General features: G+C 37.4%; 5 protein-coding genes, 1 long non-coding RNA gene, 1 other non-coding gene and 1 pseudogene across 8 annotated transcripts; 1 reads left to right on the top strand and 7 right to left on the bottom strand.

Moving 5' to 3' along the window:
• Positions 1-1,909: 1,909 nt before the first annotated feature.
• On the bottom strand, positions 1,910-5,093 carry LOC104225886 (COBRA-like protein 6). 2 transcript variants are annotated; one of them, XM_009777768.2, is made up of 6 exons: positions 4,859-5,093; positions 4,631-4,721; positions 3,590-4,043; positions 3,116-3,272; positions 2,743-3,014; positions 1,910-2,224 (listed from the first exon to the last, which is right to left on the bottom strand). In XM_009777768.2, the coding sequence occupies exons 2-6, from the start codon at positions 4,655-4,657 to the stop codon at positions 1,941-1,943; spliced, it is 1,194 nt and encodes a 397-aa protein (XP_009776070.1). In that variant the 5' UTR covers positions 4,658-4,721; positions 4,859-5,093; the 3' UTR covers positions 1,910-1,940. The 2 variants fall into 2 exon arrangements, with proteins under 2 accessions (XP_009776070.1, XP_009776069.1); XM_009777767.2 differs by having other exon boundaries at positions 4,631-4,710.
• A 2,306-nt stretch (positions 5,094-7,399) lies between these two features.
• LOC138880325 (uncharacterized) lies at positions 7,400-8,082 on the top strand. The gene is made up of 2 exons (XR_011402905.1): positions 7,400-7,532; positions 7,747-8,082. It is a non-coding gene; the product is annotated as an uncharacterized lncRNA (long non-coding RNA).
• A 435-nt stretch (positions 8,083-8,517) lies between these two features.
• On the bottom strand, positions 8,518-15,067 carry LOC104225887 (uncharacterized protein At4g06598). The gene is made up of 5 exons (XM_009777769.2): positions 14,902-15,067; positions 11,222-11,953; positions 10,560-10,635; positions 10,331-10,457; positions 8,518-9,230 (listed from the first exon to the last, which is right to left on the bottom strand). The coding sequence occupies exons 2-5, from the start codon at positions 11,932-11,934 to the stop codon at positions 9,040-9,042; spliced, it is 1,107 nt and encodes a 368-aa protein (XP_009776071.1). The 5' UTR covers positions 11,935-11,953; positions 14,902-15,067; the 3' UTR covers positions 8,518-9,039.
• Positions 15,068-16,958: 1,891 nt separating this feature from the next.
• On the bottom strand, positions 16,959-20,660 carry LOC104225894 (magnesium transporter MRS2-4-like; annotated as a pseudogene).
• An 11,989-nt stretch (positions 20,661-32,649) lies between these two features.
• Positions 32,650-32,724, bottom strand: TRNAR-UCG (transfer RNA arginine (anticodon UCG)). Its single transcript has one exon. It is a non-coding gene; the product is annotated as a tRNA-Arg (tRNA).
• Positions 32,725-33,257: 533 nt separating this feature from the next.
• Positions 33,258-40,032, bottom strand: LOC104225888 (phospholipase D delta-like). Its single transcript, XM_009777770.2, has 11 exons — positions 39,885-40,032; positions 37,577-38,558; positions 37,384-37,500; positions 36,972-37,166; positions 36,308-36,571; positions 36,151-36,219; positions 35,890-36,037; positions 35,336-35,484; positions 34,864-35,037; positions 33,921-34,118; positions 33,258-33,794 (listed from the first exon to the last, which is right to left on the bottom strand). Exons 2-11 carry the CDS (start codon positions 38,540-38,542, stop codon positions 33,501-33,503), a joined length of 2,574 nt encoding a protein of 857 aa, XP_009776072.1. The 5' UTR covers positions 38,543-38,558; positions 39,885-40,032; the 3' UTR covers positions 33,258-33,500.
• A 5,304-nt stretch (positions 40,033-45,336) lies between these two features.
• LOC104225889 (transmembrane 9 superfamily member 1-like) lies at positions 45,337-52,067 on the bottom strand. Its single transcript, XM_009777771.2, has 12 exons — positions 51,829-52,067; positions 49,672-49,858; positions 49,489-49,593; positions 48,704-48,721; positions 48,528-48,622; positions 48,298-48,450; positions 47,909-48,043; positions 47,654-47,820; positions 47,324-47,418; positions 46,593-46,966; positions 45,890-46,163; positions 45,337-45,798 (listed from the first exon to the last, which is right to left on the bottom strand). Exons 1-12 carry the CDS (start codon positions 51,922-51,924, stop codon positions 45,731-45,733), a joined length of 1,767 nt encoding a protein of 588 aa, XP_009776073.1. The 5' UTR covers positions 51,925-52,067; the 3' UTR covers positions 45,337-45,730.
• A 1,281-nt stretch (positions 52,068-53,348) lies between these two features.
• LOC138874005 (uncharacterized) lies at positions 53,349-53,825 on the bottom strand. Its single transcript, XM_070152505.1, has one exon. It carries the CDS (start codon positions 53,823-53,825, stop codon positions 53,349-53,351), a length of 477 nt encoding a protein of 158 aa, XP_070008606.1.
• Positions 53,826-71,382: the final 17,557 nt, after the last annotated feature.

Here is a 71,382-nt window from a genome sequence, read left to right as displayed (position 1 = left end):
TTCAACTTCCGCGGGTATCACTGCTTCAGTGTCATATACCAACAAATAAGGAGTTGCACCTATTGAAGTGCGAACGGTAGTGCGATAAACCAACAACACAAAGGGCAACTTCTCATGCCATTGCCTAGAACCTTGCACCATTTTCCGAAATATCTTCTTTATGTTCTTGTTGGCTGTCTCGACTGCTCCATTAGCCTTGGGGTGGTATGGGGTGGAATTTCGATACGTAATCTTAAACTGCTGATATACCTCTTTCATCAGATGACTGTTAAGATTAGCACCATTATTTGTGATGATCACCTTTGGGATTCCGAACCGACAAATGATATTTGAATGAACAAAATCGATCACTGCCTTCTTGGTCACACATTTGAAAGTTTTAGCTTCAACCCACTTAGTGAAATAGTCAATGGCCACCAGAATGAACCTATGTCCATTAGATGCTGCTGGCTCAATTGGTCCGATGACATCCATACCCCATGCAACAAAGGGCCATGGTGCAGACATTATGTGCAATTCAGATGGCGGAGAATGAATCAAATCTCCGTGTACTTGGCATTGATGACACTTGCACACAAAACTGATGCAATCTCGCTCCATAGTGAGCCAATAATAACCCGCTCAGACAAGGACGACGCGTGAACAGTGTTGGGTGCCGTTTTTGGGTCTCTTGGATTTAGGGTTTAATTGGGGAAAAATGTTATAAAGAATTTTTATAGTAGGGGAAACAGGGCGGGTTTGGGGCAGGCGAGTCAAGGGGTTGGGCTGACCGGCGGGTGAGTGATTTGGGCTGAGGGGGGAATTGGGTTTTGGGTATTTGGTCCAACACCAGCCCTTTTAACTCTATTTCTTTTTTCTCTTTTTCCAATTTTCTTTTCCTATTTTAATTAATTCAAACCTAAATTAAACTCCTAAAATGATTAATTTGAAAAATAAAACTGATCATCTACTAAAATATTTATGAAAATTAATTACTCCTAAATTAAAAGAGGAAATTACTGATTTAAAACTAAAAGGCCAAAAATGCAAGTAAAACAATTTTTGTGATTTTCAATTTTGATAAAGCAACTAATTCACTAATTAATCTTAAAATTGTAAAAATTAAACCTAAATGCAATGCATGATATTTTTTTTTGCATTTTCATGATTTTAACAAAAATTAAACATGCACAGAAACGTAAACAATTAGCACAAATTTCCACAAAATCCTATAAAATTATAAAAAAACGAAAAATTTATTTTTCATGTATTTTATGGGAGTAATTTATATAGGGAAAAAATCACATGCTCACACATATTTTTTTTACCTTTTTATGTTATTCTATTATTCTCAATAATATTTTTTGAATAAATAAACTTTTTTATTTAAAAAAACAAAGAAATTTTAAATTTTGACAGTTTTTTTTTGGGTTTTGTTTTATCGGTATTTATATATTCCTTTCAACTCTTTTCACCCCTTTTTGCTCTCTTTCTACACGTTCACATATTTTTCTCTAAATATGTAAAAGAAAAGTTTTATGGTTTGGCTTGATATATATATTTTTCTCTCTACATTTTCATTCACTTTCTTTCTCTATATAGATAAAATAAAAGGCTTTTGTTTGATATAGTTAGTCTGTGTTTTTGTCTCTATAATATCATCTACTTTCTATCTCTATAAAACAAATGATGTTTCTATTTCGGTTTTGGTGTATATTTTATTTATCTATGCCTTCACAATTTTTTCTCTATAAGAAATAAATTGTTTATTTTAATATAATCGAAAAAAAAAATACTCTTTGAGTGTTTATTTCGTTAAAACTACTTATGACTCGCATTGAGAAATGTTAAGTAGCAATTTATGCATAAAGACCTCTTATTAAGAGAATACACTTATTAAGACCTCTTATTAAGAGAGACACTATCACTCTATAAATTATATTAATTACTAGTTAAACTTATTAAAATATGGTTAATATCAAGGAGAGGAAGAAAGCAATGATGGTAAATATTGAAGGAGACATAAATTGACTACTATTTGGAAGCCTTGGATAGTCATCAGGTGAAGGCAAAACACAGTCTTCTCCATTGAATGAAATCTTTCTTGGAAAAGCCCATCCTTCCCTAAATGTGAAAATCCCTGCATCTTTATGCATTAACAACTCACTTTGCACATTCCCAGTTTCACCTGCTTGTAGCAACATGTCATTGTAATACTCAATCCCATAAAACATTCCTGTGTCATCTGCATTAAAAAAGTTTAACCTAAAGTTATCACACGGATATAAAAGATTCATATAGACGACTCCAACGAGTTTGGGGACGGGAGACACCCTTTAGTAAGGGGTGTCATCCGACATCGCTTCATATTAAATAAGGCAAAGTATAAATCAATTTGGTACAAGATGTAAAGCTTTAAAACTACCATAGTCCAAGATAGATGAGGACCTAGGATTTTAACACAGCAGAAGCATCAGTATTCTGCTCAACTAATGCCCCCTAAATGCTTTTAATGTTTAGGGTGCCAAGTTATTTAAGTTAATCATTTTTAAGGTATACACATATACATATACAAGATTTCTGCCAAAGTTTACGGGGTCTGGTGACCTCTCAACATTGTACACAACCACGTTTACAAGCCGAATTATGCAATAGGCCGATACTGCTTGTGTAAAATTTTGTGCACACCATTGGTTGAGGCGTAGTTAATTGATATATCATAATATAAAGGAAATGTTAATCTTAGGCATTGGTAAAACTTACTGGTATCACCATACTGATTAAGTGGCTTGTAGTTGAAACTGAAAACCTGCGTTACGCTTCTCAAATTTGGATGCAAGACAACCAAGTTCCACTGGCTGTAGTTCTTAACATAGTTTAAGTTTCTGATAGTCATTTTCACCCTCCAATACTTTGTGTAACTCTGCTTTACATGCCAATGTATCTGAATTGGGCACATGTGTTGTGAACACTGTACTACTGGCTTTGGCGGTTCGTTATGATCTAGTTGCAAAACTGGTGGTAGCTCACCATACCTATAGTTCCAACCACAACAAAAGAAAGACATAATTAGATGAAGAAAATATAAAAAATTTGTTAAGTATGACTTGTTAATCAGGCATAAAATGAGAATTACTTCACACATTGATCTGCTCCTAGTTGTCCCTGACAACCACAACTGCATTTGGGGCATGGCACAATTGTATTGTTGTAGAAAGCAGACAAGGAAACACAACATGTTGGAGAAGATGATGCTCTAAACTGGGAATAAGAACAAATCACATTCCAAGTTGCTGCAATAATGTTTACAAACTGATTAAAGCTGGAGTCTTGAATAAATCCAAGATTTTACTATTAAGAAATAGGGCAGGCCGGTACATAAAGCATCCTGCATTAACACAGAGTCCGGGGAAGGGCCGCACCCAAGGAGTGTGATGTAAACACCCTACTCTAACGCAAGCATTAGTGGCTGCTTCCACGGCTCGAACCTGTAACCTATAGGTCACACGGAGATAACTTTACCGTTGCTCCAAGGATCCCCTTCTAAAATCCAAGATTTTACTACAAGAAAAATAATCCTATAGGATAACTAGAAGTTACATTTACTTACCAACGGCTTGAGTCTTTCGTCGTCCTTGATCCACATTGAACTTACTTGGAGGGACTTTAAAAGGATCACCACAAGAATATCCAGGAATTCCAAGTGTGAAATTTTCAGGTAGACGAGGCTCGGATCCATTATAGGAAGCACTTCCAATATTCATCTGAAAAGCAGCACCATATTTTTCGGGGTCTTGAGTCAGAGATGTAAGCACTCCTCCTTTGCAGCAATTTGCAACCTGTTTATTATAAGGAGCTCCGGGCAGGAGGTCAACGATCACTGGCTCTTTTTCACAGCAATGGGGCGGTTGTGTTGCTTTGATCGCAGAACAATCCCCTTGCTCAGTAGCTTCAGCACCTGACATATCCCAAATTACTTCATTGCCAGGCCAACTCCAGCTTAACTTCCAACCAGGTTGATCTATGTGTCGGAAAAGTTGGTAGTTAAAGATTGAGACTTTAACCTGGTATGGACCAATAGTTCAAACAAACAGAGAAACGTTTGCTAATTATCTTCACTGTCCCTTGAATGAGATATAATGCATAACAAAATAGATAAAATACAGATTACTTTGAGGCGGACCTATGTTTAGAGTAGAGGGGTCACTAGACCCTGTTAACCTCGGCAAAAATTCTATACACAAACGTGTATATAAGTTAAAAACAGTCATATATTTTAACTTGGAACCCTTAAGATTAAAGGCTGATGGGGGTATTGATTGAGCAATCCGCTCATGCACCTCCGAAACCTTCAAATTCTGGGTCTGCGTTTTGACATATGATTGCTAATTTCATATATTCGGGTCCATGAAAACATGCATTTGGCTAAAAAATTACCAATTCTTTTAAAAATTACCCTTTCCTTGTACTACATATCCCATGTCATAAACAACATCTTTTTTTTATTTTGTTAACCGAGAAATCCCCGAGGGCCAGCTGGCGCACTGTTCCAAACTCAATACCTTCATCATGTCACATACAGCAGTTATCTAGTATACAAGTAATAAGCAATAGTGTTGTGTGTATTTCATTGTATATAGGAAAAACTTACGTCTTGGCTACCTTCATTGTTTAGCATGATATCCCATTTGATAGTGATATTCCCATTCGGGTCCAGTGGATCATAACCATCTGCATTACAACTGAAATCAACCATCACAAATTCCATATGTATAAATTTCTTTTCTTATGAAATACTAACAAAATCACAAATAAGCCACATAAAGACAATAAAAGAACATTAAAAAGGATAGAAATAAATAATATTATCACTACTCACTGATTGGATAAATGAAAAGGATGAGAGGTAACACCAAAATTAGGCCACAACTCATTGATCTTTGATGAAAATATAAAATAAATTCAGTGCTAATTTATTCATAAAACTTAAACTTTAGTTTGAGTTCTGCAAATGTTTAACAGAAAGAATATGAAATGGCAGCCGAAAAGAAGGAACAAGAAAGAAGAAAAAGAGACAATACAGTGGATTTGGTAATAAATAAGGTGACAATGAATTAAGGTTAGACATTTTTGGTTTTCCCAAAAATAGTTAAGAGTATAGACTATGACTTAGTATTAAGAATGCGTATTTCTAGGGAGAAGTTTGAATGGTATGTTACGATTCATCTCCAATTGTCACTCACGCTTTTGGCTCTCCCTTTTTGCCGTTTTAGATTTTTCATTTCTTACTATATTATTGCTAATAATACTTTCCATTTTGCACCATCTAACCAATTTATCGTATTCATACTATGTTACAAATGAGAATTGGTTCCCACGTTTGAGTTTCAACAATCCAACCTCTCTAAAATACTTTAGAGGTCGTTTGGTCCACACTACTTATACAATATTATAATGTAAAAGCACGATAAATAATAATGTAGTGATTGTTTTGCGATGGATAATAATGTAGGGATTGTTTACGATATAACTTAATACGAGTATCATTTAAAACCTCCAAATGTTGCATTAGTTATGCGAACTTTTTTTCTTATATGACCAACAAAACGTTGCCCAGCTATTTCGGAATTACTATTTTTCTTAGTACATTCAGCAAAACTATTATTATAGGCAGGGTTTTAGGATGGAATTATTTCTTCTACCAACCAAACGGCCCTTATCAAATCAATTTTGGCTAATCGATTTCAGACAAGAAATTATTTTTTCTTAATTTATTTTATGATCATCTGAATATGTTTTGTTATTTCTTCCCTTTTTATAGAAACGGAAAAGGGCCTAAAATGCCCCTTTACTATATGAAATAGGACATGCTAGCCCTCCGTTAAAAGTTGGTCTCTATTTTACCCTTGCCGTCAACAAATGGGCTCGTATATGCCCCCCATCACTAACGGGAAACTCATAAAGCCACGTGGAATATATGTGAGGGCAAGTTAGACCTAGTTCGAATTGTACAGGGGCATATATGAGTCAGTTATAATAGTCATTTCTCAAACACTACATAACTCCATATCAGTTTACTTAGACACCTATTTGACAACACCAAACTAATTATCACAGCAAATAAACTAAGTCATAGACACAAACATTCAAATGAACGGCAATGACTTCATTAAATCCTAGTACTCAAAGGGGTCGAATCATAACAAAAGACAACAAAAGACAATGTCGAAATGTTCTAATAGCTCAAAGGGGTCGAATAGGAGGTGTCATTACGGACTTACTGCCAATTATTTCATGGCATGGACACCTTTAAATGCTGGGAGAAGCGAGGTTTTTCAAGTGCCCGAAGCATGAGGTAAATAAAATTTTTGATGGGTTCTTTTAATTATTCCGATTTGCTTGTAATTTGTTTTATTTATTTTTGGTTTTTAGGATGAAAAATATTCCTATTGAGAATGGCAAGATGAAGAGCTTACTCCTAGAGTTTCAAATCTCATATGTAGTTTAAAGAAGGAAAAGGAAGCTCTAATCCGTGAAAGAAATGCTCTCCAAAGAAAAATTTGATCTTGAAAATGTTATGATGCTCGTCGATCATGGAGGAATAGAAGCCTTGGAATTGGAAAGAAATGTTCTAATGAAGAAAGTGACCGATTTAGAGTACTCAGTTGTGCTTGATGCTAAATTTCGGAAGAAGATGTAGATTTTCATGTGTGTGATATTGGGATGTCTTTTTATGTTCTTTGGATCAGTGGGAAATGATATGTAATGTTAATGTTATTGTGGCTTAATTGTTGTGTTTTATTATGTAATGAAGCTTTATGTTTTTGTACAAGGATTTAATGAAATCATTGTTGTTCATTTGTTGTATCTATGACTGAGTTTTTTTGATATGATAATTAGTTTGGTGTTGTCAAATAGGTGTCTAAGTAAACTGATATGGAGTTGTGAAGTGTTTGAGAAATGACTATTATAACTGACTCATATATGCCCCTGTACAATTCGAACTAGGTCTAACTTGCCCTCACATATATTCCACGTGGCTTTATGAGTCTCCCGTTAGTGATGGAGGGCATATACGAGCCCATTTATTGACGGCAAGGGTAGAATAGAGACCAACTTTTAACGGATGGCTAGCCTGTCCTATTTCATATAGTAAAGGAATTTTTACCTCCTATAGCAAATGTTAACACCTTATTTATTTTAAATAAATATCATTTTAAAAAATTATATTCTATAGATACCTTTTAAGTTTTATAGCAAAATATTTAATTTTGGTTACTTAGTAGCCCTAAGCCACTATTTACGTTAATAGTTACACTATTTTTTTTCTGTATCTACTTTGATACATCTCATTCTCTTCCTCATCCCATTAAAATTTCCGATCTAGCGACAAGGACTCTAAGGAACACAGCCTGGAGAAGGGCAATACTTTGCCGATTTTGTCCAACGACAGAGGAGGCATATTATACCACAAAATACCAATTTTTAACCCTTATGTCCTTGTTCCTCATCGTCATCCTCGGACCTCGAAGAAGCCGCCAAGCTAGAGCTAGGTAATGTCATTGAGTTTCTTTGTTTTTCTTATTCTTTATTTTCCTCTTTCCTACGGCTGATTTTTGGGCAGTTGAGGTTAGGGGACTTAATTTATGCTTATGATTAGCTATTTATTGCAGTTGGAGAGGGTAATTTACTTTATTATTTGCCTTCAACTTTAGTTCTTAGGCATCGCCAAAAAGGCCCTAAAACTATTTTCTGCGACTTTGCAAGGCTGCACAAACAATTCTCAAGCGGCGGAGACAGAGACACCTCTATACGACTTTACCGAGTTCATGTGGACTGTAGGCCTTATTAATTTGGAATTTTCTCTCATCGCTGCTTATGGAATCATGGTCGGAATACGATGGGTCGTCGGAAAATTGTCGACTAAAATAGGTGAAGTTTTTGGTTGAGCAATTTGAAGATTTTGTTACCTTTTTTTTAAGAGCATTTCAATGTATCTCGCTGTATTTCATTGTATTCACTATCTTTTTTTCATTGTAATTCAATGTATCTCGTTGTACTCCATGTATTTCATTGTATTCAGTGTCTTTTTTTCTCATTGTATTTCAATGTATCCCTTTGTATTCTATCTATTTCATTGTATTTTGCGGTTGAGAATCTTTTTTATAACTGAAAAATACAAAATTTGTGTGTTATAATTGAGTTTGTTGAGTTATATTAGGAGTATATTATGTTAATTGATTCACTTTCCGTTTTAAAAACACTGTAATCCCCTATTTCATGCCGTGAATACAGTCGAATACAATAATCTGTCCAGCTGTAATCCCATGTTTCACTTCATGAATACAGTCGAATACACTCGAATACAACAACTGATTAGCTGTACTTCCCTGATTCACGCCTATTTTTGCTACTGTATTCATGAATTCAATAGCTTAAATACATCAAATACATCTTATAACCACAGAAAAAGTATCTATATTCTGTAATATAGCAAATGGTATCTATAGATGGTTAATTACTACTAAAAGATAATGCTTTATGAAAATTTCTCTACATAAAATGGAACAGATGGAGTAATACATAGATGCTTTTATTGCCTTAAGGAGAAACAAGGAATGAACTGAAAGGAGTCCACAATCAATGCTTAAATTACATAGTCATGAAAATGTATCCATGAAGATAAATATGGTGGAACCAGAAGCTGGATAATGTTACAACAAAAAGATGAAGGGGAAGTGATTAATTTAATTACTTGGAACATACATGCTGGAATCAACCACCTCAGGTGAGTCAATTGTCACAAATGCTATTCTTTAGCATTGACCACCAGGTGCGCGTAAAAGCTTAACAAATGTTGATGTAAAGACACATGTTGTCACAAGAATTAGAACCAATTCTAGATAGTAGAAGAGCAAACCCGTTGAAGGGGAGCACGAGAGAGGCAAGACCTCGTCTTGATAACGCACACAATGGAATTTGTTAACTTTTGTCACTCCATGGCAAAATCAGACGAGGGAAAGTCAGTAAGCTCTGATTGAAGTTGTAGCTAATTTCCGGTCAAATGTGAAGTTGTCCTGAAACAGGATCACGGTCGGCCTCTTTTTGTCTCAAAGAGAGGTTTGCAAATTGCTGATCGAGATCCCTACTGGTATTGCGGCGATGGCTGGAAGATAGTTGTTGTGGCTGCTGTTGTTGCTGATACAATCCTCGCAGCCTTCCTCTTTCTCTTTCCAGAACTTCATGCTCCACTGCATGAGAAATTTATGAGTGGTAGTTTTCGATGAAACTAATGAAATAAAGTACCGGCTGACAGATCAGTTCCCATGTCCAAAACAGTTATTTCAACAATGGTAGTTTCCTTGATTCAAAGTCTTTGAATCAAGGAAAAAGAACTGCAATTAGGGGAAATTAAAGATCAATTATTCAGCATCAAATTTTTTATATGAGAAAGATCAATTATTTAGCATCTTATAGTTGCAAACTCGAACGTTCCTTCTCTTTCTTTTATTTGGACAAGTAAAGTAACTTTCAATGTTATCAAAAAAGTACAGAAGAGATATATGACAACAAAGGAGCTAAGCAACGATATTGTACTCCACAAAATCATCCAATCCCTATGTTTGTCTGTATGCTATGATTGCACCAAAGGTAAATAGGAATAACATTCATCCTTTGTATTTCTTTACAAAGGTAAATTTAAAGGGTTGAAAAAGAAAACAGGGACCAGTTCACGTTAAGGTCATTCAGATGCAGTAGAAAAGACTAGCACTGTTTTATTTCTCAAGAAACTTTGACCTGGTCAGATTTTCCATCTTATAGCAGATAATAAGCGATCGAGTCCCAGCAAGCATAGTTATGCTTTTCAAAGTGACATATTTTGCTAATTATAGTAGTACAAGATTTCAAGGAAGACTATTCTAGTTTCCCACACAGAGGGTGTGGGAAAAGAAAAGCAATTAAACAAAATTATTAATTCAACGAGTCATGGATTTTCAGCAAGGTCATTGTCTTCCCACCAAAAATGATGTATTGTGGGATGAACACTAATGGTCACCAAATTTCCTGGAGATAGCTATTTTGCTAATCAAACTGAACATTGCTCGGAAACCTTTTAGTTCCAGGAATGCGCCCACTTTCCCAACTTGCGTGAACCAATATCTCACAGTTATACTTTTATTCACAGTGGAAAGCATCAATCATATGATACTTAATTCAGATAAACCTAACTCCCAGCTATGTAGGGTTTGCACTAACAATACCTGCTCTACAATCAAGTTTATCAAAATAGTTAAGATTACAACACAGGAAACAAGTAGAAGAGTTCAGTATAACAGATAAAGAAACTTACAATACTTTATAAGCTGTTCCTGAGCTAAATTTTCTAGGCGCTGCTTTAGGGCTTTATTCTCCATGCTGAGGATAAGATTCTGCTGGTTAAGAAATTCAAGCTCTGCAGACACTTCAGAACTTTCAGCCTGAAATCATAGCAACAAGTCAGATTTACAATTTTTATCAAAAAGCAACATCCATTTCACATCCAGGTGTATACATATTTCAAAGGTTCAGCTGATACATGCCTGCAAAACTTGTACGTTTCTTTCCAGTTCAGCTATGTACTGAAGCTTTCTGACCCTTGATCGTTGAGCAAATTGCCTGAGTTTCATGATATTTTTTAAGGTTAATAAACTTCAAACTGTTTATCTTCTTTTTTTGGGTGAGGGGGGGGGGGGGGCACTTCTACTTAAAATGTTTAAGTAACATCCTGAGAATGCCCAACAGAATGAGAAGGAAATTACTGACTTTTTTCTCAAAATACACAATTATAGGACAATTTAGATTTTAATAGAGATTTACAGCTAAATAAAAATACTCCATGTCAACTTAGACAAAGCCACTTGATTCATGTTAAGATGACGAAAAGCGAAGTCCGAGTAAGCACACGTTTGTGGTAATAAGTCGCAACTTTGGAGTTACTTAGGAATGCAAAAATATGGAATAAAAATCTTGAAGATGAGAAAATAACTAGAAACTGGAAAGGATTGAAGTAAATTTGGTACCAAAAGAGAAACAGCTCAAGTTGAGATGGCATGAATACGAACTATTTACCATGTCATCCATCCAAATGGCATACTCTGTATGGATGTGTTTTTCTAAAGCATATCCCCTTTCCCTTTCCAAAACTTCTTTTTTTTGTGTGTGTGTGGGAGGGGGGGGGGGTTGCAAAGTGCCTTAAACTTACTGCTTCGCACGTTTCGTGTCAGTTTCTGATGAAGAACTCTTGCTTTGAAAGGAATCTTTTTTCTCAGCAGACCCTTTGCCAGATTCAGCTAAATCCTGCTTGTCGCTTCCTGCAGATTTAGGCCTGTCTCCGTCTTGTGGGAGGCAAGGTGATCCAGAGCTCTGAATACGGAGATCTTCCCTAGGAGAGGAAAGGTTACGGAGATGCAATACCGTATTTGAAGATGCATCCTTTGTCTTATTCTTCCGTTGGACTGAGGAGTTTTGATCAACATAAGAAACAGCATCCCGAGCATCTTTGTAATAGTCAAAGTCTTGTGACCCCCAGGAAGGGATACGAGTCATATTTCCGAACTTGTTATCAACTTGAGCTATGTAATCTAAGCCTGCAACGTTAGCAGCATCAAAATATGCAAAGGAGTCACTAGATGAGCGTCGATGGCTGCCTCTGCGTACAGGAGTTTCTGGCTCATTAAGAAGATCGTCCAACCAAGAGGGTTGCTCCTCTATAAGACAGCTTTCAGAGGAAGTACGCTGATGGTGTGAATTTCCATCTCTGGGTTTCAGGATGCCTTTTTGGTTGACAGCAGAACTGGGAACATAATCGAGATAAGACGGGGCCATGCTAGGAAATGGACTTTTAGGAGGCAGTAAAGAGCACTTTCCGTTGTACATCATGCTTCTCATATTAGATGGCCCCTTAGTGTTCGCCATAGCAAAGCACACAAGATCCCTGTAAGATAAAGAACATATATATGAAAGTGGGATAAGTATACCTTCAAAAGTATAACAGCTCTTGATAAAGCAAATCCAGTAAAAATAAAAAATAGAAAGAACACTTTGTGAACAGCACGGGTCCCTGTAAAGATCACATCATTTAGCAAGCGGAGTATCACGACCAAATCACAAATTTCTTTTCCAATAATTACGAGTCAGATTCCAAACCTAAACTAAAGGAGATGAGGCAACAATAGGCACTGCAAACACTCTGCACCATTAACTATATGATCAAATAGCAGTCCCGTCAATGGGATATAATCAAATTCAATGAAACCATGATCTTTCTGGAAAATCTAGCCTTCCTAAAACACCAAGTATTTTCCCTATAAGAAAAAGAACATACATATGAAAGTGGGATAAGTAAACCTTCAAAAGTTAACAGCTCTTGATAAAGGCAAATCCAGTAAAAATGAAAAACAAAAATACACTTTGTGAACAACACGGGTCCTGTAAAAACAATCCCATTATTTAGGAAGCGAAGTATCACGACCAAATCCTGAATTTCTTTTCCAATAAATACGAGTCAGATTCCAAACCTAAAACTAAAGGAGATGAGGCAACAATAGGCACTGCAAACATTCTGTTCCAATTAACTATATGAACAAATAGCAGTCCCGTCAATGGGATATAATCAAATTCTAAGAAACCGTGATCTTTCTGGAAAATATAGCCTTCAGATCAGGGAATTCCCTGTTCATTCCAGATTGCATCAATATGGATGATCCATTGGGGATCTCAAATCATTCATTTATGAGCTTCAAGCCTTGCAAGCTTTTGAGATCTTGTATTAATATCTGTTCATTTTCAAGGTAGAGTTTCTGGCCCTTATAGCATGGGAACCATGAAGCACAAATACCTTATTCCGAGCAACCAAGAAAGAATAAAAAGGGGAACAAGGAAGAAAAGGTGAAGAAGGAACACATTTATCACCAAGGGTTGGGTGAAGAGGAAGAAATGCCTCCCATTTGGAACTGCAAAAGCAATCAAAAATATAGAGACAGGCTTCAGCCTCCGGGGAGGAGGCTCATTCTTGCATTTCCTCTTTCTTTTTCCTTTCTGTTTGTGATAAGGAATGAGGAGGTAATGTGTGGGACATGGATTGTGTCAGAATCCAGTAACTGTTTGAAACCATTATGTTTTCTACAGCTCTGTACTAAAAGTAATTTAATGGTTCCAAATTTAGAGTATCCTATCTACAAAGTGATTTATGCTGGAAATGAGACTAGACCTTGAACCGCCCCCACGGACAAGCCCAAGACTACGACCACAAATGAATGGGCGAAAGCACCCACAGAAAAATTAACAACGGAAAGAAGAATTAATCACAAGTTCATAACCTTATTCAAAAGGACAAGAATTGTTTCCTAATGCTGTAACATGCAGGTAGACTTTTCCTCAATTGTACTGTCACGTGGAAGAAAGAAGCACTATATTAGCTTATCTAGATCCTTCTACCAGCTGGTATCACTTGGGACATGAAAAGCAGAAGAAGCTAAATAGCTTTAACTTGGACTTTATTTTCATCATATTAGTATTGGCAATGGTCAAAACATTCTCTTTGCACGTCACGACTCAAACATGAATTTTCACATGAAGATTAGGCTAAATGTATGTTTCTCGGGCTGGAAGCAGTTAGCAAAGCAAATTTATCTCACAAGGAAGGGAGCTAAGAAGGTAGGAAATTGCCATTATCTCTATTGGAAGGAGAAAGACTCCATAAATCACATATTTGGCTTGGAATTCTTGTGTATGTTCTGCTCCTCTTAAGATCACTGGATAATATACCAATTGGGTCAAGACTATGTAAGAGATTGTTTGATTCTAAACTTGAAAAGTTACAAAAGAATCTGGAGCGCCGATGCTCACTATTTGAAATAGTCCATCTGGAAAGGAAGCAACAATTGATGTACTCATGAAACGGCCTAGGTGGGGCACAAAGATAAGCTCGTTTCCCCTGGAGAGCAAGTATTTCGGATGCTAGAAAGGACAACCAAGCAACAGAATATGTTACCATCTTGTAAACTCATGTCACTCATTTGTTTGATAACTAAGTAATCCATGGAAGCTTTGCGAGAAGACACCCCCCCCCCTTTGTACACTTAATGAGAAAATTCTTTCCGTGTCAATGAAGGTTCATTCCCAATAATGACCAAACAAACTCCAAGCATCCAAGTTCAAGAAATTAATCAAAACCTGCCGCACTTGAAGCGGTCTGCAAAGCGTGAATGAAAACCATAGCACAACAACACAACGAATTGATTTTATCAACATTATCTATTTGCCATGGGAAATGGGAAAGCGTTCCATCTTTACGTAAATTTAACAATCAAAAGGTCAAAGTGTAGCCACAATCTCTCTGCAGGCTCTTCAAGATAAATCTCTATTTACAAATAGTGTATAACATGAGCACCCATCCTTATATCCCAATAAGTTCATCAACCTTCTACCAAATTAACAATCATAACTTGCTTCCATGTATATGATCGATTACAATCTGACAATCATAGTTTTGTGTGAAATTAGCTTGTTCTTCTTTTTTATGTATGCTACTTGGACAAGAAATTTTTTCCCCATTCATCAGTTAAATTATTGCCATATACAAAACCAGTAAAACAATCAGAAAAATTGAAGGAAAAAAACTGCTTTTCCCCCATATCTCAAACTTCAAAGCATAAACTTGCTAGTTTTTAATCAAATTCTCCTCCCTTAAACAAAGAAGTGCCAATTAATCACACGAAAAATAAAAAATCAACCTTTTCTCCAAAATTTTCTTCCTCAACTTTTGCTCACATTTTCATAAAAACCAAACAAACCACTTCAAACCGATCAAATAACCAAAAAAAAAAAAATACTTAACGAACATATGGACATATTTTTATTTTTCCAATGAAAAATGCTGACCTTTAATTGATAATGAAGAAATTTGCAATGTGATTTCAGGTACAATGGAGAATTAATCAATTCAGGAGCTCAGATTTCTTCTCTCTTAAGGCTAAGGTATCTTCTTTTTCCTCTTTCTTTCTTCTTCTTATTCACAATCTACTTCTTTCTCGTTGACGTATCCGTTGAAAAGGTATACTGCCAAAATGACCTGTTTTATTGCTTTCTTTATTTCTACTGTCTCAGCCCCACAAGTTTCGCTATTTATGAAACCGCCCCTAATCTATTTATCACATTCATTTATCTCAGTATATTTTAGTTTAATCTACTTTGCGGCTACATTGAACATATTATTAGGATATTTATTATATGATCAAAAACTACATCAAAAAGTGTTAGCAAGTTGCAATCATGTCAAAATAAAAATGAATTTAGCGCCAACAGTAAAGTGACTATTTTTATTTTTTTGCAAAAATTAAGTAGTATTTCGTTTTATTCATATTGACCAAAAAATTATATTTCCTCGGTAAAAGATTATTACGTATATAATATTTTACTTTTTTTAACTTTCTATTTATGGCGTTGATAATTGTTTTAAATTTAGTAATAACAAACGCGCTTCTTTTATAATTATTTATTTTTTATGGATATTATCATGAATAGAAGATTAATGCCACTAGTTTCCCAACTCAGGCTTTTTTTAGCAATCTGTACTACAATATATTATTAGTATTAAAAATTGTCACAATTATTTGTTATGAGAATAGCTCATTATTTAGTATTCCACCCAACTAGCGGTGTGTGATAGAATTCATACAACTCATTGTGACAGTCCCAACTCCCACATTATAGTTTTCAATAACAAGCCTTTATTTAATATCTTACTGAGAAAGGTGTATATTTCATTTTCTTTTTCAATTGGGCAATGAATAACTTCCCCAAATATGCATCATGTGTGTAAGATATAAATATTAAAGAATAAAGTGCAATCTTTATAAAATATAGGTTGGAAAGAGTGTGACGGGTGAACGCTCGTACTATATATACTCTGGTTTTGGCATCCTTGAGCCCCTTCCGGTACAGACTTCATTTCAAATTAATAGCCTGTTTGGCCAAACTTCTTCAAGTCCAAAAACTGTTTGCTTTTTTTGAAAGTTGAAGTGTTTGAGAAAAGCATTTTTTTTTTTTAAAAAAAAAGGAAAAAACTTCTATTTTAAAAGCTTGGTCAAACAAACTATAAGTTCCCACCGTGCTATAGCAAACCAACAACAACAACATAGCTTGTGTAATCCAACAAGTGGGATCTAAAAAGGGTAGTGTGTACGCAAACATTATCCTAACTTGTGCAGGTAGAGAGGTTGTTTCCGAAAGACAGAACCCTCCGTTCAAAGAAACATAATCACAGCAGTGCTATAGCAAATCAGTTGTACAGAACAACACCTTAGTCAACATCAGCACTTTGCCATAATAATCACATACTAATTCTATGAAGCATCTAAAAGCTTTCTGCATATCTAGCCAATAGTAAGAATATCAACTATGTAGTAAAAATCACAAAGACCACAACATCAGAACTGAGGCTTTATTTGAGTAAAGGAAAGGATAAGCATATTGATCTAATTGGTGAAGAAGAGAGAAAGCTTGCTGGGATAAATAAAAAAAGTAAGATTTGATTCCATCATAAGAAAGAGAGCCTGAGGAGAAAGAGATAGGAAGAAGATTGGATAAGTCAGATAGTTTAGAGTTAGTCTTAGAGTTAGGGAGCGTGTGGAATAAACAAGTTCAATACGCCGGATAAGAAGCGTAGTATCATTGATTGCAAAAATTTCTAAAATAAATTGGGTACCTTCTTACAAAAAAAATACCGGGGGAGGGGGGTCATTTAACCCCCTTACCCCTAACCTTATGCAGCACTAACTCCTCTCGGTCTACGGTCCCCTACCTAGTATTCTATTTGCAAAATGCAAGTATAACAAGAGCACATTGAGTGAAGGTATTATGTATGGCTCACACAGAGCAAAAATAAGTTTCGGGCTTATATTAATACAACTTTTAAACCTTGACAATAGAGGAATTCATTAACTTAGCAACTTCTTCCATCTTGCATATCCCAAGATAAGAAGGAACAGTATTATACAACCTATTGTGATGCCTGTTACAAAAGGCTAAAATACCCCCTCAGTGTGGTATAAGGTACACGGTATATTCATGCCCAACCACCCAGCTCTCAGCGTCTCCATAGATATAGCAAATGATGCAATGGTCAATGTCAACTGCAGCTGAATAAGTTCATTACGTTGATTGTCGAGTTGGATATTGATGTAATCTTCTGTGTCATCAATGTACTCACGGACCTGCAAATTATACAATACAGGGGATTGAAGGATGCAGAACAAAACAAGGAAGACCACAGACATGATTCAAATGCAGACCAAAATAACAGAAAAGTAAGAAGAGAGTTTACAAATTGTACTTATACTACTTAAGAAAAGAGTTAATAAATTGTGTATCAACTTATTCATCATTACTAATTGGTAGATGATATTAGGTCTTTTAGAGAATGCTAGGTTCATGATAACCCAGTCTCTCGCATGGTTTTCATTCCAAATAAAGGAAGGAGAGGGGGAGGATTGATTGAGAGAGAGAGAGAGAGAGGAAGGAGGGAAAAGCAAAGGCAGTAGATTAAACTGAGAGCCGTATATCTGCAGTTGGAATTAGCAAGGTATTGCAATATCAAATTAAGAAAGAGATGCAGCTATTATTTTAATTCTTCAATTTCTTTCCCAAGTCTGGAAAGCTTTCTTTACCTTACCGCTTTACGGAATATGCTGCAAAGATCGACTATTGAGGAAGACATGGCTTACAGCCAAGAAGTAAGGAGACTACAAGCTTTTTCCCTCCTTTTCATCTATGTTGCGCGGACTCTCCAAAATGTAGCCGCACCCGTGTCAGATCCTTCAATAATGCACTACTTTTGGAGGATCCGACACGTATCCGGCCACATTTTTGGAGAATCCTAGCAACATAGCTTTTCATTATCAAATATCAAGAGGAATTAAGGGTACACGACATCATTTTCAATATAAGGATACTTAAATCAAGATTCATATCATAAAAAAATTCTAGTTGATGGGGCAAAATTGAGGTTCCTTAAAGGTATGAATGCCTTATTAAATTCTTCTCTTATATGTGTAACTTGTATTAAAGTTAGAATCATAACTGTCAACAGGAAAGAGGAGCAACAAGTCTACGTCATTACCAACATAAAAAGACGCAAAAAAATGCAAGGGATGCGAGCATATTTTTTTGGGTTTTTTGGGGGGGGTGGGGGTGGGGGGAGAGAACAAAATACTTACAGATAATATCTTGTTACGAGTGCCTTCCAGCTGCATAAAGTAGGCATCGAGCAACATCTCCAGATCCTCCACATCATTGTCATTAAAATGGTTGCTCACCAAACTTCCACTTCAGCTTCTGGCAGAATTAAGCCTACGAAGATACGGTGCAAAAGGAGTAAAGCTATTTGAAATAATAGTTCCCAAATGAGCCTCAGTTTGCTAATTATGAATCTATTTCCTTGTCAAGTACAACTGAGCCATGTCTTCATTGTCATCTAAAAGGTGTTCAATTTCATCTCTAACCTATCATCAAAAAATCTTTACCATTGTAAGCATAACAGGGAATAATCAGAGCACAGACAATTGCCATGGAAGAGAACACTACAATTGAGTTAATCAATGTAACCCAAATGAAAATTAAACCCTCCAATTTACGAATCAAAAGTAAGAGAACTAAAGTAGCATAAGGCTCCTTATATGTCTCCTCCCCCAAAAATTGTTTTGTACAGGCTATCATACCATTTCAAAAGCCAGCACATTCCCGAGTATACATGCAAAATTTGGTCCAACATAAGGCAAACAAATTGCACTACAAATGAACTCAATACTTAAGAGGAGGCATCAGGAAGATTAACTTAAAGTGAGCAACAAGGGCTATTAAAATTGAATATGGTTTGTGTTTAAGGTGTACAAACTGATACCAATAGTTGTTCACCCAATAAGTCATAACACAATGAATATGAAGTACTTTACTAGTAAGTCTGCATTCGAGATGATGACAACATGTAACAAGTTCTCTTCCTGGTCAAACAAATTTCCAACAGCCAACCATGAACACATCAGCACTGAAATCTATTCATTATCTGACTTGCGCATAAGAGTGTTACACAAAGTGGGAAACTATATCCATAATGTCAAGAAATGAACAGAAAATACTAGAAGATAAGACCTTTATCTTTTTCAATAGCAACAGGGGAAAAAACAAATAAGAATACCTTCTGCACTCTGGTAAGTAAACGAGTAAGATTGCTTTTTAAACTTCTCACTTACTCAAGATTCTTCGTACTAATATTCATAGCCAGTTCATCCAAAACTGGGTAAGCATCTCTCTCCAGCTCTGCCACGCTAGAGTCTAAGAATGTACAAACAACCTCCAATGCAATCTCCAGCACCTGAAACTCAAATGGTATCTCAGCCTGCAGACCTTCGACTGCTTCTGGAACAGATAACCAGTGTCCAGCAGTTGGAAATTGTCCTTCATTATCTTGTTCAGCACTAGTACCATCAACCTTTGAAAGAATCTTATAAGGAAGTTGTTGCCTCAGTTCATCCACAAATGGAAGAACCTCTTGACGTAGAGGATCAAGCAACAATACCTCTTCAGCGGTAATTATGGCTCTTATAAACTCCAAATTGACAACCATGGCCTTCTCCCTTGCTGCAAGTTAAAAGAAAGGAGCTTTTCAATTCCTCGAACCCTAATATCACATTTCTTTCTTTTAAGCATTCTACTAGGTACAAGCAAATGCTAGGAGATACAGATGTATAATGTATTATAGCAAAAGCTTCCAACAGCTAAGCTAAACATAATGGTTAAGCTTCCTACGGTTAGATAGCTATTAGTTATTGTTGGAAACACATGGACAGATTTATAAGCAGTTAAAAGGGGTAAAAGAAATTAATATTACCAAGAATGCTAGAGGAGTGAGAGAATATTGGGCTAAGAATCCTCAAGTCCCTAGCAGGAATTCCAGCACGTTTGATGATAACACTCTTATCCCACTCTATCAACTCCGATTGACCCTGCTTATCGAATCTCATCCAAAGCCTCGCCCCACCCGCCTTCTTCTTCACCAATTTACTATTCCCTGCCGCTACCACAATTGAATTGCTGACAACCGCCCATTTACCACCGGCGGAGGCGGCAACGGCGACACCATCGCTTTCTTCCGCCCGCAAATCGAAAATTCGCCCTTCCCCATAGCTCTTTTTGTATCTCTCTCACTCTCACCCCTTTCCCTTTAGATTCTTCTGAGGCTGCTTAAACCAAATATAAAAATAGGAATAATATTAGAATAATTATTGAGTCGGCAATTAGGGCATGTTCATTTGATTCTTTGTTCTTAACGAAGGAAGGGCAATGATTCTTCTTTTTCTGTTGTTTCTCCTCCTCCTCCTTCTTCTTCTTCTTCTTCTTCTTCTTCTTCTTCTTCTTCTTCTTCTTCTTCTTCTTCTTCTTCTTCTGCTTCAAGATCTTCGTTTTTTGGGGAAAAAGGGGGAGAGTGAGAATTTCAGGCGTGGAGCTTCTGTTGATGGGGTTTACGGAATTGCTGAATTTCGTAATTTGCGTCAATTTTATTTATTCTTTCATGCTATATGGGCCCCACTAGTTTTGTTATTTTATGATTTCTTCATTATTTTATTTACAGTTTGGTCACACATTTAAGGAAAGGCATTAACCTTCCTCTATTGTTTATTTACGTTACTACTACAAAATTTTCCTATTTTAGTTTTTTTTTTAAATTGTGATGAGTGATGACAAGATATTTAGTGTTGTATTGGAGCAATTAAATAGGGAGTAACAATTTATTAGATTGCATGATAGCCATTGAGTTCATTGAATTATGAATTATTGTGGATGCTAAAAATATAACATACATTAGCAATTTAATTGAATGCAACTTAATGTAACACAATAAAAGAGTTAAAATAATCAAAATAATACAAAAAGTAAAGAACGACAAATTTCTCTATTTTAGATCCATCTTCAATCTCTCCTCAGGTTTGAGCAGAGAATATTGTGTGAAGTTAATATTTCTAGATCCCAATACACCCAATGCTAGATAGCTGCCAAAAAGCATAAGCCTACTATTAGCCCCTTGGCTTGATTGATCGAACATGGCATGGCATGACTAGGGATTTACATAATGGACCTCGGTATGGCGCTATGATGATTGTGGCATCATGTTGACAAATCTGTCTGACATGGGCAGGTGTCGATGGGCATGGACTATGGCACGGCGGCATGTGGCTAAGGTGCCAAGGCATGACAAAACCATGGCATTGGCGTGGCCATGGCAAGGCAAAGACAACCGGCAGCAGAAGCATAACAAAGGTTGGAAAAACTAAGGCAAGCTAAAGCAATGCATGGCAAGGCAAATGGGCACGGGCAAGGCAGTGTCATGGGCGAGCTGGACAAGTGGCAGTGACAGACATGCGCGTAAAGGCATGATTCACGAGGGATTGGCGCGAAAACAGGACTGAGTTGGCCTTTAGTGCCAAAATTCGAAGGTTGCACCCATGTGCCACGCACGTACAGGGCAGTTGACCAGTTGGAGCAGTTTCATGTGCTATGTGGGGCTGCGGGTAGTTGTTGTTTGAAATTCAAATTTTAAAATCTCTTGTAGTTGAGATGTCAACTGCTAGGTTTTAGATAAGCCTAGAGACAAAAACGTTGCATATATATTATTAGGCTACGCAGATTGTCAAGGCAGAATGCTGGCTACCTTTCACTCATTTTTGTAAGGCTGTGTTTATGTGTTTTTTTGTAGCACGAGTTAATTTAAAGTTAGAAAAAAATTCTGTAAGTTGTGCGCCTTGTCTGATTTCTTGATGTTGTTATAATCTAAGCGTTAAGCCAAAAATTTGAGGGAAAAGAAGAGGGCTGAGTCATTGTTATGTGACTGTTGTGCAGTGTCAAACAAAAAATATTGATCCTGTAACAACTGGTATCAGAGCACGTCAGCAAGATCTTGTAATTATCATGGCTGGAAATGCAGAACTTTGTCAAAAGCTTCAGAAGTGTAGGCGCTGGTGGGAATAACTAATGACGCGGTAGATCTGATGGATATTCTAACGCAGATCCATGGCGTCAACACAGAGCTTTAACACGTCCGTGAAAGTGTTGATACCCAATTTGTGAAATTGCAGGCTTCCAGAAAACTACTACAGAGCAGTTGGAAAAATTACAGAAGGAGAACGAGGATCTTAAAATGGAGATTCAGATCCTCCGATGGGCTGTTGCAAATGTGCCCCAAGGAGGTTAAGAACACACCAAAATTAAGATTCCAGAACCAAAGGCATTTGATGGCGTGAGAGGCTCCAAGGAACTAAAAAACTTCTTATGGGACTTAGAGCATTACTTCTCTACTGCTCATGTCCCGGATAAGGACGAACTGACTATGCAAGTGCATTATTTTAGAGGAGATGTAGTGTTGTGGTGGCGTACGAAAAATGCAGATGATGAAAGTGCTGGCAGGCCCAAGGTTGATACTTGGGAGAAACTTCGTGACGCGCTGAGGGATAAGCTCTTGCCTAGCAACTCGTCTTGGGTTGCTAGGAATCGCTTGAAGTGGTTGAGACAGACCCGTTCCATTTGGTACTTTGTGAAAGATTTTTCATCTTTGTTGCTAGACATCCAAACATGGCGTATGAGGATAAATTGCACAATTTCATTTCTAGAATACAAGGATGGGCACAAAATAAAATTCGTAGGTAAAAAGTTAAAGATCTGCCTTGTGCATTTATGGAAGTGGACATATTGGTGGATTTTCGCTCAACGGGTCTAACTTTTGATCCTACCTCTTCTTCTAAGTCAAAGAAAAAGAAGAAGAGTAAGGATTTGAAGAAGGACAATCGGAAGCAACATGATAGAAATAACAAAGGCAAGAGCAAGATGGATGCTTCTTCGTCAAAAACAAACAGGCCAACGAGTGGTGAAAAGGTTTGTTGGACATGTCAAAAACTTGGACATCATGCATGAAACTGCCCAAATCAAGGAAAGATTAATACTCTTCTTGCTGAAGAGGAGAAACAAGGAAAGAGACAGGAAGTTGTTGCCTATGTGAATCCGTTGCGGCTGTTGAAAACTTTGGCTCGTGTGACTGTGGCGGATGATGAAGAAAATGATGTCAAGGAAGAAGTTGCATACATGAATGCTACGGGGGATGATTTGGTTGATGCTTATTCCACACTAATGTATATAGATCTAAAAATCGGAAAAAAGAGTGTCGTGACAATGGTTGATACTGGAGCCATGCATACCTTTGTTGCCTCCAGAATTGTTCAAGAGTATGGGCTGCAAGTGACAAAGTGTCCGACGAAGATGAAGGTTGTGAACTAAAAGGCGCAACCTGGTTATGGGGTGGCGTTGGATGTCCCCAACGATATTGGGACATTGGTCTAGAAAGTTCAACATGAATGTTGTGCCATTGGATGACTTCAATGTGCTATTGGGAATTGATTTTCTGAAGAAGAACAAAGTCACTCCAATTCCTCATTTCGATGGACTTATGTTCATGGGGGAGATAAACCCTGACTTTGTGAAAGGTATTCAGCCTTATGGGTATGAAAGGAAGAACGTTGGGATTGTTACTTTGATTTCTGCTATTGCATTTGAGAAAGGCTTAAAGAGGGTTGAGGAGACTTACCTCGCTGCACTCGTTAAAGTCAAGCCAGAAGTGCATATTGAGGTCGCAGATTGTGTTGCAGATTTGCTGAAGGAATTCAAAGACGTGATACCTCCAAAATTGCCAAGGGAGTTACCACTGAGGAGGAGATTGATCACAGTATTGAACTTATTCATCGATCACTGCCGCTTGCGCGGCCTCCTTACCGCATGTCGCTTATGGAATTGACTGAACTAAGGAAGCAATTGTCTGAGCTGCTTGATGTTGGTTTGATTCAACCATCGAAGGCTCCATACAGTGCTCTTATTTTGTTCCAAACAAAAACAGGTTGGTGCATTGCGGATGTGTGTTGACTATAGGGCGCTGAACAAGGTGACGGGTAAAAATAAGTATCTGGTCCCTTTGATTCAAGATCTGCTGGACAGGATTTTGAAGGCTAGTTATTTTACTAAGTTGGACCTAAGGTTAGACTATTGGCTGGTTAGAATAGCCGAGGGGGATGCCCCTAAGGCCACTTGTGTAGCTAGATATGGTAGCTTTGAATTTCTTGTAATATCGTTTGGGCTACCCAATGCCCCGACAATTTTCTGTAATTTAATGAACAATGCTCTTTACGAGTATCTTGATGACTTTGTAGTTATTTACTTAGATGACATAGTAATCTATAGCCAGACCCTTGAAGATCATTTGTCTCACTTAAGGAAGGTGCTGATAAGACTTGGAGCCTATCAACTCTATGTCAAGATGGAAAAGTGTGAATTTGCAAGTCGCGAAATAAAGTTTCTAGGCCATTTGGTTGGCGAAAACGAAGTTCGGATGGACCCAAAGAAGGTGCAGTAATAGTTGATTGGCAAGCACCAAGCGGGATAAAGGAACTTAGATCATTTTTGGGCATGGCAGATTATTACCGGAAGTTCATTGCAGGCTATTTAAAAAGAGCTGCTCCTTTGACGTATTTGCTGGAAAAAAATGTCAAATGGGTTTGGTCGGATTCGTGTGACAAGGCTTTCAATGCATTGAAGAAGGCCATTGTGTCTGAAGCAATCTAGAAGCTGCCATATTTTAATTTGCCATTTGAAGTACACATTGATGCTTCAGATTATGTTGTTGGCGGTGTACTGGTCCAAGAGGATCATTCGGTTGCATTTGAAAGCAATAGGTTGAACGCTGCAGAGTAACGTTATTATGCACATAAGAAAGAGATGGTTGCAGTAATTCATTGCCTTCAAGTTTGGATTTTCTACTTGTTGGGAATAAAGTTTGTGGTGCAGACGAATAACGTGGCTAATACATACTTCAAGAATCAACAGAATTTGAGCCCGAAGCAAGCCCGATGACAAGAATTCTTGGCTGAATATGACTTTGTTTGGGTCCACAAACTTGAAAAGCAAAATTAGGTTGTTGATGCACTTAGTCGCAAAGAGGTTTTTGCTGCAACTTATGCACTTACTCGAATTGAATCTGATTTTTTGGATACAATCAAGCTATGTGTTGTGAATGATCCATTGTATGTGAAATTGATAGATCAAGTGAAAAACGGGACAGTTAAGCGGTATTTGTGAGCATGTGATTTTTGCCCTACTAAAATATTCCTACAAAGATAAAGAAATAGATATTTTCCAAATTATTTTCAATTTTATAGGATTTTTGTTTGCATTTTTGTGCACGTTTAATTTTGTTAAAATCATGAAAAAATGCCCCAAAAATGTCAAAATATCATGCATTGCATATTAGATTTTGTGTTCATATTTTAGGATTAATTGGTTAATTAATTGCTTTATTAAAATGAAAATCACAAAAATATCATTCATTTTACATTTTTAGCTTTTAATGCTAGATTAGTAATTTTTCCTTCATTAATTTAGGTTTAACTAATTTTGTAATTATTATAAATAGATAATAGTTTGATTTTATAGGTTAGATTAATTTAGGATTTAATTTAGGACTTAAATTAATTTAATTAGGGTTTTAAAATTAAAGAAAAAAGAAAAGAAAAGGAAAGAAAAAGCAATAAAGAAAAAGGGAAGGGCTGGTCTTTCAAATTTGGGCCACCCAGTGATCAAATCTGGTGGCCCAGCTCCCTTTTACCATGTCCAAACCCCCAAGCCCAAAGACCAATCTCACCGGTCCAAGCCACTTACCCTAAAACGACCTCGTTTCGCCCCAAGCTATCCCAGTCGTTGATCCATATGAATCCAACGACTGGGAATTGATCTTCATTTTTACATATAATTGTCCAAACCAAAGCCCCCCTCCCAATAGACCCACTCTTATTTCCGTCTCTCACTCCGAAATAATGAAACCCTAGCCGCCCTAAATCCTTTCGCCGCCTCCGTCGTGGTCCGCCAAACGGAAATCGTCTCACGGCGACGGACCACCTCCAAACTCCACCAAATTAACACCCCATAACCGTCTTTACCTCCTCTTTCCAAATATCACCACAATTCCCTTCGAATCAGTCCCCAACATCTCGAATCTTAGATTTTAGACCTCGGAAACCCTAACTTTCATTTTTCGATTCTTGGTCAGTATTGGGCCATATAAACCCAAGATGTCCATTAGTCGATTGTTCTTGTTAAGAACAGTCGATTAATGGTTGTCTAAGTTCCTATTTTCCCCTTTAAATCGGTCGAGTTCCAACTGGCCGATTCCAAACGAGCCTTAGGTAATTTCCTTTCCCGTTTTTATTTTTTTATTTTTTACCTTCTGCTTTCTTTTACAATTTTTTGTTTAGCCACATGTTTTAGGTAGATGCAACGTTAGGTTTTCTCTTTTCTTTTTCATGAATGTTTAGCTTGTTTATTTGCATCTATTTATTAGGGTAATTAAAGCATGCTAAAATTTCATCATTTGAAGTTTAATTTCAATTTGCGTAAGTTTAGGTTAATTAGGTTTAATCTTTTTTAGGATTTTGGTAAAATTGACTATTCTGTTTTTCTTTTGTGTTTGTTTCTCTCTTATACTCCATCCGTTTCATATTAGATGAGGTACTTTCCTTTTTAGTCTGTTCCAAAACAAACGACACATTTCTAAATTTGGAAATAATTCAACTTTAAACTCTTTCATTTTACCCATTTACTCTTAATGAGAAGTTTTTATAGCCACACAAATGTCATGACTCCACAAACCTTTTACCCCTTAAGCTTTTAAGACTACAAGTTTCAAAAGTCTTCTTCTTTTTTCTTAAACTCTGTGCCGAGTCAAACTACCTCATCTATTATGAAACGGAGGGAGTAGTTGTTTGTTTGATATTCAATATTTAGTTTGAAGTTGATTGGAATAGTTTTAGGAGTTTAATTAAAAAAATTACTTGACTGATCTGTGATTAGTTATTAAGAAAACTTTAGCCGTAGTTGATTAATCTGTTTAATTGCAAACTAATTAGGTTGATTTCTAGGTTTCTTTGCATTAGCATTCTATTTTTGTTTAGTTATTATTTGGTTACAAGTTTAAATTCAGTATTTGTTTAGGGATAGCTAGGTAAACTTGTCAATTAGGTTTAAATGGTTCGAATTGAAACCTAGATACCTTAGACTTTAGGTTAATTTCAGAAATGAAGGATAATACCCCAAGGCGGTAAGTTGATACAATTGAAACAAATTAAGAAAACTTAATGAAGAATTACTTAGCTGGTTCTAGAAGATCCTAAAGGGATTTCTGGAATCAAAATAGGATCAGAATATAGGTTGAAACTGAAATAATTAGTAATTAAAGGGGTAAAACTGGATTTTACATTGAGTAAAAATCAGAAGATTCTAGCATGTGTATGGTTGTCCCCATTTCCAACATGAAAAATGCTAGAATTGGGCTAAGAAAGGACAGACAACTGTCCAAATATGTTGTACTATCTGACACTTAGGGAATTTATGGTAGAATATGCCATTTTGATGATATTTTGGCATACCCTATAAAAGGAAAGTTATTCCTTCATACTGGACGGACATTCATCAGCATATCTGCACCTAAAATTTTCAAAATACAAAGAAAAATCCCTGAAACTTTTCTGGTCAAAAACTTAAGTTTTCTAGTTAGATTTCTAGGTTAGTTTTTCTAGTGCTCTGATTTTCTGGAAAGTTTGAGTGCTGGTTCTTTGTTTTCTGGGCTGTTTTTCTACTGTTGTTGTTCCATCCCTAAAATTTTAGCTAGCAGTCTCACTTGTTCTTCTGTTGATTTTTACTTGTCAAGGTACTGATTTCAGCTCTCTTTATGTACTGCATTGTTTGAATGATTATAAGATCAAAAGTTGCAAAATTATGTGTGATGAATGAATGTTCTTTCATATAGTGGTTGATTAACTTGTTATAGATCTAGCTAATTTTTTGCTGTAGGAGTTTAAGTATGGAAATTAATTAGCTTGAGCACTTGTTTGGTTTACTGATACTTGTAATGCCCTCTTAAAAATGGCTGAGTCTGAATTTTATTTTAGTTAAAATTTCATACTGATTCTGAAACTTTGATTACTAAAGCTGTTTTTATTCTTCTTCTGTTCACAATGATAATAGCATAATGTTTTGTTTGAGGTCATGTGGCCTATGGGCTATAACTTGTGGATTTGGCCACTAGTTGGCCAAATTAACATGTGCTAAAGCCCAAAAAACTAGATTTGTTTGTTGCTATTGTACTAAAGTTGAGAGGCTCATATTGATGAACTAAGCTTGATGAATCAACTATATCCAAAGGGAGTGGGTGTTCATTAGGCTGTCAGTTTTCCCCAAATATTATAATAGAATTAGTTGGTGTATTCTTCTCATAGAATTCTAATGTAATAGATCAGTTATCGATATAGTAATTTATGTATTAATGAATCATAGTGTAAGTTTCTGATTTGTGAAAGCTTTAGTTTACCTATGCACTGTAACCAATTAAGCTTTGAATTTACATATTGTGATTAAAACTACTACTATTAGGAACTTGTTAAGTAATTATTTTGTTATTGTATTTTTGTAATGTAAGCACAATGTTGTAACAGCTAAGGCTATGGACTAAAGGCTAAAATTGAGCTTCTATTCTGCAATTTAAGTTAGGCCAGACTTACAAACTGGCCCAGTTAAGGAAAAAATGATTTCGAGTGAGTCTGAGCTTAGGCCATTAGGCCTGGGCATTAAGCCCAATAAACTTGACTCCAGTTATGGGTTTGCTTGTTGAATTATAGCGTTAACTTATTCCTTTCATGTCTGTTAAACCACGCGTAGTATAATTGATTTTTTTTTGTTAGTCAAAAATCATTGCAATCATCAGTAGGTCAACCATTTTTATTCGAATTATCTCCCTTAAGTGACTAGAAACTTTGTATAGCTAATTCATACTTACCTATAATTGTGCAAATGCCAACTGATGAATTAACCCCTCCCCTTGGTCATTTGGGCTTCATTTGGGAGCCCAATGTCCCAAAAATAACTATGGTTAAGGGTTGTTATGAGTTTTGCATGTGGGCTAGCCTTTCTTACTGGGCCTGATGTTAGCTCAAAATAAGACAGTCATGGTCAAAATAGGACATGGCAGAGTCTTTGAGGTTCTTTTTACTTCTAGGCTCAATTTTGAGCCCAAGCAGCCTCAGCGCCATTATTTCTTTGATGGGCTTACTGCTAGCCCAATTTCTTTGTCCACAATAATTAAAGTGCAACATATCTACCCTAAGCATATATAATTAGTAGCCTTACATTGAACTTCGAATTAGTTTTAAATATGAACATTCGTAGTTTGCTTTAGGTGCGATTAATAAACCGTCGTGACTATGGGTACGGTTCCCGTGACATAGTTACGATGCCTAACTCCAAAATTCAGGTGTACATTTTATGTGACCCGATCATAACAACTTTGAACAATAATAAAATAAACATGTCGCGAATTTCGGGTGAATTTCATGTAGCATGGTTTGCGGTGTATTGCAAAATGGCAAGTGTACGACAATCGTAACTTGTTCAAGAAATAATTCCATAAATCCTAAAAGCGGTTAAAATAATTAAAAGCGGTTATAAAGTTAAAAATGCACACTAGGTTTAAAACATATAATAAATCAGATAATTAGGTCAGTTATTAATAGTTAAGCGACCGCGCTCGAACCACGGAACCCAGGAATGCCTAACACCTTCTCTCGGGTTAACAGAATTTCTTGCCTAGTTTTCTGGTTTCGCAGACTTTTAAATAAAGTCAATTTTCCTCGATTTAGGATTTAAAATAAACCAGTAACTTGGGACACCAAATAAATTATTCCAAGTGACAACTCTGATAAATTAAATAATCCCATTTCGATTAATATCACTTCAATTGGAAAAACTCCCTTATATCTCTTTTAGGTAAAAAGGAGGTGTGACAGTATTGAATCGAGGACGATTTGCTGCACTTCAAAGGGGGAGAATTGTGGTTCCTCAAAGTGATGGATTGTGTCGCTCTCTTCTAAAAGAGATGCACGATACTCCGCATGCTAGTCATCCGGGTGTTGAAAGGATGTTGGCATTGCTGTCTCAGAATTACTTTTGGCCAAAAATGGAAGATGATGTTGAGGTCTATGTGAAAACTTGCCTAGTTTGAAACTTGACAAAACTAAACGGAAGAAGGAAGATGGTTTGCTACAACCTCTACCAAGTCCGGAGTGTTCGTGGGCTCCTGTTTCTATGGACTTTATTAGCGGGCTTCCAAAAGTCGATGGCAAAGCATAAATTATGGTGGTGGTAGATAAATTCTCAAAGTATGGAATTTTTGTTGATGCTCCAATTATTTGTTCTTCTGAAGTAGCTGCTGAATTATTCTACAAGCATGTTGTGAAACACTTTGGGGTTCCAAGGGATATTGTGAGTGACAGGGATGTGAGATTTACAGGCCGGTTTTGGACTGTTATATTCAAATTTTTATGGACTGATTTGAAGTTCTTGACGGCAAATCACCCAAAAATTGATGGGCAGGCTAACCGTATCAATCATCTGCTTGAAGAATACTTGAGACATTGTGTGACTGCTAATAAGGGGAATTGGGTTGAGTTACTAGACAGTGCACAGTTTTTTTACAACTTACACAGGTTTTCGGTAATTGAAATGAGTCCTTTTGAAATAGTGTTGGGGAGACAGCCTGACACATCGCTGGAAGTTGCTCAGATGAAATCAGGGGACGAGTGCCCTACTGCTTATAGATATGCTCTCAACAAGCATGAATTACTAGCTGAGGCGCGAGACAACTTTAGAAAATTAGCTAAAAGAATGAAAAGGAACGTCGACGGAAATAGGCAGCCTTTGGAGTTCAATGTTGGTGACAATATGTTGTTGAAGCTTACTCCACATATTTGGAAGAAAATCAGTAGCAAGATGTGTCATCGTGGAATGATTCCAAAGTATGACGGCCCATTTGAAATTGTAAAAAAAAAGTGGGTGAGGTGGCTTATCGGCTGAATTTGTCGGAACGTCTCAAAATTTACCCAACTTTTCATGTGAGCTTCCTGAAACAGTTCCATGAAGATGCTGAAGATCCGACAATGGCGGTGCCAAAGCGTGCTCCTCCAGTAGAACACAAGCAATTTGAGAAAACTATTGAGAAGATTATGGATCACCGTACGCTGGGTCAAAGCAAGAAGAACATGCGGACAGAGTTCCTGATTCAATGGACAGGAAAGAACGAATGTTATGCAACTTAGGAGAAAGGACCGTCTCTATGGCAATTTCAGGATCAAATCAAGGCGTATCTGGATTCTGCCTCGTCGAGGGCGACGAGCTCATCTAGTGGGGGAAGTTTGTTAGCCCTTCGACTTGATTGATCGAACATGGCATGGGCGTGATGAGGGATTTACATGATGGACCTTGGCACGACCCTATGATGACCGTGGCATCATGTTGACAAAGTTGTCCAATATGGGCAGGTGTCGATGGGCATGGACTGTGGCACGACGACATGTGGCTAAGGTGCCAAGGCATGACAAGACCATGGCAGGGCAAAGACAACGGGCAGCAGAAGCATAATAAAGGCTGGAAAATAAGGCAAGCTAAGGCAGGCGTGGCAAGGCAAATAGGCGTGGCAAGGCAAATAGGCGTGGGCAAGGCAGTGTCATGGGCGAGCTGGACAAGTGGCAGTGACAGACATGCGCGCAAAGGCATGATGAACGAGGGCTTGGCGCGAAGACATGATAGAGTTGGCCTTGGGCGCCAAAATTTGAAGGTTGCGCCCATGTGCCACGCACATGCAGGGTAGTTGGCCAGTTGGAGCAGTTTCATGTATTCAGCATTGTGGCTATATGGGCTGTGGGAAGTTGTCTTGTTTGAAATATGAAATTTAAAATTTAAAACCTCTTGCAGTAGGGGATGTCAACTGCTAGGTTTTAGATAAGTCTGGAGCCAAAAACGTTGCCTATATATTATTAGGCTAGGCAGATTGTCAAGGCAGAGTGTTGGCTGTCTTTGACTCCTTTCTGTAAGGCTGTGTTTATGTGTTTCTTTGTAGCACGCGTTAATACAAAGTTGGGAAGAAATTCCTGTAAGCTGTGTGCCTTGTCTAATTTCTTTATGATGTCACAATCTAAGTGTTAAGCCAAAAACGTGAGGGAAAAAGAAGAGGGTTGAGTCAGTGTTGTGTGACTGTCATGCAGTGTCAAAACGAAAAAAATTGACCCTTTAACACCTATCATAAGCAAAACAATTGAATTTTATTGTCAATTTATGCGATAAAAATTTGATGATTCACAAACTCAGCATATATCTTTTGTATACGTATATGTATAGCAACGGTTAGTTGGTTGCGGAAAAAAAGGTTCATGAATTGTTGATAATAATTTCTTAGTCGTAGGAAATAATTGTTGGATAGGCGAAGTTCATCAAAGGATACAAAACCAAAGTTGTCATGTTTGGGATGGTCTGAAGCACAATGTTGTAGATTGAAATAGGAGAGCTATAGTTAAAAGTCTGTATCCTACGTGAGACAGTGAGACTACAGATTGATTTATCGAGTCTAGTGGTGCTTATGGTTCGATTTTCGTGAAAAAGAGGACAAACCAATTATTTTGATTTCCTTTCGATTTTTTCTTGACACAAAGTACAAAATTGAGTAGCCGAGTGGGAGTCGAACCCACGACCTTCTGATCCGAAGTCAGACGCGCTAATCCACTGCGCTATGAGATCCCTGGTTGCTTATTAGCTTAACGATTTTTAATTTGTAGCAAATTTCATCTGAACAATGAACTGGTTTATTTTTTTTTATTCCAAAACAGCAACAAAAAAAAAAAAAAAAAAAAAAGTGTAGTCTCATAAGGTGTATGGGAGGGTAGAGTGTACACAGACCTTACCCCTGCATTTCAAAATGCAAAGAGGCTGTTTCCGGTTTTGATTCCAGAACAGTTTTTTTTTTTTCCTTTTCTCATAGCGCTTTTATATGTCCACATATATACAACTTTTGTTTCAACCTTAATGTTTTTGCAGGCAAAAGGTTCTTTGACTCCCTTATAGTTGCATATGAAGACATGAATTCAAAAACTCTGATGGTCATGTTACACTTGTCATAGAGTTTGTCATTGTTTCAAGTCAATCATATTATTATTCTTATCATTAAAGAGAACCAAATAATGCATATTAATACTGTACAGGAGACTTTAAAAAATGTTACTACTACTATATTCAGCTGATAGTTAATATTTTTGAGTGTTCAAAGAATGTCAAAATTGTAAACAGAAGAATATCATTCATGCAGTATATATATATCCTATGTAAAATGGAATATTTTCCAGCCTAGACAACTTTTTCCATCTTTAAGGAGATGGAGCATACTGTTCAGTGAGCTTCAATTTGGACTAGTAGTTTCCCTTCCTTCACTGGCTCTTCATTCATGTTCCTTGGATTTGCTTCAGTACTTGGAACTTCAGATGCAAAAATGCATTTCATGTTGTGCTACTATATGATTGTTACGTGGTAAGAGCGTCGGGAAGAGTGGTTGGTGCCCCAAGAATCTTACCTCCAACATCAGGGAAACACTCAAATCCAGGTAGTGCTGTGACTTCTCCATTTTTACTTACATGAACTGGATATTGCATCAAATGACCTTTCATCGGCTGATATTCATCTGCTACAAATGCTTGCCAGTTGCGTCTAGCTATCACGTTAACACGTCTAACACATTCGATAGTCTGTGGATCCATGAACACATCTTCAACTGCACCAAGATGTTCAGCCCATAGAGACATCCGATAACCATAAACCTGAATGCAAGAAACAAGAAAAAGAAGAAACTCATTTCAATAGATTATAAGGTTATACAACCGCGAGCCCCTAAATTTGCTCGTGCTGAACTCAAATAAAGGTAAAGAATGAATCAAACTCCAAACCTGGCCATGTGGATGAGACTCCTTTTTGGCCCATGTGTAATGTGGTTGATAAGCTCCCATAGCTATTTCTGTATCCCTTGAACCACTCAAAGATCTTTGGTTTATATTTGCAGAACCCATCAACACATATTCATCATCTGCTATCATTCCTTTTGAGTGTACATAAATCATAAATCTGTGGAACTTTTGAGCTAATTCCTGCAGAGGTTTGAGAGAAGAAAAGACAAGGATTTTAGTGTGTAGTCAGGATTTGATTGTTGACAATAGAAATGGAAATGGATGAGAAAAGCTTTACAAAAACGTGAAGAGTTATCAGTTGACATAAATTATTGTTCTACAAGCATCGGGGGAACCTTGGCGTAATGATAAAGTTGTTGCCATGTGACCAGGAGGTCGGAGGTTCGAGCCGTGGAAACAGCCTCCTGCAAAAATGCAGAGGCTGCATACAATAGACCCTTGTGGTCCGGCCCTTCTCAGGACCCCGCACATAACCGGAGCTTAGAGCACTGAGCTGCCCCTTTTAAGCATCATACTGGTGACCAAAAAATAGCAGTATGATTTCCACTAAATTCGATGATTTTGGTCGTGATGAACCTAGCATTATCCAAAATTAGCACAAGTAACAAGTTCGTCAGTACTTCCTCGGATGACTCCCATTCATTCATCTTCATTTCATTATCGTCCTATTGTTGTTTTTTCTTAAATGAGAATATAAAGAGAACTAGCAATTTCACTCTGCATATGCAATTGGTGTTTGAGCATCACCACCATCACTAGTTCCGAAGTCTTAATTGGTGCCAACATGTATAAAATCCAGTTACTTCAATGACATCAAAACCTAATTTAGGATGTAGCTAACCAACAAATAACACTTTAGGTAAACTACTACATTATCGGGGCATTAGTGAATATCCCAGTCCCAGAAAATTAACATGCAACTTACATGTGAATGCTCCTGGGGAGTTGGATTATCTTCATCACATCCTCCACGCTTCTTTGCTTCTCTATTACCAAGGCAGTAGAAGTTCAAGTAATCCTGAGGATGGAAAAACTGAGATATGCCTGCATTTTCAAGAGCCTGTGCAACAATTTTGTACATCATAGCCATTGTTTGACCCTGCGATTATCCCAATACATATCCAAGAATTAGATGTTTATAAAAGCTAGTCTAGAAACAACAAATTCAAGATAAGATTAGTTGGAGTTAACCAGGAGTAAAAGTGAAAATCATGGTTCTCTTAGCTGACTACGTAAGTCTTAACCGTATTTGGGTACATGAGTTTGCCTTCATCACTGGAGTTGAGCTCAAACTTCTCATGCGATATGTTACTTCGTACTTACTTCCGTAGGGATCAACATCTACAACTAAAAAATAAAGACCTCTCCTATAAATAAGCACAGTACTAAATCCAAACCTGCCAAAAGAGAATTTCCTGCACTGCGTTACTGGTCGGGATTCCTTCAGGCCACATTGGAACCACAATGTATGCAGCAAAAGGTTCATTTGCTGCTATTTTGCTGGCAATTTTCAAAGCAATTTCCATAGGGACAAGGTTATTCGCACCTGTTAATTATATATAATACTCACACGTTATGCATTAGTGAGCATTAAAATCGCATTTTCTTGTCAAATGCTCATTCATTTGCATCATTTTTTTTAGATGAAGTGATAAGTTTCAACAAAAGAAGGGAAAAACACCCCCATATACAAGAAGTTTACCAAAAAAAGTAAAATAATCTGGAGCAAATGCCATCCTACACCAAAATAATGCCATGCATCACCCATGGAAACATCATGAAGCATTGGAGAGAATATATGTATTAAAGGTTGCATCAAATATTACACCTATATCCCAACCAGAAATCCAATCCTCTATAACACAATCAAGCTTTCTGCTAGGCAAAACTTGAGACTATCGCTAGAATACTTGAGGACGACTTTTGAATCGAGATAGGAACAGTTGTATACCTGCATTTCGATAGGACGGCCAACAATATGAAGAACCAAGAAAATACTGATTCTCTATGTAAATGAAGTGTTGAGCAGATCGAATTGCTTTCACGTAAGCCAGGTGTATGCTTCGGTCTATCCTCAAATTCTTTCCACTGACAAGATTCTGTAATTGAACAGTCAAAATTAGACATTCATCTTCACATGCTGAATTGATTTCTGAGACAACATTGAAACCAGTTACAGATAGAACACTGCTTTTTATAAACTTAGTGCTACCTGTGCCCCTGCTTCCTTAACGTCCTTTGGAAACCCTTTCACAGATCCTGAATCTATTGATCGGAAAACCTGGAAAAAGTGATTATACTGAAAATTTTAACATTTTAAGAAAACAGAAGACCACAACATATACAGGAGAAACATGCATGCCTAATACCTGAACATGCCAATTTTCTGGATCTTCTTCTCTTGTGACACGAACTACATGGTCCCCATCAGGTCCATCAGCAGGTATGTGGATTGATGGAATCCGGTCTAACTTAAGTAATGAATCTAACCCCGGTTTGCATTTTTTTATTCTGATCCATTTTATGGCCTTTCTATATCTCTGCTCGAAGTTTGTTAAAACATCGTAAGCAGCAGGACCCTCAATCTTGCAGTGTAAATCATGCCATGGTTCTCTTGGCCCACCTGAGCAACTCTGTACATATCGTATAAGTCTTTGAGACAATACTAATGATACATTATATATTAACAGGCATTAATAATACCCATGAATGAAAAGATCCAGTCAACATTCATGGGAAAGATGTAACAATTACTCTACAAACTTTGTGCCCACATGGGAAACTTAGTAGCATTGTGAACTTAAGATTCATTATCTCAGCCACTATACCTTTGACAACGGTAATAGCAATGTTCATTTTCACCTATTAACCTCATAATTAACATGAAAAATTGTAACCTGAGCTGTTAAGTAGTTTGGATAATCCATAAACACGGTATATGTCATATATACTTTCAAACTTTTAGAGGCTTTTGGTTCCTCAAATAAAAACCTTAGTCGGAAAGATTCAACGAGATGCAAGACAAGAGCTTACTGTGAATGTGGGATTGTGAACATCATTTTCAAAGACAGTATCAAGATCACTAAATAGTCTGTGTTCAGGAGTATCATATCGGCCGTCACATAAATCTAGGCCTCCAATAAAAGCAGTAATTTTTCGATCATTGTCAGCTGCCTGTGTGTCAACAATCACACATTTCTGATGATGTGTGAAAATATTTCCAACAACCTGCAGTACAAGATTTTCATTTGATCAAGAAGAAAACAATAACGATATATGATGATTCCCAAGCAGTTGCATGTAAACAAAGAACATCAGTATAGCAATAAATAAAAAGCTTAAACTTATATCTTTGTTCAACATACAAGAATTTTTTTTCTTACAGAAATCATGGACATAAGTATTCATCTTGCCATCTATTCAAACAGAATAAAAAAAAAGGTACCTGTTGCTTGAAAATGCTAAGCTTACTGCTAGCGGAACGAGGACAAAGAACACAGTGGACACTCGAGTGTTTAAAGTACTTTCTGGTCTCTTCATCATGAGTCTGCATTACACCTTCCTGCAATCAAATTGATAACAACTATATCATCAAATCATTAACTGACTACTTATAGCAATTACAGCAGTAATATTACCGTCTTGAGCAATAAATCATCATTTGAAGTTTTGTCATCCCAAATGAGCAAAATGACACGAACTCCTTCTTGCGACTTATACTTTAGCAGTTCCCCTAGCTCTAGCCAGCCAGCAGAAGGAACTGGCCTTGTAGGTTCTCTTATGAGTCGAACCGGATGATACACAGACCAACCAACAATATATATCAGATGTTGTGCCTCCAATATGGCATGACATATGTCTTCCCAACATTTATTACGTTTAAAAACCTTCTCATTATCTAGCAAAATGTCAGGAAATGTTTCATCAGGCACATGAGCATCTTGATAAAGCGTAACACTTCCTCCTTTTCGTAGAGGAAAATAAGTATGCGGAACTCCCTTTTGATCAGCCTCGTTACCAACACCATTTCTATACATAGGGTTCTCTGCTGTCGGCCTATATTGGATCGACAGATGCAGTTGAGCACCCGTGTCCAAGGGATTCCCAGAAGATCCTCGAATAGGAAACCAACCATTTATTTCATCACCTTCAGCAATTTTATTAGCAGATATCTCCACTATTCCTATAAGTTCAGCACCTACTCTATCATTATCCTTGACTATAAACTCTACTTTGTCTACCGCGTGAGCAACTGGTACGCATAGATGCTCATTCCATGTCGGATTTTCATCATTTGGAATAACCGCTGTTCGAGCTATACTTGCTCCAGCTAGACACACAGAAACATACGGGTCACTCGTATCTATTAATCCTGCCGCGTTGTTGTTGTCCTTGCTTTTCCAAGAGAACATGGGAAGACATTTAGCATCTAAGTTCGGAAGTGACCTTGCTTCTATAATCCACAAGTCTAATTCTCCGTGTAGAAGTACTGGACTTCCAGAAATGTCTTGAATGTTCTCAGTAGCTTTTAACGGCATACCAGGTACTCCAGCCACAGGGGCACTTGTCTGCCTTTCCAGCCAATTACCAACTGAATGTATCATTTTCCTTCCTTTGTAGCTGTACAAATATTAAAAGAACAATGAGAAAAGCACATCAACTGCAATCTACTATAAGTGAAGTCTAATATTAGCCTCTGTTATACATTGAATTGCCAAAATGACAACTTGTAAGGAATCATTAATTCGGTTTCTACCACCTGAAAAGGCCTGGATTTATATTCGTTGTTGCTATATCAGATACACATTTTTCTTTGAATGGCTGGAAAAATGTCCAGTAGCGTAATGGAAAAGAACAGTGAGAACAAGAAACAAATTATAACCATTAATTCATTATGTTGTAACATTTCCAATGAACATGCTACTCTAACTTTGAGGAAGCCTTATTACATTATACAAAAGCATTTCATATAGGTCAAGTGATCTAGTAATTGAATCGTTGAGGACCATATTTGATAATATATAGATTAGCTTTAATTTTTTGACATCTTTAAAATTCAAGAAGAATGTGCACTAAGAAACCTATGACTGAAGTTGATGCTAACTGCAACTATCCATGTTAGAAATCAGATTATTACAAACCAAATACGAATCCCAGATTATATGGCGTTATGTCTTCACCGATAAACAAATTGAATTAACTAATTATAATGTTATATCTTGTGGTTTTCTGCTAATTCCTTCTTTACTAGTCTGCTAACAAAAACCTGTGCAAAATTCAGCCCCTCACTGAATAGTAGTTTCCCTATTATTATGACGTTAGTTAGCCAAATATAACAAGAAATTCAATTATGTATATGAATTATAGAAATCAAATTTCATCTGCTCCTGATGTAGGCCTTCAATTTTCTATACTCGATAGCACTAACTCCAACTCAAACCTTCATAACCTCAGCTGTCAGTGTAGCTCGAAATATAACCAAATACCAGGATAATCACTAAATAAAGAATAAGCACATTTTACAGAATAACCAATTAATAGTAAAGATTAAGATTAAGATCAGCTCCAAAATGAAGCAATCTTGATCAGATTAGAAAGTGTTGGCACTTATATGATCATAACAAAAAGAAAGTCGAGTTGATCGGTTTCCATGTTGAAACTTAAAGAGATGCAACAAGCCAACAAATAACCCCAAAAACTATCAAATTAAACACAAAAAAATGTCTCCTGATAAGAAAATAATGAAAAGAAATCTTATGAAAAACTCGTATATGCACACATGCAACAGTAGCTGCATGTATATTCCAACACACGCCGTATATACAGAGTCGAATCAAGGATTTAATTCAGAAAGAGTATGATCTTATTATATATATAACTTTTACCTGTGTTCTTTTTGCATGAGTACTAGCTCGAATAAAAAGTAATATGTTTAGTTGAACTTACATAATCAGCCTAGATCCGCCTCTGGATATAAGATCATAATGCAGATTCACATTTTACCCCAGGGGTGTTTGAGTTTTGTGTTTTCATGCATTATTTTACCTGGAGATAGAATGGAGTGACCAGAGAGAAAATAGTGGCCAATAAGTGATTGAATGTTGGTAGTTTGTCATAGTGCTTTCGGAAAGGAAAAATTTAACTGTCTGACACCGGAATTGGCGGGTAATTTGCCACGAATTATTTACTAGCGGATCTGCCTAAAGTTTTTTTTTTTTTTCGGGTGAAAAAAGAAAATAATTAGGCATGTTCTAAAAGGTAGAGCCATCAATATGCGTTTGGCCAGTTGGGTCAGCGCAGCCCAGTCCGTGATTTAACAGGGTTGCGCTAGAATTTTTGGAGCCCATATGAACAAGATTTTTAAGCCCGGCCCGAGTAAGCCCTTGGCCCGTGAGCCTTGACTGAGGCTGGGCTGGGCCGGCCCGTGAGCCTAATAAAAATACGTATTTAAAATATACAAAATATAAAAAGTATATGACACAAAATATAACAAGAAGAGTATCTCAAGCTTAAAGTTTATTAAGCTCATCATATCAAAAGATCAAAGTCTTAAAATGTTAATTAGTTTTAAAATTTTAATATTCTTAATATTTAACTTATTAATATTACATACGAATTGTAAATGTAGATGAAAATGAAGATGTTACGGCAACCTTCTCACAAGCGGACTCAAATGTGTTTGATAAAGATGATGTGTTGGATATCTCATAAGCGTCATGGACGTTCTCTTGAATAGTTTGTTTTGAGTTTTGACTTTTTAGTGAATGAAATATAGTCTTATCTTTTACTTTTTAGTGTTTATTGTGATATATTGGAACAATATAAAAAGTTATTAAGTTTTGTGAAAATTTTCCAATAAGATTTTTTTAACTTTGAAATAGTTATCTTTTTTTATGTTAGAACTTAAAGAAAGAATATAAAATTTATATTTTAAAAAATGATAGGCTGGCTCGCGGGGCCCGCAACCTACATAGGGTTGGGGTGGGCTGATCATTATAAGGCCCATCAAAATGGTAGGCTAGCTCAACCCAGCCCGTTAATTACTAAAGCCCACGTGAACTAAGTTGCGCTAGTCCGGCCCCGCCTATATTAACAGCTCTACTAAAAGGAGTTTAATACGAATACACATGTAAGCAATTTTCACATAATCAGGTCACTTACTTAAAAATTGTGATCTCCTAATCTTGAAAAGAAGAAAAATAATACGAAAAAACTTTTAAAGAAAATACATGTGATACTATTAATTCAATTTTAAAATAAGTGTATGCCCCGGCATGATACGACTCACCCATTTTATTGGTAGATGGCATTTTGATTTAGAGTGTAATTGGTGAATACTGTTTTATATAATTCTTAAAATGGGTTACAAACCCAGCAATATATTGGTTAACGTTTGTTGATGATACTTTTGTATCCCTTCAGGGATAGTATTATATATATATATATATATATATATATATATATATATATATATATATATATATATATATATATATTTTGGTACCAAAATATATATATATTTTGGTACTTTACTGATTTGTATGGATTACACGTTCCAATATGCAATATGTTATATAACTTATCACTATACGCCATAAAAATAAAGGCAAAATACATAAATAACCCCTCCAAGTTGTCCATAACGGTCAGTTGAACATCTTAACTGAGACCTTTTTCACTTAAACATATCACGTGATTAAAAACTGAACTCAATAAACACCCAACCTCACCAGCAGTCGTCGCTTGTGTTACACCTCCGGATTCGCGTGTGTAGGTAATTCCAACGGTAATATAACAGTTTTTTGTGAAATTCCAAAAATACCCTTAATGAACTCCCTAATTTAAATACCCGAATCCAATCCTAAAAATTTATTTACTCAGTCGTGTATGTCTTCTTCCTCTTTAGCAAAGCAGCAAAATTTCTTTTCTTCTCTCTCTACCTCTTCTATTTCATTAAGGATACTAGTCCCTGTTTGTGTGTCTGTGTACAAACCAAAACCAGATTTCTAGTTCTTTTCTTCCCAACAGAAGTAAATAAATTTTTAGGGTTGGGTTTGGGTATTTAAATTAGGGAGTTCATTAAGGGTCTTTTTGGAATTTCACAAAAAAAAATGTTATATTACCGTTGGAATTACCTACAAACGTGTGAATCCGGAGGTGTAACACATGCGACGGGGCTAGTGAGGTCGGGTGTTTATTGACTTCAGTTTTTAGTCATGTGATATGTTTAAGTGAAAAAGGTCTCAGTTGAGGTGTTCAACTGACCGTTGTGGACAACTTGGAGAGGCTATTTATGTATTTCGCCGAAAAAAAATTAAAAAAAAAAAAAAGATGATCGTTGAATAAGACGACAACAAACAACATACCCAATATTATCCCACACTGTGGGGTGTGGGGAGGATAGTGTGTACGCAAACCTTACTCCTACCTTGTGAGGATAGAGAGACTATTTCCAATAGACCCTCGGCTCAAGAAAGCATAAGCACCACATTAATGAAAATATAGATAAGAAGGGACAATACCAAAAAGACATATAAAAGCAGATAGAAACAACAAGACAGTAAGATGATCAACAATGAAAGAAAACAACGGCTAGTCATAAAAACCTGCTACCAATAAAAAGTGAGATTGCGTGTCAATACTACTGTTATGAACACTCTAGACTACCTACTCTACTACCCTAATCCTCGACCTCTATACCTTCCTATCAAGGGTCATGTCATCGGTCAGATGAAGCTGCGATATGTCTTGCCTAATCACCTCTCCTCACCTCTTCTTTGGCCTACCTCTACCTCTTCGTAGGCCCTCCAGTGTCATCTTCTCACACCTCCTCACCGGAGCGTCTGTGCTCCTCCTCTTCACATGACCAAACCACCTAAGTTGTGCTTCCCGCATCCTGTCCTCAATCGGGGTCACACCCACCTTGTTGCGAATAACCTTATTTCTGATCTTATCTAACCTGGTGTGCCCGCACATCCATCTCAACATTCTCATCTCTGCTACCTTTATCTTCTGGACATGAGCGATCTTGATTGGTCAATACTCAGCTCCATACAACATCATTGGTCTGACCACCATTCTGTAGAACTACCCTTAAGTTTCGGTGGCTCTTCTTGTCACACAAAACACCGGAAGCGAATCTCCATTCCATCCATCCTACCCCAATATGATGTGTGACATCTTCATCAATCTCCCCATCCCCCTGAATAATAGACCCAAGGTACTTAAAACTCCCTATCCTAGGGATGACCTGCGAGTCCAACCTCACCTCCCCTTCCCCTTCTTAGTCTCGCCACTGAACTTACACTCCAAGTATTCTGTCTTGGTCCTGCTCAACTTGAAACATTTAGATTCCAAGGTCTGCCTCCATACCTCTAATTGCACATTAACACCGTCTCGCATCTCGTCAATCAATACAATATCATCTGCAAATAGTATTCACCACAGCTCCTCCGCTTGGATGTGGCACATCAGTACGTCCATCACCAGAGCAAACAAAAAAGGGTTGAGTGCCGACCTCTGATGCAACCCATCATAACCGAAAAATGGTCCGAGTCCCCACTCACCTTCCTCACTCGGGTCTTTACCCCATCATACATGTCCTTAATCAACCTAACATAGGCAATATGTACACCTCTAGCCTTCAAACATCTAAACAAAACCTCCCCCGAAACTTTATCGTACACCTTTTCTAAGTCGATGAACACCATATGCAAATCCTTCTTTCTCTCCCTATACGGCTCCATCAATCTCCTAACAAGGTGGATGGCTTATGTAGTCGAACACCCCGGTATAAACCCAAACTGGTTCTCGAAAATATACACATCTCTCCTCGCCCTTAGCTCTACCACTCTCTCCCAGACTTTCATAGTATGACTAAGCAGCTTGATACCCCGATAGTTATTGCAATTTTGGATAGCACCCTTGTTCATGTATACAGGAACCATCGTGTTCCACCTCCACTCTTCAGGCATGTTGACATCAAATAACCTAGTGAGTCACTCCAAGCCTACCTTGCCCGCACTCTTCTAAAACTCCACCGGAAGTTCATCTGGCTTGGTCGCTTTGCCCCTACTCATTTTACGCATAGCCCCCTCAACTTTATCCACTCTAATCCGCCTACAATACCCAAAGTTACAACGACTCGCGAAGAGTTCCAAATCACCTAGTACAATGTTCCTGTCCCCCTTCTCGTTCAAGAGACTATGGAAGTAGGTTTGCCATCTCTGACGTATAAGTTCTTCATCCATCAAAACTCTACCTTCTTCGTCCTTGATGCACTTCACTTGGTCCAAGTCACAGGCCTTTCTTTCTCACGCCTTGGTTAACCTGAACAACCTCTTATCCCCACCTCATCCCTCAAGTTCCTCATACAAACGACTAAAAGGTGCAGTCTTGGCTGCCGTAATTGTTAACTTTGCCTCTTTCTTAGCCAACTTATAAAGCTCCCTATTCGCCATCTTCTCCTCCTCGTCTACACTTTCCACTAGCTCCAGATACACTGCTTTCTTGATTTCCATTTTTCCTTGCACATCTCCGTTCCACCATCAGCCTCCCTTGTGACCACTAGAGTAACTTTGATAACCTAATACCTCTCTCGCAGCTTTCCTAATGCACTGCGCAATCGTGGTCCACATAGCGCTTGCGTCCCCACTACTCCTCCAAGCCCCCATAATCACCAGCTTGACCCCCAACTCTTGTACTTTAGCTTTCACAAGACTCCCCATTTTATCCTATGTTGGTTATACATCGCCCTCTTCCTCCTCCTTGTCGTGATCTCAACGTCCATGACTAGGAGCCTATGAAAGGTCGAGAGGTTCTCACTCGGGATGACCTTGCACTAGAAAACCAAATAAAACAAACAAAATAACAAGTTCTCGTACTTGCAACAATGGCGTGTATTATTCCCAGCGATATTGCTTTTTCTCAAATTTAACCATAAAAACATTTGAAGCGAAAAACATTTCAAGTTACTGGGTTTTGATGGCAAAGTAGGAATAGTACTTCTATATTTTAGTCACCAAAACTTCCTTTAACCTGTAAGCCAAATTTATCCTCGCTTCTTTCGTTTCTCGAAAACATTTAGAGACGAAAACGACATAAAACTTCGATATGTTAAGACTCAAACGGTTATTTCCTCTAGATGAATGTATGACATCTTGCATATTGTTAAAAAGTCTTTTCAACCATCTTACCCAGAACAAAGAAATACCATTTCAGAAAAACATTTTACCAAGCGAATCAAGTTGCTCTGGAAATCAATTTAACAGCAGAACATCCTTGAAATTTTGAGCATTAACAGGACCTAATTAGATTTGAGTGTGAATGAAAAACTAATCTCTGCTGTAAATAATGCAATGTGTATATCCAAGTGGTTTTTGCTAAATTGTTCACCAAGGAAAAAAACTGACCTGGATCTCATTCGTAACTGCACGAGAATCAACAAAAAATTAAATAGCAGTTCTTTGAGTGCATCCGAGCCGTATAGTAATAATGGAGATACAATAACTACGTGACAGCTGAAACTCTTACAATGCTAGCCTTGAATCATTTGAAGTCTCTTCATTCTAATTTAAGTACAAATGAAAATAGGAGATTACTTTTACAGCCCAAGGAATGGGGAAAATTTTCAGGGCTCCCCAGAATACAAGCAGAGGAGATACCTACCAACTACCATCATTAAACCGAATCGAATCCCACAAAGATACATGGTTCTTGAGGTTTTTCTCGACCTTACTACCAGAAACTAAGCAAATGGAGGAGCAGTGTCAGTCCTACTCCTTGTCAAAAGATCAGTCGCATTTGATGTTTCTATAGATCCTCCTCACAAACAGATGTGAGCCCAAAAATCCAACAGCACCTAAGTTTAAATGACAAAAAGGCATAGCTGATTAGAATAAATGAAGCGGATATCATTGGAACTCCAAAGCAAGAGATTCAATGTGACTTACCGCAGAGAATTCCTAAGCCGAGACAAAACATCAGTGTGTATCCAAAGTAGAAACTAGTCTGAAAGAACCCTGACATCTTAGTCTTCACGTAGTAGTAATATACCGAGTATAGGTAGACATAGACAGCTGTAGAGGCGGCTGAGAAAAATGAAGTCCATTGCCAATGATAATTCTCAGCATTTAACAGGAAATATGTGCCCACAATGGTCACACAGACAGTAACAACAATGAGAATCAGGAATACCAAAAGCATAAACCCGTAAACATAGTACACCTGCAAAAACCATGACACGGTATATTAGCAATCAATTCAAGACTTCAATATGTCACTACCTAACAAAAGGGGTTCTTTCATGAGTCCCAGATCAATTTAAAAAATTATACAAAAAGTAAGACTGCCATGCAAGCAATGCATGTTAAGCAAAAGATAAATGTTTTATTCAAAGGAGTTCATTGAAATTTTACATAACACCTCTTAACTTATCTCCAGAAAAAGGGCACGAGGTGGACCCACTGGGTCAGCACCCTGAAACCGTTGAGTTCATTTCATGCTCATATTTATATGCAGGAAGATCGAAGCTATGAAGGACTGAATTCGAATTGTTTCTCCCTGAGTCCGTGGAAGTTCAGCCATCATTTTTTATTCAAACTAACTTAGTAACCGATGAGCGATACACGAGACTTAAATCGAGTTACAGTTTACCTTGTAATTCCAGAAGGATGTGAAGACGAAATACATCTCAATAAATATGCTGCCAAATGGTAGCAAACCCCCCATCAAGGAGATTACAGATGGTGTCAAGTACCACTTTTTCACAGGTATAGGGCGAGGAATGGTCTTGACACGGCATGGATTGTTTGGAGCACCACTCCAGTTTCTTCCAACGACTGTACCCAGAAGAGCCAGGGGGAAGGAAATGAATGCCCAGATAACGAAGACAACTACCATTGTGCCAAAAGGAATGGCTGCTAGAGAACCATAAAATATGGCAATTGTGTTCAGAATGAAACCAATTCCAAAGCACAAAAATGGAAAGAGTGAAGCGGTCAGAATCATCGACTTGATCCAGCTTTTCCCTGCAATAAGTAGATAAACAGCATGACTATTGTACTTGTAAGAGAGAGAGAGTTGTCATCCCAAATTTTGGGAAGTAAATTGAACAACAAACAAATAAAACTGTGCACGGTAGCTGTACCCCAAAACAGGGGCCACTAGCAATATGTCCTACAGTACGCATCTATAAATGATAAGACAAAAAATCCCAGCTTGGACACTTTTTCTTAGACAGATGAAATAGAAGTGCCGATCAACAGAAAAGCCAAAGGAGAGTGTGGGTGGGGTGGTGGTTTTTTTTTTTTTTGGGGGGGGGGGTGTTGGGGGGTGATAAAAGAACAGTGCACTACAAGGATATATAGATAAGAAATGAAACATACCACCATTTCGCGAGTACATTGCACCACTAACATAGCCTGAAATGAATGATGTCAAAGCATAACATACTATGAAAGTCGTAACAATGGCTCCTCTCCTGTAAAAGAATGCACAAATTCTATTTCAGCTGACCGTCTTAAAAAAGTAACAAATAAACAGAGCTACGGTAACAACTACTTGTAGCATCTAGTAATTTCATGACAATGCTATAACTTAACTCAAAACCATGAAAATAGAAGTACCAGACCGATCATGAATTGCCCATATAATCTACTCCTACATAAATAGGCAACAACTAAAGTTCAAAGGTTGATTTCAAGTATTTAACATACCCAACATATAACATCCCCACAATTGCCAACAGAATGACAAGGAGAACAAGCAATGCCAACTGTGCCCCAGTACCAACAAGAGCAGAAAGTAACACTAGGGTACGAGGAGTCCGAAATACATCTCCATGAACAAGTTTCCAACCAGACTCTTCACTCACATCTCTTTCCTGAAACGAAAACAATAATGGTTATGAAAATAATCCTAAAAGGCTAGAGCTTATCTAACAGAATGCTGTTTAACCACGAGGTTGTTACCAGAGACTCCAAGTCATCATCTTCCCTAGCATATTTGGCGTAATCATTCCTCAGTGTCCGCATCAATATCATAGACACCAGACCAGTAAGAAAGATGACCATCATGAAGGAGTTAAAGATGGAGAACCAATGAATCTGCAGAGTACATACCAAATTACAAACTATACGGCGGAAAAATGAATCCTATGGTGCTAACTTAAATACAAAGAGATGCTTTAAAACATTAGATTAATCCAACTACAATGATTATATATATTAAAAACAACAGACAGCGGTCAGGAAAAAACTGCATGCAAAGGTCAACAGTGTTAAGGTAATGCACCATCAATAGTTCAATTGTTGGAGTGGACCAATAAAATTAAGAAAAAAATTATCCAATTAACGTCCACCTGATGTTCAAAAAATGGGTAATCCAAGTAAACTTCAAAACGACGAGCAAAACTGATATTGGTTGGTTCCCATTTGACAGAATATGTCATGTCCAATGTTCTCCCAGCCTCCAAAGGCTTTGGGCCCTCTTGAGAAATATTGACATGAATGATCTGCAAGAACAAAGTCATGGTGAACATGAATATGCAGACTATCCACCAAAATTGGATGAGATGATCAAGTCACAAACCTGGTCCTTATTGTATCTAATATGGATGTTCTTATGTGTGTAAAGTACGTGCTTATTATCACTGTTTCTGTCAGGATGTTGCTCTCCAACAAAACCTATAATACAAGCAAAAACAACTTAGAACCACCTACGTTTCATCTCTTGCCAAGAAAAGTTAAAAGACAGAGAGTACGTACCCCACAATGGCAGGTCATCTGAAAAAAATTCAACAAACCGGAAACAAAAGAAGGTAAAGGTCAAGACAAGAAAAATCATTAGAATTCAAAAGAATCTAAAATAAAGCAACAGAAGCCAGAACATCTGGAAAAAGGGGGGATAAGTTCAGTGCTGAAACAGAAGTAGGTAAAAATCAAGACAACCAAATTAACTTGAAGTCAACAATAATGTGGCAATTAAGCAAAAAATAACAAAATATATTTTATACTAATGTAGAAACAGCTTTCAAAACAAAACTTCAATAAGAAAATAACAGAGAGGTGAAGCCTCACCAATATATGATGCATTAGGCGTCAAATGCAAATGAATTTTAATAGAAGAATAGGCAGTATCTGAACAGATACTATTCATAGATTTTCATTGGTCTAGAACTCTACAATTTCCGAAAGATAGCTTCAGTTTGAGGCTTGGGTTGAAGAGATGAAATATAACCAAGATATATCTTTTCATCAGAGGTTGAATTGATCATCACAAGAAGAATTAGGCCCTTGTCCTCATTAAGATAGGAGGATATTTTCTCATTGTTTTCTTGCAATTGCTAACAAATAAGGGATAAGAAAACCGAGAAAAGGGTTTCAAAGTAATGCAGAGGTGTCATTGCAGGGAATCTTCATAAGAATGCATAAAATGTTCCAATTAATCTAAACTTCTCACTGCAAATTCAAACTTCCTTCAGCCATAATTTTAAAGTAATACCAAAGAATAAAAAAACAAGTAAAATATACCAAAGAATAAAGTTTGTTACCAATGAAGAATTCAAACCAATAATTGTTTTCAATAGCATCTTTGAATTGCTTGACCTTTGCTTCATCAAGTTCAAGCTCACAAATGCTACCTTTGTCCACGTTTTCTATCAAACAAAAAAAAGTCCGTGTCAATCTCAAATCAAACAAGAGTAGCCAGGAGTTAGTGAAGGGGATTCACATACTTTGAAACCTTATGTCAATCTGACTATCAATAAGCTCGTTTCCACCCAAAACTTCACCAAGGCCACCCCACTTGTGAGAACCAGAAGCATGACAGAATGGAAGGCTGTAATAGTTGTATGTTTCCTGTGGGTTATTATACGGCCCAACTTTGTTTACCCACAGAGTAACCGGGTCATCTGGTTGATACTGTTGGACAAAGCATAGGAGTCAGATTGAAGCATTTGCATGTAGTAAGAAACAAAAGCAAAAGCATATTGCAGCAATACATCCACTTAATTACTGCACATTGTAATACTTCCCAGGAATTTACAGGAAACAAATATGAGATTAAATATTTTCTCCTCTCTAGAAGAAACTTCAACTAACAAATTTGCAGAAGTGAACAAAACTTAGGGCAACGAAGCAGACAAACTTGCATTGCTTAAAAGCACAAGCAAAAAGAAAGGTATAGGATTAACATCTTAACCAAACACCTGAACCATAAGGGAAAAGATACCCTAAATCATGAATGCCCTTTTTTAATCAAGTAGTGAATGCCGTTACGCCACATCTGTCCATTAAGCAGCATAAGTGCCAGAACTGAATAGATTGACAGCATAAGTGCTAGAACTGAATAGATTGAAGTGTCAAACGAGCTACAAATACTCCTGAATAGAAAATCCTAGATCATCACCCTTGCGGCAGGAACAAGTATTATCATAATATGAGAGAGAGAAAGTGGCAAGACTGAGTAGCTCTTAAGATCTTTCCCAGAAAAGCAGTATAGTTATAAACACATGGTGAGAGAAATAAGAAAGTGGAAGTTGAACCTGTGAACTTGTTTATAACACCACAGCCTAACCAATTGAGTTAGGCCTCATTGGCCAGAGTTAATATAAAATGAGGGAGCAGCTAAAGTTATCCAATATCGATCTGTATTTACAAATCCATAAAAAGTGAAGAGCTTAAAAAGTGCATATGTAGTATTTCATAGCTAACTCCCTTAAGATCGATATGACACTGAAACCATATGTTCAAATAAACTGCTGAATGGCCATTAGTTACTTGAACAAAGTTCAGCTCAAAGTTTCTAAATCCCATCAAGGCCCAGTCAATAAGCAAGTTTTATAGTTATATATGCAACATGCACCATCAACTACGATTTCACCATCTTCAACTGCGACACTCTCTGGCACCACCGCCAATCCACTACACGCACCTACTAGATACCCACTCTACCAGGTCCACTAATTAGCTTTTTTATAATAGAGTATACCCCTGAAGCTACTTTTAATGGATACTTTAACCTTGTTCGTCGACAATGTAGTGCACCTGTCTCATCAATTCACTCCTGCCACCAACCGATTAGCAATTTGATAAAGCCATCTAATCTGAACAAAAAAGGCATCAGCTTTCCATCCCTTATTTGAAAATTGATCTTCCCATCCTAAGGTTTCATCAACAATGCGTCCCACCTGTCTAGTCGCTCCTAATTCCTCCAATAGCAACACATTGAAGCCATCTAATATCTGAACTAAAAAGGGATCACCTTTTTTGTCCCTTTCTTGATCTTTTCACAGTAATAAGTTGAGTTCCAGCACCCAACCATGCAAACTCACATAAATCACCTCGTTTCTATCTTAGACGCATGAAATTAAGCAAAATAATCTCACACCAAATCTCAGTCATTGCATTTACATATCATCTGCAGAAGGCAATGGCCATGATCGAATCCTCCTCATAACAGCCGCAAAGGCACATTCTCAAGGACCTGTAAGTGGCTTTTACTTCGCTATTTTACAACATAATAATCAGCAGATATAACCAGACAAGTGTTATACCTACGAATAGCATATAAAGCACCTGTATGACAAAATTTGAGATCAGGAGCAAGGAAGTTCGTTGAGATCGAAAGACAAAGACAAACCATGAAATTTGCATTAACAAAACGGTAACTACACTCATTTCCTTATGAATCAATCTATCACAACTTGCAAAATTTCGGAATCAGAGAAGCAATGCGCAAAAGAGATCTCCGCAATTGGAGCTCCCATAGATCTGAACAGCATAAGGATGCTTCTAACCGAAAAGAAACAAAATGAATGCGTACAAATTAAGAAATTGAAAGAGACGATCGAAATTAGGGTTTTCTACGGTTCCTATATCGAACATTATACCTTGTGATCGGACTCGGAAGCAAGCGCCGGCGAGACGACGAGGAAAGCGGCGAGGAAGGAGAACAGAGTTAGTGATCGGACGGTGGGCCGCATCATAATCGCCGGCGACGTTACGGATTGGCGCGCGAGATAATGGCAGAAGAGACGGGGGATCCGACCCAAAGTCGTGAACGGATTTTATATTAGTAGAGTATGATCTGATTTTTCGACAAATAGAGACCCAGAGAGGGGGGAGCAGCAGACAGCAGAGTACTATAAAAGCTGTTTAATTATCACTATAATAAACAGCTGAATGACAAAAAGAAAAAAGAAAACTCACTAATTCAAATTCATTTAATTTCTTTTTCTACTCTCCTGTAAAAGAAAATACAAAATAAAAAAATCAACAACAAACTTCTTTGGAAAACGAAATTAACTGTGGTGTAAAGTGTAGGATCGTTGAATTTTTTGTGTGAATATCATAATTCGAGATTGCTCTACCTCGAATAATAATGCAAAAATTATTAAACACACTAAATAATACTGTAGAATTTGAGAAATTAATCAATTTAGTCAGGAGCATGTTGAAGAGCATGTATGATTCGGTATGTCTACCATATGGCCATAAATTAAAAGTTTAGCCAACCACCTTTTATGTTAATAGTTAACTAATTAACGTAATAATACTAATTGCCTCTTTAAGAATATTTATATCTTGACATACTTCATCTATTGTTGACAATACACTTATTCTCGTTCCAAGTTATATCTCTCATAAAATAATATTCTCTTTGCATTTTATGTAGCATTTTTTCTTTTTAGTTATTTCAAACAGAATACGAACTTTTTATATTTAAAAATAATTTAACTTTATACGTTTTATTTTAATTTTAGTGACATATTATAACAAAAAAATATCATGACACATTAAAATCACAAATTTTAAATGCCATACCAGTCAAATATCCAGATATAAAATAAAATGGAAGGAATATGTAGATGCTCTCATAAGTTGTATGAGTATTAGCAATGCAGAATATAATATTGCAAACTATCGTTGCTTTAGCCATAAACCAAATGAAGCATTAGTAATGCAGAAATTAAATTAATAATGCATTTTATATTGCAAAAATAGAACAATATACTACTCGTTTCAAATTTTAAGCTGGAAGTATTTTTTTTTATGCGGACGAACCTTAAATTTATTTTCCTAATTTCGTGTTTGGACATTGAACAGTAATACTTCTTTGTTCCAAAAAAAAAAACGGGGATCAAAATACGAAAGTCAAAGCTTCTAGTTTCCACAGTAATACCAATTTTTTTTTTAAAAAACGATTAACAAATTCAGAAATTGCACAAAGTTTCCTATATATCAGAATTTATAGTTAAGGAAATTGTTTAGAACGTATCATGATAAAGAAAATGTTTGCTAGCATGGTAACAAAAATTATTTTTTTTTTCTTCCGGGGAAACAAAGCATGCATTAATCGAACTCAACAGTCAATGGTACAAAACCAGATGAAGCCTCACAATCCAAACACTCAAACAGGAAACTTGTCAAACCAAGAGACTTCACTAAGCAGTGCGAAAGAAAATTTTGCTAACTTATGACTACAAGTATTGAACCCTCTACTTAGATATTTAAAAGATACATCACTCAGATGTTGCTGAAGTGCCCAAAAATCTTCGCAAAGAGTATTAACTTCCCATGAAGGACCTCTGCTTCCATTAAGCATTTGAACCATTGTTAAGGAATCAGACAAGATATCTATATTCTTCCTACTATACTTCATCGTCATTTGAATTTCTTTTCTTATTGCCCATGCTTCAGCTATTATGGCTTTTCCAACAAAAGGAATTGGACTATCATAGGCATAAAGCACGTCACCACTAGCCTTTAAGGCTACCATTCCAATACTCGCTTTGCGAGTTTTTGGATCCATACCTGCATCCACATAAAACAACACTTTTTCTGAAGAAAGAGTTAGTAATGGTGGATTAGTTGAAGCATCGCTCATAGTGTTAACATGTTCCTTTGTAATTGTAAATTCATTAAATTCAAATAATGCTTTAGATAAAACAATATAATCATTCCTAGCTTTCCAAATCATCCATAAATAGATACTGCTAGTTGCAATAAGGTATTAATTTTCGAGAATCTTTTAGTGTCTAACACTAATTTATACTACCATGTAGCAAAATCAGAGATCAGAAGCAAATTTGGCCAACGAATCAGACTTATTTTCTACACATGAATTGATCTAGGACATTTAAAGAACATGTGCTCTAAAGTTTCAGGTTGCATTCCACAAATAGGACATATGTCATCCATAGAGTGAATTCTTTTTTTAATAATATTCTTAACAGATAATATATTTAAGACACACTTCCTTAAGAAATGCTTGAGCTTGTTTTTAATATTTAAAGACCATAAATGGTTCCAAAAGGATTTGGGGAACACATGAGAACTACTTTCCGCACGATTAGCCAAACTTCTATCATTTGTGAGGAGCAATTTCGCCAAATAATACCCAGACTTCACTTCGTATTTACCTGAACTAGTAAAATGCTAAATTAGTCGATCATTTCCCCTACTGAAGAAACTGGAATAGTTAAAATAGATTCGACATCATCTTCACTAAATAACGTATTCAAAATCTGCATATTCCATGTGTTAGTACTGTCATCAATCAGTTCTGATACTTTCATATTTGTCACAGTACCACTCACCATACTTAAGGGGTAAAAGGAGCTCTCTCGCGACAGCCATGGATCTCTCCATACTCTTACAGATTTACCATTTGAAACATTCCATCTAACACTTCTACTTAATAGATCTCGCCCCCATGATATACTTTTCCATGTCCAAGATGTATATTTATTGGTCGGTGCCTGTAAGAAAGATTCCTTAGAAAAATATTTACATTTAAAGACTTGAGAAACTAACAAATCTGGTTCAGTCAGAACTCGCCATGCTAGTTTGGCTAAAAGAGCCATATTAAAAGCCTTTAAATCCCGAAATCCTAATTCCCCTTTAAATTTTGGTTCGCATAGTTTTTCCCACTTTTCAAAATGCATCTTTCTTTTATCATCATTCGTACCCTACCAAAAGTTTAAAAATAAACTAGTGATTTCCTTACATAACCCATCGGGTATCTGAAAACAAGACATAGCATATGAAGGAATAGCAGCTAAAACATACTTTAATAAAACCTCTTTCCCTGCTTGACCCTTTATTTTAGATAAAATTATATCCTTTATGAAAGCTAACATTTATTTTTTAGATCTTCCTACAATAGCAAGCAATCCTAAATACATCACCCTTTCACACATCCGTGTATTATTCAACGAAGAGCATATTATAACTTTTTCCTCCTCCATAGTATTCTTACTAAAAAAGATTGCAGATTTCTCAAAATTAATAATTTGTCCTGAGCATCTTGCCTATATGTCCAAAATTTTATTAATCGTAGCAACACTATTCATATCAGCTCTACAAAAGATAAATGAGTCGTCTGCAAAAAATAAATGGGAGGCAGAAGGACTACTTCTCCCTAATGTGAACCCTTTTAACTTTCCTTGTTGTTCAGCCGAGTGTAATAGAACAGATAATCTTTCAGCACTATTAGGAATAAGTAAGGTGATAAAGGATCACCCTGCCTTAATCTTCTAGATGGCTTTACACAACCTTTAACCTCTCCATTGAAGTTAAATGAAAAAGAAGCAGTCATAACACAAGTCATAACCCAATTTACAAAAATTTGGTGAAAACCCATTTGTAACATCATTTGCTGGATATAAGGCTACTTCACACGATCATATGCTTTAGACATATCTAACTTTAAAGCCATTAACTTATCTTTTCCTTTTCGTTTGTTTTTCAGCACTGCCATAAATTCAAATGCTAACACGACATTATCCACAATTTGTCTTTTTCCAACAAAGGCAACTTGATTCATAGAGATAAGTAAAGGCATCAAAAGTTTCATACGTTTTACCAGAATTTCTGTAATGATCTTATATAAAGTAGAGCAGAAGCTAATAGGTCTAAAGTGATTTACTGTAGTAGGTATTTTTATTTTTGGTACCAACATTATCAAAGTTTGATTCCAAACGGGTAAAAGTTGACCCGTCTCAAAAAAAATGCCTTACTACTGTCGCGCCCAGTTTTTTCTCGCGAAATAGGGTTTATGACATTGACAACTCTTTTAACATGTATTAAAGAGAAGAGTCTTCACTTAATGATTAAAGTGCATTAGGACACTAAGAAGAGTTTGATTTAGGAAAACCAGAGATCGAGTAAGGGCTTGAAATTATCCCGAAGGGAAGGTGTTAGGCACCCCGTAAGATCCACTAGTGTGGTTCCCGGCCATACTATAATTGTGACTTTAAATAATCAAATAAGAGTTTCAAATATGAGGGGGGTTTCACATAAGGGTTGCAAATAGATAAGATTAAAAGAAGTGAAAGGCAAGCTGAAATTTGAGAAAAACGGTTTAAAATTTTGAAAGGTAAACAACGAAATAAACAAGTAAAGGAAAGGGGGGTCCTAAGTTTATAAATAATATGGATCACCCCACACAATGTCCGGTAATCGCTCCTCGACGAGGGGTTACACGTGACATTATCACGTGGTCATCACATCCATATCTACCCTTTCCCACCCCGTTAAGGTGTTAAAGCGCGGAATAGTCTTGTTTACTTATTGCATGTTATTACCCGCCCCAATTCTATCAGCCCCAGAGGTGCTTGGGACTACTAATCCTATAATGGGGGAAAATTTGGCTTATTTGTGGTTTCAAAAGGTAAAAATACTAAGGCGACAAACAAAACATGTGTAGCAAGTATTGGGAAAACACATAAACAGGTATGGCTCAAATAAACCTCCTCAAATCAAAGAAAAGCATCTAGTTTAGCATGTCTTGCATGTACTGATTATGGTCTGATTAAAACTTAAAAGGGGAAAGCAAGCTGATTTATCACATATTTTCAGATAAGAAATCTGAATTAGACCTGCCTGCTGGTCGTAATTAACAAAGAAAACTGGTGCAGTCATAACTTTTATCCTAAGGCTTACCTAAGTGTTAGACGAAACCTATAGGCATGATATCTACTGGTTTCAGAAAAGATGAAGTGTACTGATTTTAGAAGAGGTCGTCAGTTATTCAAGGAAGACGAGTTTTGACAAAAGATTTTGCAGATGTTGGACAATGATATTGCTGATTTTAGACTTATAGGTGAACGAAAACGTTTCATACTAGGTTGTTAATTCCTATAGGCATGTTTTCTAGGCATTGTTGACTTTAAAAACATTGTTATTGATATGCAGAAATCATATAGGCAGGTCATCTATATGCAGTTAGTTATTTAACTCCTATAAACAGGTTTGCCTAATGATAGATGCACATGCAAATTGTAGGAAGTCCTATAGGCATATTATCTATATGATAAGCAGAATTTCAGAAATGACTTATGGACATGGTCTCTATATACTACAGAAGTGCAGAAACCTATAAACATGGTCTCTATATAATGCAGAAGTGCAGAAACCTATAGACATAGTATCTATATGAAATGCAGAAGTGCAGAAGTATAATAATTCCCTATGAACATGATATCTATATGAAATGCAGAAGTGTAGAAGTATAATGATTCCCTATGAACATGATATCTATATGAAATGCAGAAGTGCAGAAGTATAATGATTCCCTATGAACATGATATCTACCCCTTTGCAGGCATGATTCCCTCCTTTTTCACTAGCCATCCCCAATAGTTATTACAAGTTATTATAGCCCGGAATGAAATAAGAAAAGCAAAATTAAAAGTACAACCAAGGGGAGCCTAATTCAGACTCCATGTCTGAAATATGAGATGAACCAACTCTAAAAATCATGATCCAAAGCCTTTATCTCATCTTTGGATGTGTCAGAGTTCCCTAAGAGCCTCATATGGACTCCGGGCAGTGCTCACACCCAAATGTTACCAGATTAAGAACATAGTGCAGTGTGGAAGGGTCAGCCCTCAAGTGTCCAAGTTCAGAGGGAACTCAAGGTCCCAAGGCAAGGCTCACAAGAGGGGGACAGAACCTAGAAGCTAGGATAGAGTGCAAGTGCAGAAGTGAAATTCTGAAAGGGGAAAGAGGGAAAAGGGAACAACTTAAAAATCAGTGCATATAGGGGTATAGGGAAGTAGGGAATTTTCAAGAACACAAGAGAAGCAGGCTGATGGGCATATTCAGCAATGGGATATGCTGGCACACCCTCCAGCCTATTAGAGGTTAGGACCTCACTGGTTTAGAACTCAAGTCATGGGCAACAACTCATATTGCCATGCCCTAAGCCACCACTTACAAACACATAGGGGTAATGGGGTAGGGAGCAAAGATTCACAGTAGAAACATGTAGTAGAACATAGACATATTAAGTTAAATATTGAACTCTACATAAGCAGTAAGGTAGCCATGGATATAAAAACTTTAACTAAACACATTGGGGTAATGCTGAAACTAAAATTAGGACATACCAGTTTCAGAGAAAACAAACAAAGAGAAAGCAGTAGTCTTGTAAAGCCAAAGTGCAAACGAGCAATCAGAATACTATGAGTTTAGAAGAGAATTGTGAAGTGTGAAGTGTAGAAGTATTGAATTGAAGGTATCCTAAAGTGCAGAAGGGACGTGCCCTTTTATAGTGCAGAAATCAAGTAAAAATAGGTAAGAAAAATAGTTTGGAAATCAATTACACAAGGTCTCCCTTTAATTAAGGGATTCTGATTTCAAATGGGTAAAATAATTAAGGAAAGGGGTCAATCAAACACTTTTCTAGAGCAGTACAAGAGGGGTAAATACATAGAGGTTTATTTAAGGACAAAGTCTTGATAGTACACGGTTTGTGCAAATAAGGAAAGGAAATCAGTTAACAGCTAGTAAATCAGAAATTGAGGATTTCGTATGAATGAACTAGGTTAGAACGATGGGAAGGATTTCAACTTAAGGAAAATCAGTACCAATCAATTAAACTTATTAAAAGGAATTCTGAATCAATCACAAGTTGGAAAATCATTTTGAAGAAAGATTCCTCATATATAAAAGCACACATACACGTTAAACATGAAGAAATTTGTCATGTCAATAGAAGAGTCTAGTGTAGGAGAATCAGAATTGTGTGCAAACAAAAGAAGTTCACACTTAGTTCATAGACCCAAAAATAAGTTTGAAAAAGTCAAGAGTCCTCAAACAGAACCCTAGTTTGATCATGTGCCCAAACTCGGAGGAAACCCCCAAATTCTAGGGTTTCCAACTCGAGTCAAATACAGAGATGAGGAGGCAACAGGCTCAGAGATTTCCTTTCAGAATCTCATGAAAAGACAAGCAAATACAAATAATATTCAAAGCAGACAGAGCGTAGGAGCATAATGAGAGAATAGTCATGACACTAAAAGAAACGTGTTTAAGAAAATCTTTTAGAAGGGACTTAAACAGAGTTCAATAGAAGGCAAACAAAACTTAAGAACTCAGTAGGAAATATATACAGTAGAAGAACACAAAAATACCGAAAAAGCATAGCAAAAGATCATATAGGAAAATACAGCAAGATAAACATGCGAGCATGGTACAAAACACGGTAGAAAAACAAAGCACAGAAGAACATGCATGATAAAGGAAAACATAAGAACACAGTAGAAGAACATGCGTGGTAGAAAAAAAAACATAAGAACATAGTATAGACAAATACACACAAAGAAAAGAAGAAGAAAAGTCAGAGAAACATTTTAAGCTTTTCAGAAAAACCCTAAATCGGAAAGAAGTAATTTTTGAAAGAAAAATTAGGGAAAACGTTTAAAAACTCAAGTAGAGCATAGATATAGAACAGATTTAAGAAACCCTCAAATAGATAGGGTTTCAGAGGAACCCTAAGCGAGAAAGGCTTGGAAAAGGTCCGATCTGAGTCGGATAAGTCAGAAATAGGCTCATAATGCTTGGATATGTCGGAGCAAGGCCGGAGAGGCCATAGAACCTTGAATCGGAGAGGATCTGAACGAACACCATTGAGGTCAGACCTCGAAACTTCGAACACCAAGTGTTTAAGAGCAGAGGGAGATGAGTTTAAGCCATCCATGGCCTGAGAGGCCATGGATTCCGGTGAGCTGAAGGTAGAAGACAGTAGGAGATGATTAGGGTTTCAAGAACCTTCGAGAGAGTTTAAGAGGGGGGGTATTCAGAGGCGGCTGATAGAATGAAATGAGTTAGGGTTCGGGGTGTGGACGGATTAAAAAAGGAAAGGGGAAATTGTGGTCGTTGATCGGATTGATCAACGACCTGGATTAAAAGGGGTTTGGGCCGGGTAGTTTTAAATGGGTTAAGGGTTGGGTTAAATGGAATTGGGCTGGTCCTAAATTGGGTTTGAAATTGGGTCAATTAGGGGAACCAATTTTGGCTATAATTGAAACAAAATGGGCCAGATTTTAAATAGCCACTTTTCCCTTTTTATTTTTATAAAAATAGAAAATGACTTATGAAAATAAATTAAATGTACTGAGTCAATTAATATATAAATATTAATTTAAAAATATTGGAACCAATTTCATAATTATAAAATGCTATTAATCTTAAAATATGCTAAAATTGCAATTATATGCAATTTATCTTAAAATACCAAATAAATTTGTAAAAAATGTATAAAAATTACCCTAGCTATATTTTAGTATAAATATGATAATAAAGTAAGTTATTCACTAAAATGATAATTTTGGGAATAATTATTGGTTTTTGTACTGCTAAAATGGGCAATAAATCAGTTTAAAAATCTTTTAGAAATTAGAAAAATTATTGAAACACTTGGATATACTTATATATGCATATATATGTTATTTTTAAAGTATGTGTATATAAAAATACATAGGAAAAAATTGGGTATCAACAGCTACCAAACAAACATCATGAGAAATTAACGGCCAAAATTGCTGGAAAAATAGTGGAGTCATTCCATCAACACCAAGGACTTCTTATGATGCATAGAGAAAATAAATTCTTTTATTTCTTCATTAGTTACTTTACTAATCAGGCCAAAATTCATATTTTCATCGATATAAGTTGGAATAAACTGAAGAACATGAGATAAGAAGGAAGGATTAGAAGTAGTAAATAGTTCCCTATAGAAATCCTCAATTTCCTTTACCATACTGTTTTTGTCACAAATCCACTCTCCTGATCCATTCTCAATTCCTTTAATTAGATTCCTCCTTCTTCTCTGAAGAGTAGACATATAAAAAAGAAGTATTTTATCTCTTTCCTCTAACCATTGAACTCTAAACTTTTGCTTCCAATACATTTCTTTCTCCTTATAGGCTTTACTTAACTCATTTTTCAGCTTTGATATGATAGTTAGATCTGGTCCTTCTGGATTAATTTGTGAAAACTTTAGAAGATTTTTCAGTTGCCTAATCTTTATCATAGAATTTGATTCACCATTCTTTCTCCATAAGATTAAAGAATTTCGACATTTTCTTATTTTTGAACACACTTTAGGTTGACAATCCCCAGAAGATTTAGTTACCCAAGATTGTTTAATTAATTTATGGGCTTCAGAGTTTCCAACCCATCTTTTATCAAAATAAAATCTTTTTTTCCAGCGATCATTTAGTCCATTTGTGGAACAAAGAATTAATTCGTGATCTGAAACATCATTTTGAATATGAAGCACTGTAGCCTAATCATATTTTAATCTCCAATCAGGATATACCAAAACCCTATCTAAACGTTCTTGAATAAGTCCATTATTAATTCTGTAACAAGACCAAGTCCAAGGTTTCCCTCTATAACCAAGGTCTACCGCTCCTAGCATATAAATAAAGTTATTAAAATCCTTAAAAGTCCAAGGAGCCCGCGTAGTTCCCCCAGATTTTTCAAAATTATCAATAATATCATTAAAATCCCCTAGCAACATCAATTGGTTTCCCCAAGATACGGATCTAGTAATAAGTTCAGCCCATTATTTCTTTTTAGTTTCTCTATCTATGCTAGCATATACAAAAATACAAAAAAAAACTAATCTTCTTTTCATTATCATAAATGGATAACTCAATAAAATAGGATGAAGAGTAAATGTTACTTATCTGAGTGTCTTCATGCCAGAGTAAGGCGAGTCCAACATGGTCTACAATGTAGGAATTTCGTAGCCACTGAAGTCGTGATTGTTGGTTCTTTGTCTCGCATAGAAGAATACAATCCGTGGAGTGGAGATACATTTTCTCCTTCAAACAGGGAACTGTCAAGGATCCCCCTAACCCTCGACAATTCCACACCAGCAACTTCATTTCATCAAGGGAGACCATTCCAGGTTGGCCTCCCGTACCACCTCTTTCTTTTGACGTTTTGCAATAGTTATTGGTGTAACTATCTCCTTATCTTTTCGTTTTACCCCCATTAAACCAAACTCTTCCATAATCGGAATATCAATTAGCATATTAGGCTCTTCTAAATTGACTACTTCATTCCTAGAAACAGCATCACTCACATTTACTCCATTATGTGCATCATCAGTAGCTTTGTCATGGTTCTGTAACATCATCATCTCAATACCATCCTTCTCTTTATCTTCTTGCCCAAACTCATGCATACAAACATCCGCAACTAACCCTTTACCTGGTATAATCGCAACTTCATGACTATTTCCTGCAATATCTCCCTGCCCTTTAAAAAGTGATTGTGAATATGAATATACTGGAAGTTTAGTTTTTTGCAAAGTATTCGTATGGAGTTGGCCAGTATCTTTATTTTGTAAATCAGTAAGAGGTAGACTGTTATTAGAGATTGGGATTGTTTCTTCCTCTACAGAATGCACCCGGTGTATTTCCTCTTTGTCATTCAAATTATCATTGTCCTTTGCTTGCAAATCCAGAACTTTCTTCCCCTGTAATCCATTTTTCTCCATCTGAACATTCTCTTTCTCTATACCATCCTGCATATCCATCGAGTCTCCGTCATCTTCCAGATGTTGCAAATCTTCTCTGGTTCCTGTAGCTCTTTTCTCCTTAACTAATTTATAGTTATGATTTCTCATTATTGTATTCCCCACACTATCATTATTGAAATCTTGACGCTTTTGACTTTCCGAGAAAGGTGCATTGTTCTCTGCTCGTAGCCATGTCCCGAACTGGTTACTTCTAAAATTTCCTGATCATAAATCTTGTTCCCTCTATATACAGATTTTATCATTATGTCCTAGCACACCACAATAGTAACAAACATAAGGTAGATTTTCATATCTCAATTCAACCCATATAGTTTCAAAGCCTAGCTTGATCCATTTCCCTCTAAGCGGTGGCTTATTAATATTAATATTGACTTTAAGCCTTTTATACTGACCCTCTTTACTTCCATTTTCAGGAATGAGAATATCTAGGATACCTCCTAATGCATGCCCTATTTTCCGACCAACATCCTTTGACATCCAGTGTAAATGTAATGATCCGACCGGTTGTTTTGAGCTATCGCACTTCACTCACCAGTTTTCGAGCATGAATAGCCTCGTGTGATGCATTATGACTTATGTGAATTGTTGGTTTTGGCTTTCAGGGTAATCGGAATATATTTAGAAGAACAATTCTCAATTTGAAGCTTAAAATTGAAAGGTTTGGCCGAGTTTTGACTTGTTAGTATATGATCTCGGATTGGAATTTTTATAGTTTGGTCATCTCCATGAGGTGATTTAGGACTTAGGAGTGTGATCAGAATATATTTTGGAAGTCTGTGGAAAGTTTAGGCTTGAATTGGCGAAACTAGGATTTTGGCGTGTTCCGGTTGATAGGTGAGATTTTGATATAGGGGTCAGAATGGAATTTCAGAAGTTGGAGTAGGTCCGTTGTGTCATTTGAGATGTGTGTTCAAAATTACAGGTAATTCGGATGAGGTTTGATAGACTTTTTGATCGAAAGCGAAATTTGGAAATTTTTGGAATTCTTAGGCTTGAATCCGATGTGATTTTAGTGTTTTAATTTTGTTTTGAGCATTTCGAAGGTTGGAACAAGTTGGAATAAGGTTATGGGATATGTTGGCATGTTTGGTTGAGGTTCCGGGGGCCTCGGGTGAGTTTCGGGTGGTTAACAGATCAATTTTTGGACTTTGGACTTGGCAGTTTTGTTGGTTTTTGTTGTAGAGATTTTTGTTCATCGCGTTCGCCGAGGGTGCATCGCGTTCAGGAAAGGTGTTTTCAGTGATGATGATTTTGTTTTATGCATTCACGAAGGAGAGGACGCGAACGTGAAGGTGAAGGCAACTTGTGCATCGCAGACACATGATTGGGGTCGCGTTCGTGAAGAGGAGTGAGGTTGTTGGGCACCCCAGGCTCTTGAACTATGCGTTCGTGAGATTTATTATCGCATTCGCGAGAGGCTGGAATGGTGAAGCATCGCGTTTGTGTGGCATCGTCCGCGTTCGCGAAGGGAAAAGTGGAGAGGCAGTGAATTTGGTCTACGCGAACGCGAGAGGGCAGTCACGTTCGCGAAGAAGGAAATCTTACCTGGGGCAGAATATTTAAAAGTGGGTTTCGCGATTTTTGGTCGGTTTTCTCCATTGTTGTATGATTTTTGAAGCTTTTGAGAAGGATTTAAGAGGGAATCGAAGGGAAACACTTGGAGGTAAGATTTTTGAACTCTATACTCGATCAGATGTTGATTCTTACTTGTTTAAACATGAAATTTGTGGAACTCAAAGCCTAGAATTGGGGAATTAGGGCTTGAAATTGGAGAGTGTAAATTGGGGATTTGAGAGGCCATTTGTTGTCCGATTTTGATGTTATTGGTATGTATGGACTCGTGGGAAGATAAGGATTCTATTGATATGATTTTTATCGGATTCCGAAATGTGGTCCCGGGGATCGGGTTTGGCCAATTTTAGAATTTTTGGTATAAATTGGATATTTTCGAGTGGGCTTTGTTCCCTTAGCATGTTTTGATAGTATGAATCTGCTTTTGGCTAGATTTGGAGCATTTGGAGGCTGAGTCGAGAGGCAAAGGCATCGCAGGCTAGAGCTTGGACCAGATTGAGGTAAGTAATGATTGTAAATGACTGTCCTGAGGGTATGAAACCCCGGACTTCACATCGTTGTGCTACTTTGAGGTGACACACACACTAGATGACGAGCGTGAGGGTCGTGCACCATTGGAGATTGTGACTTAGTCTGTCTCGTATGACTGTTAAGTCGCGTATTTGATTGTAAACTATTTGATATCATTGTGTTTGGAAATTATTACTATGTTTTGGGTTGAATGCCATATTTTGGGTTCGTGCCAATTGTTTTGGACCCTTAGGGAATTTTTACTACTATTCCTCACTGTTTTTACTTCGTATTTGTACTCAGACATGTTGTATTCTACTGTTTTTATAACTCACCCATATTTACTCTATTTCGATATTTTAAATGATATTTTAGGCTGAGCATCATGTTAGACTGTTGCTCGAGTGGCTTGAAAGATTTCTGACTGAGTGAGGCCGAGGGTCTGTGTTGTGAGGATATTATGGGATTGGGCTACGCGCCGCAGCAGTGTGGTACTGATTTATAATTATGAGGTCGAGGTCCTGATTTGTTACGCCGCAGGGTGGCTTGATATGTGGCCGAGAGCCTGTTTGATTATGCCACAAGATGGCTTGATATTGCGCTTGGGTTGTAAGGGGCCCCTCCTAGAGTCTGTACACCCCTAGTGAATGTGGGTACCCAGTGTGAGTGATATGTTGTAGACTGAGGGGCTGTTTACGTTTCTATCATTTTTACTCACTATTTTTATCACTTGTTTGAAACTATTGAAAGTTGTTTAAAAAGGGTTTTACTGAAACTGAGCTTGATTTATGAAGAAAATGATTCCTGTACTGTTTTGGAAAAGTACTGCATTTGTTGTAGCGTTATGCTGTGTTTTACGTGTTTTCTTACTGCTCAGCTTTCATTTACCTTTATTACTTACTGAGTTGGCGTACTCACATTACTCCATACACCTTGTGTGCAGATTCAGGTAGTTCTGAACCCGGTAGCGGGTATTGATTGCTTAGTGGCAGAGTCATTGGAGTTAGCAAGGTAGCTGCCCAACATTCGCAACACTGCTTTTCTCCCTCTTGTCTTCCTTAGACTGTATTTAGTACGTTCTTAGACTCTTGTTGTATTCAGACTTTAGTAGATGTTCATGACTTGTGACACCCCGATGTTGGGCTTGTGTATTTATTCTGCGTTGTTCATTTAGACTTTCATTATGAAATACTTGATTAAGTAAAAACTTAAAAAATGACTTTTATTGATAAATGGTTAGTTCGGGAGTTGTGTCGGCTGGCCTAGTTTCATGATAGGTGCCATCACGACCAGGCCAGTTTTAGGGTCGTGACAAGTTGGTATCAGAGCCGGGTACATAGGTCTCACGAGTCATGAGCAGGTTTAGTAGAGTCTTGCAGATTGGTACAGAGACGTCTGTACTTATCCTCGGGAGGTTGCAGAACCTTTAGGAAAAACTTCACATTCTTGAACTCATATCGTGCGTCCTTGATTCAGCTTGAAATGTAACTCTTTGAATTCCTTCCAAGCGTTCGTATACGCACATGAGCGCGCAATATCAGATATGCATCGATGGCTTGTGATTCCCTGATCAAGGGGCGAGATGTGATCTCTGTGTGTTGATATTGGGCAAGTCTGAAGGACTTCAGGCCGGATTTTGTCTACAACTTGAGCATTGAGGTGTTGATTGTGTGAGTACATGCTCTTTGATTTGTATGTCCGATAGTGTCCCTATTAGTGGGAGTGATGACTGGATAGTTATGTGATGAGTATGATGTGACTACGAGATAGGTTAATATGATTTGAATGAGACGAGAAAGGTCTGCTTGGGGGTAGCAAGAACTATCCAGTGCTTGATTTCCATCGTGATTTGATGTATGGTCTGAGTTGTGGGCGTGTTGAAGGATCTTTTCATGTTGCCTAGCTGGGAAGTGAAGTAGATTTCACGTTGTGAGATGAGTTTAGACTCAGGAAGATTAAGTGACTGCGTAATATATATGTCGGTGGAAGGGTATAAAGGATATTAGTTTGAGGCGAAGCAGGTGGGTTATCTCCTGCGGATTGTTCTGAAGTTTGAGTGATCCTTTATGTCATTTATTGGAAGATCTTTGTTACCAGTGGAAGATATGTGTGGCAATTTGAATTTGGGTCGCCTAAGAGAGTGGGCTTGATTGGTATAAGGGTGAATGCGAGATTTGCAGAAGGTTTAAAGTACTAGATGGTCTGTGTTTCACGAGCTTATGAAGTATAGAGTTTAATCTCACTATGGTATTATGGTAGTAATAGAGTATACGCATTATGAGTTATTGTGTGTTTTGAATTTTGGCTTTGAGCCAAGTGGGGGAGTCTATTATTGATTAGTTGATTGCATGATTGTATGCTATGTTGGTTCCAGTTTGAGGCATACTGGTGAATCGGTTATGGCTTATGGAGGTTGAGACCTAGGAGAGCTCGAGTAAAGGAAATTTCAATACAGGTTATGTTGTGCTTTATGGGTGTGTGAGAATCATGGAATGACTTGAGTTGTTATTGGTAAAGGATGTGTGGTGCATAGAACAGGAAGTTGCTTGGTTGCATTAAGGTGAGGTTACATTCTGCAGTGTCGGAGTGCTAATAGAGCACATGTCGTCGTTCCGTTTGATCGGTCTAATTGCAGTTTGAGTATAGTGGATGACTCCCGAGAATGGTTTTAATGGGCTCAAGATCTTACATGTAATAATTGGAGAATTTCAAGTTGTATACTTGGCTAGCAACTGAGGTTTGCATTGGGATTCTACTCATCAGTATTAGGAAGGTGAAGGTAATGGCTATAGATTTGAAGGAAGTCTCTTCAGGGAAAGTATTTCGAATGTGGTGCTTCGGGGATATTTGAGAGAGTAGTCAGCGGATTATAAACCGTAAGACGGTGTGGCTTCATGCTTGGGTCTCGTGTGGTGAGTCTAGGTCGAGGATTGTGGTGTTATAGCGAGAAGAAGTATCAAGTTGAAGGTAAATCAGAAGCAACTTGGAGAGATGGGATAGCTTGGTAGTAGGCCGGAACGGAAGGGTAAGGATATGATTAGTTCTTTGGGTATTTATGAGGTAATGAGTTTCTACAGGTGTTTCGCAGTAATGCTCTTGGGTTTTAGTGGCTTGCGTAGCTTGGTTGAGTTAAAAAGATTTAGTCCTGACGGCTTAGTTTTGTGCAAATGGAATTCGAATAGTTCTTGATGGTTTTTATCACGGTTAGAGATGTATATTTTCTACGAGCGTAAGGAGCATGGGATGTATAGTGATTTTATTCTAGGTGGGATCAATGGAAAGTTCTTGGCTGGTTGAGTACGTAGCTGCTTGTAGCTCGGAGTGGATTTTAAAGTTCTCATATTTATCATAGGATGGCATGGTATATGCGGTATGTTGTGTAGGGTTTAGATTTGCATGTGTGAGGTCACGTTTCAGTTCTGGAAAGAAGGTCATAAATTCTTAGGCAGCATGGACAGTTTCAGATGACTAGGTAAATGATATCACTAATTGGTGTGGCTTGATGAGGGTATACATTTCAGAAAAGGGCAATGTGATTGAGTTGATGATACTTCATTAGTATTGTGGCACTCTCTTGTTGGATCGACCGCTAATATTCGAGTTTGCTTGGTGGCACGGAAGAATTATATGAGTACCTCTCATGGGATGATTGGGTGTTAGAGGTGTGTTATGTATTTGGACGGCGGAATTGGGATCGGATATGGTGATTCATGTGCTATATGGATTTGGACTAGGAGTTCTCATAAACAGGTTATGTTGTGGTTGTGGGTCGCGTGTATCGGACTTGTGTGATGACTATCGGGGTTTGGAGACCCGAGCGGATCCTTTGTGGCTTGGTATGTTAGATTTGATGTGATATTGGGTATAGATTGGTTGTCTCCGTGTCATGTTATTTTGAACTGTTGCGCTAAGGCAGCAGTGTTGGCTATGCTGGAGATGCTATGGATTGAGTGGCGAGGTTCGGCGGATTATGTTCCCAGTAGGGTGATTTCATTTTTGGAAGACCTAGCGGATGGTTGAGAAGGGTTGCCTTTTCTTATTTGGCCTTCGTGATGGATGTTAGTGCAGAGACGCTTACCATTGATTCAGATCCGTTGGTGAGGGATTCTCCGGATGTGTTTCCTACTTCCGGGTATGTCGCCGGACGGGGTCGTTGATTTCGGTATTGATTTGGTGCCAGGCACGGTATCGTATGGCACCGGCGGAGTTAAAGGAGTTGTAGGAGCAGTTTCAGGAACTCATTGATAAGGGGTTCATTGGTAGGCCAATATGGATGTGTGTTTCTACATCGAGTCGGCTTGGTTGACTCCGAGTAGTGTTGTTGAGGGATGTGTTGACTCGATTGCTATTGAGCTTTTGGCGATCTGGGGAGATCTATGAGCTACCTTTCCGTGTTGCTAGGTGTTGGGATTTGTTGGTTATAGGCACATGTGGTGCGATTTTGTTGGGGTCTCTTAGTGGAATTCGAGCGGGAAGAGTATTGGGTATTGCTCGATGGAAAGCGTATCGGTTGTGTCCTTTCGGGTTTGTGTAATGTTATGTCAATTGCTTCGCTATGGTTATGATGACTTGCTTTGGTTCTAGACATCGAATTGCGCGTGGTTGTCGATTTTGAGCATAGTGACTTGAGGTCTTCATGTGGGTCAGTGTTTGGATAGGGTCGCGTATTGCAACAAAGTTATGTGGAGGTATAACCCTTCAGGTTGATTAGGGTGTTCTATTTCTACGATGTGTGGCAGATTCTCAACATTGTGTTGTAGTGGTACTGGTGAGCTTGCAGTACAGCTCTTTCATTTGAGTCATTTTTTTATGATTTGAGTATGTTCGGATTGTTGCTTATTGGTGTGCGGATTGCACGAGTTGTGGCTTTAGATGGTATTGATGTGTCATGTCACCAGAGTAGTTGTGTTGGATTAGATGAGACCGTTGGGATCTAGAATGAATATAAACGGATTCAGTTTCAGTGTGTTGGAAGGATAATATCGATGTTCGGCTTAGAAATTTGCTATGGTACTTGCCAAAAGATATGATCTCTGATTGGAATTTTTATGATTTGGTTAGCTCCGTGAGGTGATTTGGGACTTAGGAGCGTGATCAGAATGTATTTTGGAGGTCCGTGGAAGGTTTAGGCTTGAATTGGCAAAATTGGGATTTTGGCGTTTTCCGGTTGATAGGTGAGATTTTGATATAGGGGTCGGAATGGAATTTCGGAAGTTGGAGTAGGTCTGTTATGTCATTTAAGACGTGTGTGCAAAATTTTATGTAATTCGGATGAGGTTTGATAGACTTTTTGATCGAAAGCGGAATTTGGAAGTTTTTGGAATTCTTAGGCTTGAATCCGATGTGATTTTGGTGTTTTGATGTTGTTTTTAGCGTTTCGAAGGTTGGAACACATTGGAATGAGGATATGTGATATGTTGTCATGTTTGTTTGAGGTCCCGGGGGCCTCGAGTGAGTTTCGGGTGGTTAACAGATCAACTTTTGGACTTTGGACTTGGCAATTTTGCCGGTTTTTTGTTGTAGAGATTTTTGTTCATCGCGTTCGCGAAGGGTGCATCGCGTTCGCGAAAGGTGTTTTCAGTGATGATGATTTTGTTCTACGCATTTTCAAAGGAGAGTATGCGAACAAGAAGGTGAAGGCAACCTATGCATCGCGGACGCGTGATGGGGGTCGCGTTCGCGAAGAGGAGTGAGGTCGTTGGGCACCCCAGGCTCTTGAGCTATGCGTTCGCGAGATTTATTATCGCGTTCGCGAGAAGCTGGAATGGCGAAGCATCACGTTCGCGTGGCATCGTCTGCGTTCACGAAGGGAAAAGTGGAGAGGCAGTGAATTTGGTCTACGCGAACGCGAGAGGACGGTCGCGTTCGCGAAGAAGGAAATTTTACCTGGGGCAGAATGTTAAAAAGTGGGTTTCGCGATTTTTGGTCTGTTTTCTCCATTGTTGAACGATTTTTGAAGCTTTTGAAAAGGATTGAAGAGGGAATCGAAGGGAAACACTTGGAGGTAAGATTTTTGAACTCTATACTCGATCCTATGTTGATTCTTACTTGTTTAAACATGAAATTTGTGGAACTCAAAGCCTAGAATTAGGGAATTAGGGCTTGAAATTGGACAGTGTAAATTGGGGATTTGAGAGGCCATTTGATGTTCGATTTTGATGTTCTTGGTATGTATGGACTCGTGGGAAGATAAGGATTCTATTGATATGATTTTTATCGAAATTCCGAGACATGGGCCCGAGGGTTGGGTTTGGCCAATTTCGGAATTTTAGGTATAAATTGGATATTTTCGAGTGGGCTTTGTTCCCTTAGCATATTTTGATGGTATGAATCTGCTTTTGACTAGATTTGGAGTATTCGGAGTTCGAGTCGAGAGGCAAAGGCATCGCGGGCTAGAGCTTAGACCGGATTGAGGTAAATAATGATTGCAAATGCCTGTCTTGAGGGTATGAAACCCCGAAATTCACATTATTGTGCTACTTTGAGGTGACACACATGCTAGATGATGAACGTGGGGTTC

The sequence above is a fragment of the Nicotiana sylvestris genome, chromosome 1, assembly GCF_000393655.2.
Source record: "Nicotiana sylvestris chromosome 1, ASM39365v2, whole genome shotgun sequence".
NCBI lineage: Eukaryota > Viridiplantae > Streptophyta > Magnoliopsida > Solanales > Solanaceae > Nicotiana > Nicotiana sylvestris.
Note: the sequence above shows the minus strand (reverse complement) of the source record. Positions and strands in the feature narration are given on the sequence as shown.

Bases quoted from the DNA above. Each gene is read 5' to 3' on its own strand.
- LOC104225888 (XM_009777770.2), bottom strand. From the start codon at position 38,542: ATGATACATTCAGTTGGTAATTGGCTGGAAAGGCAGACAAGTGCCCCT. The intron at 37,167-37,383 runs GTACCTTTTTTT...CTTGTACTGCAG, and splicing joins TTAGCATTTTCAAGCAACAG to GTTGTTGGAAATATTTTCAC. The intron at 33,795-33,920 runs GTTTGGAGTTTG...TCTTGCATTCAG, and splicing joins AGTCTCATCCACATGGCCAG to GTTTATGGTTATCGGATGTC.
- LOC104225889 (XM_009777771.2), bottom strand. From the start codon at position 51,924: ATGATGCGGCCCACCGTCCGATCACTAACTCTGTTCTCCTTCCTCGCC. The intron at 48,044-48,297 runs GTGGACGTTAAT...TGTACTCTGCAG, and splicing joins ACCCATTTTTTGAACATCAG to ATTCATTGGTTCTCCATCTT. The intron at 46,967-47,323 runs GTATGTTTCATT...TACTTATTGCAG, and splicing joins AATGTACTCGCGAAATGGTG to GGAAAAGCTGGATCAAGTCG.
- LOC138874005 (XM_070152505.1), bottom strand. From the start codon at position 53,825: ATGAGCGATGCTTCAACTAATCCACCATTACTAACTCTTTCTTCAGAA.
- LOC104225886 (XM_009777767.2), bottom strand. From the start codon at position 4,913: ATGAGTTGTGGCCTAATTTTGGTGTTACCTCTCATCCTTTTCATTTAT. The intron at 3,015-3,115 runs GTAATTCTCATT...TTGGAACTATAG, and splicing joins GGAGCAGATCAATGTGTGAA to GTATGGTGAGCTACCACCAG. The intron at 2,225-2,742 runs GTAAGTTTTACC...TTTTTAATGCAG, and splicing joins TAATCAGTATGGTGATACCA to ATGACACAGGAATGTTTTAT.
- LOC104225887 (XM_009777769.2), bottom strand. From the start codon at position 11,934: ATGGCGAACACTAAGGGGCCATCTAATATGAGAAGCATGATGTACAAC. The intron at 10,636-11,221 runs GTAAGTTTAAGG...CATGAAACTCAG, and splicing joins GACACGAAACGTGCGAAGCA to GCAATTTGCTCAACGATCAA. The intron at 10,458-10,559 runs GCATGTATCAGC...CTATGATTTCAG, and splicing joins GAAACGTACAAGTTTTGCAG to GCTGAAAGTTCTGAAGTGTC.